Consider the following 72,089-nt stretch of genomic DNA (forward strand, 5'->3'; position numbering starts at 1 on the left):
ATGACACACCCTGGTGGGAGGGGGGAAAAGGGTCATAATTGGGTTGTAAATTATGTGGGGTCAGGGTTGGCTTCCCTTGGGTATGTGCCGACATGTTGCTCCTAATAAATAACTGGATTTCTTTTGACGCTTGGCTCGAGACTCATGGCTTTAATTAGGGCATCTGTCGGAATCCGGACATGGTATTTTTATGGTGCCTGGTTGTGTGTGGCTCATAGCTGGCCACTAATATCCCAATCAACAACTAAAAACCCACACACAACCAGGTACCACATAAATAATGCATGTGCTTTGGGCATAGAATAGCCCCAAGCACACATTCAGAATGAATCTGAAAGCTTGGAAAACTAGACCTATAGCCCTATTCTGCAAAATCCTCTTTCTTCCCTGAACACAACATACCCTATTTTTCGGAGTATAAGACTCACCCTTTTACTCCAAAAAAGAAGGTGAAAATCTGGGTGCGTCTTATACTCTGAATGTGGCTGCCTGGGTCGACTGGAAAAGGGGCAGGTGAAGCGGGTGCTGCAGAGATCATGATGGCTGGAAAGGAGAGAGGTTTTACTTTTGGGGCTCCTGCTCGGCTCGGCTCCCGGGAGGGCTTAGGTGGTGGTGGTGGCAGTGCAGAGTGGGTTCCTACCAGTTCGCACCTATTCGGTAGAACCGGTTCGTCAAATCTACCGAACCAGTTAGAAGAGGTTCCACCAGTGGACCCGGAAAGCAGGCCACACCTATAGAGGGCCTCTGTGAAAGGTAAGGATGACTACTGCATTTGTGGTACAATCAGAACATTGTGTGTGTTGAAGTTGTTTTAACGCAAACCAAAGATGCCTTTTAAAAAACAAGTTTACATCATATTCTTATGCATGCCAGTGCTGTGTGTGAGGTAATTTAAGGTGGTCCTGACAAGTGTCGTCGGCATCTTCATATCCGGTCACATGGGCAGCAAGCCACTCCCACAAAGGAGGCCACACCCACAGAGTAGGTTCGAACAATTTTTGAAACCCACCACTGTGGCAGTGGCAGCGGTTCCTTACATTGCTGGGGAGTAAAGTCATTGTGGCCATTGTCTCCCCTGAGCTGCCCACCGAATCTCTGAGGCACCTTTCGCTTGCAGAAGGAGGAGGAGGGCAGAGTATACCAAAGCCTCTGAGTAACTGGGGAAGAGAGCTGTGCTTGGAACCTGCCGAAAACTGCTGCCCGAAAATCACGGCTTTCTTTCCCACTTACTCAGAGGCTTTGGTTTAAGGAGGCACTGCTTTAAGCTGCCCACCTCTTCCTGCAAACGAATGGTGCCTCAGAGATGCTAGATTTCTCAGAATGCTAGATTGGGAAGTTAATCTAGCATTTTCTCCACCCCCCAATCTCTCCGGATCTGCTTATTGCAATTGCTACAGAGGTGGGTTCCTACCAGTTCACACCTATTCGGTAGAACCGGTTCGTCAAATCTACCGAATCAGTTAGAAGAGGTTCTACCAGTGGACCCGGAAAGCAGGCCACACCTACAGAAGAGGTTCCAAAATATTTTGAAACCCACCACTGGTCCTTGGATATGATTATTCTACACTATCATGCTCCTATTTATAAAACTCAGTGCCTCTGTGAAAGGTAAGGATGACTACTGCGTTTGTGGTGCAATCAGAACATTGCGTGTGTTGAAGTTGTTTTAACGCAAACCAAAGATGCCTTTTAAAAAACAAGCTTACATCCTATTCTTATGAACATGCCAGTGCTGTGTGTGAGGTAATTTAAGGTGGTTCTGACAAGTATCGTCGGCATCTTCATATCCGGTCACAGGGGCGGCAAGCCACTCCCATCCGGTCACATGGGCGGCAAGCCACTCCCACAAAGGAGGCCACACCCACAGAGTAGGTTCGAACAATTTTTGAAATCCACCACTGGATTGCTACTATTGTGCCCAGTTACCGTATCTCTTTGCTGCATGGCAGATCCGGGTGGATTGGGGGAGTGGAGTGGAGGAAGGGAAGAGAAACAATCTCCTCATCATTAGTCCTGCCCTGCCATTGGAGGGGTAGAGAAAATTGGATTTGAGATTGAGAAAAACCTTACCCTTTAGGAAGATCAGGCCCCCATGTGTCACATTTTTGCCCTCCCCACCAAAAAACAGAGTGCAGAGTGCTCCTGGGGGCCAGGGAGGGCAAAACCTTTAAAAAAAATTTTACCTCTTCAAAATCTTGGTGCGTCTTATACTCTGGTGCACCTTAATACTCTGAAAAATACGGTAATAATTCTTTTCAGACGTCTGCAAGAGCTGCACTACAATATATGACCCACAAGCAATACCTACAGCTCTACAATAAGTTCAACCACACTAAGACACACTCTTTAGTAGGATGGGACACGGTGATATTTGCAACCCCAAAGAAATAAAACCACCATTGCTTTAAGCTGGTAACACATCCAAATGTCAACAACCAAAGATAACTCCTGTCCCGATTCATATCAGCAGGGGCTGTCAGAGAGAAAAGACATTCTTCAGCAGATCCAAGAAATAAGGTCAGCCAAACCATCTCTTGACAACATTGGACACAATCCCCTCTTCGGTTTCCAACAGTTTCCCACATTTTCCCGTATGTAAATATCCCCGTGTGTGATATTAAGTTACAGCATGTTTAGAGTACAGTGCAATGAGCCAAGAAAAAAAAATATATTCCCAGAAGACCTCATTCAAAACAGAAATGCTTTACTGAACAACTGGAGGGTGTGGTAGCTTATGTATAGGGTTTTTTAAAAAATAATAATAATCAGATTTTCTTCTCTCTGGAAAAAAATTCTTTCGAAATTCTCCTAGGTTCCGAATTGGTCATCAGGGGAAAAAAAGATTACTGTGGAAGAAAAATGTGTAAAAGCTTCTGGGGTTTTAAGAGTTAGTCTTTTTTTATATAGTTGCTAGCTGTGGACCTGAGGAATTGTAGAGCAGGAGATGTGCTGTGTTGCCTCTCCTAGCAAAATTTGTAGAAATTTGTAGAAATTTGCTAAGGGTCTTCATTTCTTGAGATAAAAAGTACTTGAATTTAGTGTGTATTGATGACCTTGGCATGTAGGCATGGAATTCTGACTCATGTTCTTTCACCCGATGACATACAATTAAAAACAGATATTGTGAATGCTGATTTCCCTGCAGGGAAGTCATATAGAATGTGATTCAAAGCCCTGGGATTCTAAAATTTTGAAATTTTGAACCCTGAGGTCTATTCTTTGTTCCAAGAAAGAATGAATGAAAGAAAGAAAGAGGGAGAGAAGGAGAGAGAGGGAGAAAATGAAGGAAGAAAGAGAGAGAGAAAGAGAAAGAGAGAGAGAGGGAGGGAGAGAAAGAAGGAAGGAAGAGAGAGAGAGAGAGAGAAAGAGAGGGGGAAGAGCACAGGAAGGAAGGAAGGAGGGAGGGAGGGTGGAAGGAAGGAAGGATGGATGGATGGAAGGAAGGAAAGGAGGAAAGAAGGAAGGAACCTTGGCCAAGAATCTCTAATCATAAATGAGTTTCCATGCATCTCTTGTTCACTCCTGGAAACAATTCAAAGCAAAAATATCCATACGGAAGGTTTTATACTCTGCTTTATCTATTTTACCTGCTGGCGGCCATGCCTTGATGTATCCAGTGCAGTGTACCACAGCATATTGTGCCTCTCCTTCCTTCACTGGGCCCAGGCCGTTTCTAAACAGAAAGCAGAGTAAAGAAATAACCACGTTTGTTCTTCAATCAAGACAATCCTTCAAATGTATTACCACCACTCTCTGAATCCTCTTTTCATAGTTCAATCAGAGTGATTCCCTTTGAAGCAGAGACGGTTCCTATTTGGCCCAAGATTTAAACTCAGGCGCTTCCTTACGTCAACAAAAAGCCATGGAAAGAGATGATAGAAGAAACCAGCTGAGTCACATAGCATGTAAAGCCGCAATTTATTTCTTGTGTAAGATAATTTGGAAGTTAGTGTTAACTTTAAAAAATAAAATATTGCCAATAAATGGATGTCGTTTCTCAAATCTTGTAGCAGAACAAAACATTTGGGATATGAAATCTGCAAATGAATATCTGTGGAAAGAACCAACTAAAAGGAACAGCCACCAAATTTGTGGCAATATTTATATTCCCTTCTCTCTTCTTGGTCTTCTCTATTTGGAATATAGCTAAATATAAAGGTAAAGGTTCCCCTCACACACATGTGTTAGTCGTTCCCGACTCTAGGGGGTGGTGCTCATCTCTATTTCAAAGCCAAAGAGCCAGCGCTGTCTGAAGACATCTCTGTGGTTGTATGGCCAGCATGACTAAATGCCAAAGGCACATCGAACGCTGTTGCCTTCCCACCAAAGGTGGTTCCTATTTTTCTACTTGCACTTTTATGTGCTTTCGAACTGCTAGGTTGGCAGAAGCTGGGACAAATCATAGGAGCTCACTCTGTTATGTGGCGTTAGGGATTCGAAGTGCCGACCTTTCTGATCGACAAGCTCAGCATCTTAGCCACTGAGCCACAGCGTCCCTTATAGCTAAATATACAAAACTATATATTTAAATGTAGCCTATAAATACACAGACATACTTAAACTCATGCACACCTGCAAATGCACGCAGGCGGCCATTCAGCAGGAATGTGCACAAGCCACATATATTTCATTAAATTATATTCCCCATGAAAAGTAATTAACAGGAACAATGACAAATAATAAATCTTGTTTTGAGCACATTTTAAACCCTGCAATTTGAGAAAACAGATGCTCGTCTCCCAACACTAAGAATAATTGTGGTTTAGTCCTAATAACTTTGGTAAAAACACATTGGCAACATTGGCAAAAGGGTTTGGGTGAGCATAGAACGAATCGTTCTGTGCTCACCCCCAAACCCTTTTGCCAATGTTTTAATTTGATAGGTCTGTTCACTGCCACATTTGCAGAATTCCCACTGCCACATTTGCAGAATTAAACATAAATGCCTCCGCCATCACTGTGACAGCTCATCCCAAGGCCCACAAGAATGTGAATTGATATTTCTTGAGACTTATCTTGTCAACTCAAGCACTGCCTATTATAATAGGTCAACGTTTTTCTAAGGGTTTTGGACAATGGTCTAACCAACTAAGGGACAGAGAATGCCAAAGAAGGGACAGAAAACACCAACCTGTATCTTTTCCTCATGGTTGTTATCCTGTTCAGAGGTAAATGATCCAATGGAGCATTTCCACATCTAGAAAAGAAACAGTATAAGTGTCAGGATTCCAAGTAACACCCCTAACGAAAGAAGATTGAGGTTCCTCAAAGTTCCATTTGATTAGAGATGTCATATTGGCACATCTGGGAAAACCCAAATCTGAAAACTTCCAGGTTTTCCCCACCCAAACAAAAGTTCAAGTCCCTGCCCAGCACCCACATGTCCATCCCATGGTCCAATCAGGCATCATCCTGACTAGAGATCCCTCCTGGTCATACCCCTCCAGGTGCAGGACAAAATGTCATTGACTCTCTGAGAAAACCCTTTTGCCAATGCATTAAATGTGGGAGGTCTGAAGGCCCAATGCAGAAGTTGTGAATGCTTCCACACTGGGAGTTTTTAATAAGAGATTGGACAACCATTTGTCTGAAATGGTATAGGGTTTCCTGTCTAAGCAGGGGTTGGACTTAAAGACTCAAAGCACCTGAGGGCAAGATAAGAAATAATGGATGGAAACTTATCAAAGTGAGAGCCAACCTAGAATTGAGAAATAAACCAACTAATAGTGTCATATTAAAGGAAGTTTTGTTGCTCTCTCTAGGCTGATCCAGAAGTCATTTTGTTGCAGCTTTATGTAATCACTGGATGGAAGGATACTAGCCAAAGTCTTTAAGCCCTGCTTAGAGAGGAAACCCTATACCATTTCAGACAAATGGTTGTCCAATCTCTTCTTAAAAACTTCCAGTGTGGAAGCATTCACAACCTCTGGAGGCTCCACTGATTAATTGTTCTCACTGTCAGGAAATTTCTCCTTAGTTCTAAGTTGTTTGTCTCCTTGATTAGTTTCCATCCGTTGATTCTTGTCCTGCCTTCAGGTGCTTTGAAGAACAGTTTGACCCCCTCTTCTTTATGACAGCTCCTTAGATATTGGAAGACTGCTATCATGTCACCCCAAGTCAGTGGTGGGTTTCAAAATTTTTTAGAACCTCTTCTGTAGGTGTGGCCTGCTTTGTGGGAGTGGCCTGCCGCCCATGTGACTGGGTGGCTGTGGCCAACTTGTAAAATGTGGTGAAACTCACTTAACAACGCTCTTGCTTAGCAACCAAAATGTTGGCTCAGAAACTCTGGCATTTGAAGCACGCAAATCTTAAAGCTGTCCAGTTACAAGACCCCTAACTCTTTAGAAAAAAACCAAGGGGTCTTCATACTTGAGAGCTTTAAGACTTGTGGACTTCAACCCCCAGAATTCCTCCTCCAGTCATGTTGGCTCAGGAACTCTGGCATTGAAGTGTGCAAGTCTTAAAGCTGTCCAGTTACAAGACCCTTGCACCCCTAACCCTTTAGAAAAAAATAATCCCAGGGGTGTTCAAACTTGACAGCTTTAAGACTTGTGGACTTCAACTCCCAGAATTCCTCCTCTCGCTCTTCATCTTGATGATGTGCAGACGGGCAGGGGGAGGGAGCTGGAAACGGTTCTAAATGGCACTGTAGATTTTTGGAACCTCTTCTATAGAAGAGGTTAGAACTGGCAGGAACCCACCCCTGCCCCAAGTCCTTCTTTTCATTAAACTAGATATATCCATTTCTAGCAACCATTATTTTTATGTTTTAGCCTCTAGTTCCCTAATCATCTTTGTTAGAACTTCTAGTCCAATCTACCATTCAGGCAAGAACCCTTATATCATTTCAGATAAATAGTTCTCCAGTCTCTTCTTAAAAACCTTCCGTATTGGAGCATCTATAACTTCTGTAGACAAGTCGTTCCACTGATAATTAACTGTCAGGTAGAGATTTTTTTTCTCCATTTGATGTAGGATTCCATGGTTATATGGATAAATCCATGTACTTATCAAACCAAAAGAATAATAATAAAAAGAACACCTAAGAACAAAAAATTTAAAAAGGCAACTGTTCTGACCATGGGAGTCCCAATCTCTAGTAGCACCCCAAACATATTAGGCTTGTTAAGAAAGCTCCCCGTTGGGAGAGTGAGTACATTCAGCGAAGTGTTGTGAGAGTTGTGTTGGAGAACACACAAACCAGCACACAGAGACACTACAGTTTAAATAGGCTTTTACTTTCGTGGAAATAGAGGTATCAGAGTCCATCAAACAGTCCAAGTCATACACGGATAAGTCAGTCAGTCATCAATGTCTTTCAGTTAAGGGATAATCCAAATAACATAGTTCAATATCTTATAATCAGTTCAGTATTCAAAGTTTGCTAACAGTTGCAAAACTTACAGTAGCTCACGGCACTTTCTAACAGCCAGCTTCCAAAAACACTCAGATCAGATCAGCCCAGCATCCAACGAAACAGAGAAAGCTAACAGTCATTCTGGCTCTCTCTTATGGCCGATTGAGGAAAACAGGAACCAATCACATTTTACAGTATGATTTAAAGAAACAGGTACAAACATTGTTATATGATTTATATATTGCCAACCCAACCGTTAGATTATATTCCTAATAAGGCTAATTCGAGATCATAAAATAAAATGCAATTTCAATTACATAAGATCTTCTTTGGACAAAATGGTAAACAAAGCAAACTAAGAAGAGACCAAAACAGCTGATGTCCAAAACATGTGGTCCACGTTTAGTGACAGCTTAAGATGGTTAAAAGAATCCCAAATATTTATTTTAGACCAAAAAATGGTTAAACTATAAGCCACAGGCCCAAGGCAGGCTTCATTATTGCCATGCGATGGGATTTTAATAAAGAAAGTATTTAAAGAAACCCAAAGTATTATCAAAATTGGAAAAATGAAGATATTCTCAAGAACTGCTCATGTGCCTAAAATTAGCTGGGTGATTAGTTATTTGTGTTCTTTCCCCTTGTAAATAAAAAAAATGTGGTGTGTTATGAAACAGAAATAAAGCCACATTTCCATTCCGAACTTAGGTCTCAGAAATAATAATTTGAATAATAATATAGTAGGATGACACAATGGATCACATTCCTTGGTCAATCTGATGATTAAGTTCTGGTAAACACAACCAAGGAAAGGATGTGAGCTACTGACTCATAAGTTTCAAAAAAACACAAGATGCAGATTTATGGATATTATTAATAAAAACAAGCACCACTTTCTCAAAATTGCTAGTTTGCAATTGGGATCATTCTTTTCTGACAGTTATAGCAGTTATTCACCACAGCACTTGAAAACAGAACAAGGAGCAATGGATGAGAACTAATCAAGGAGAGAAACAACCTAGAACTAAGGAGAAATTTCCTGATAGTCAGAACCATTAATCAGTGGAACAACTTGCCTCCAGAAGTAGTGAATGCTCCAACACTGGAAGTTTTTAAGAAGAGATTGGACAATGGTTTGTCTATAATGGCATAGGGTTTCCTGTCTGGGCAGGGGGTTGAACTAGAATACGTCTAGTGTCTTCCAACTCTGTTATTCAGTCATTCGTTTTTCTAGGTGAAAGTAAAAACTGAACATGAGACCTGATAGAGTAGATGTGAAGAAAGAACGAGTCACTTAAGACTGAACAGAATAGGAAGATGGGCTGTACAAATTCACAAATGACTATTTGAAGAACTGAAATTACACATCAATCACCAGTTTTACGTTATCATAGTCTGCGTAATTAGCACACATGGGCAAGTAGCTAGCTTCTTACCTAAAAGAAGGTCTGAACATCACATGCTAACAAGAAGGAGGAGGAGGAGGAGGAGGAGAAGGGGAAGGGGAAGGGGAAGAAGAAGGAGGAGGAGGAGGAGGAGGAGGAGGAGAAGGAGAAGGAGAAGGAGAAGGAGAAGAAGAAGAAGAAGAAGAAGAAGAAGAAGAAGAAGAAGAAGAAGAAGAAGAAGAAGAAGAAGAAGAAGAAGAAGAAGACAGCTCTTCTAATATTGTATTCACCATAGTGTAGGTCCAGGCTAAAGATTAGATGAAGGTGGAAGGTGAAACCCATGAAATAACTTGGGAATATTCTAAAACAATGTTATCAAAGCTGAATGAATGAACGAACGAACTTACTAACAATGAGGGCAATTAAACAGTGGAACAGCTTGCCATCAGAGGCTGTGGTTGCTTCATCACTCAATGTTATGAAGAAGAGATTGGACAACTATTTGTCGGAGGCTGGATAGTCACTTATCTGAAATGCTATAGGGTCACCTGTTTGAGGAGTGGGATGGACTAGAACCATGATGGCGAACCAATGGCCTGCGTGCCACAAGTGGCACGCAGAGCTCTCTCTGCGGGCACCCGAGCCGTCGCCCCAGCCTGCTCCACCGTGGATGCACGCGCACCTCCAACCGGCCAGCTGATTTTCAGATCTCTGCCATGCATGCACGGGGGGTGGGGTGCATGTGAGAGACACAGGGGCATACAGGAACATGGGGGGGATTGGCGCCCCATTTTTTGTTCTATGAGGCTTCAGGGAGGCCTGCTAGGTTCAAAATGGGCCATAAGGAGGTCGCGCGTGCATGTTAGGAGGGTGGGGCGTATGGGGGTTGACGTGTGCGCTTTGCATTATTGGTGTGGGCATGTAAACATGTGCACTGTCACGCATGCACATGTACCTTCGGCACACAACGACAAAAAGGTCTAGTCACCGGACTAGAAGGTCCCTTCCAGCTCTATTCTGAATGAATGAATGAATGAATGAATGAATGAATGAATGAATGAATGAATGAATACCAGTGTAGTGCAGTGGGTATTAAGCTATTGGGCTAGGAGGGAGATATAGTCTTCCCTGAAGGATGAAAGCAGGAATAGCATACCTCATTCTGCATATGAAGGAACGCCTGGATCCCATGCACATTCTCATTGAAGACTGTTGACCTTCCTTCTTTACTGTGCCAGTTTTCAAATCCAAAATCCTCCCTGCGCCGTGGGAAGGGAAAGGGAAAACAAGAACAAAGAGGAGAAGAAGATGGGTTACCAAGAAGGCAATTTGACGTAGAGACCCACAGCTTAAATTCAAATCATTTTACAGTATAAGGAGAACAATATCTCATAAGTGTGTTATAGTCCCGTACTATACTGGCAGCAACGAGGAAAGAGAAAGCAGAGTGGGCCAATCAAGCAGTTACAGCATCTTCATTAAGCCTGTGGTTCACACTTTTCACATTCACTAGTTTCCTGCACATCTGAACTCTCACTGAAATATTCCAACAATGTCTTGTTCTACAGTGGCCTGGCTATAGCTGCACACCCATTAGAAGCTCAGCAGTTGAATCTGGCATAAAAATGTTATGAATGCAGTTGTAAGTACAGGTAAAGGTCCCCCTCGCACATATGTGCTAGTCATTCCTGACTCTAGGGGGTGGTGTTCATCTCTGTTTCAAAGCCGAAGAGCCAGCACTGTTCAAAGATGTCTCTGGGGCCGGCATGACTAAATGCCAAAGGCGCATGGAACGCTGTTTCCTTCCCACTAAAGATGGACCCTTATTTTCTACTTGCATTTTTTACATGCTTTCGAACTACTAGGTTGGTAGAAGCTGGGACAAGTAACAGGAGCTCACTCCGTTATGCGGCATTAGCGATTCGAACTGCCAAACTTTCTGATCAGCAAGCTCAGTGTCTTAGCCTCTGAGCCACCATTTCCCCTATAACATTTGGGGTATCTCTAATGCTTCCATCTTCCACCATTGCGAAGGTTAAAAGGTTTTTTAAAAACCTCAACATTCTGTGTTGCTTTGGATGAAAAACCAGAATTGATGTCTATGTGGTCATATGGCCCAGCATGTCTAAGTGTCGAAGGCACATGGAACACTGTCACCTTCCCACCAAAGGTGGTTCCCATTTTTCTACTTGCATTACATGCTTTCGAACTGCTAGGTTGCTAGAAGCTGGGAGAAGTAACGGGAGCTCCCTCCTTTATGTGGTGCTAGGGATTCGAACCGCTGAACTGCAGACCTTTCTGATCGACAAGCTCAGCATCTTAACCGCTGAGCCACCACGTCCCGTGGTGTGAATGCATTGCACAAATTCTAAGCAGAACTCAAGAGTTTCTCTACTGAGAATCCTAGGACAATGATACCAATTTTTCTAGTAGCCTTAAATTAAACCGACGTCAATTTCTACACAATCATAATGATGTTTTGGTTTATTTATTAGAAGAAATAATCTGTCTCATTTTTCAAACCTCTTAACAAATCTTAACAAATTCTAATTCCTAACAGCCATAATGAAAAGAGTGAGTTAGGTTTGCAGAATTAGAATGCCAACCCTTGATTTGAACCAATATATCAGCCCCAGAGGCTCAAATAATTGTACTGCGGCAAGTAAAACCACAGTTAAAGCCATAGAAGCCAAGAAGATTGATTGGAATGGAAGGATTTACAATCTCTCGCAGCCATAAAATATACCGTGTATAGGAGAAACAAAGCATCCATTGAAAGCAAGCATATATTCCGAGAATTTGGACCCTGCCTGCAACAAGACAATGAATTGCAAACCTCGGCCATCAATCATCTAGTAAAGAAGGAAAAATCCCCATGCTTGATGCTCACATTTAGGTCACATACTGGAAAATGTATGTGATTCTTAATTCCTTCGCTCCCAGTGCTGAGACAGTTATGAAAATCATAATTTGTTCCATGTGATGCTTTTTCTGGCTTGGGACACCTTAATGAAGCAAACTGACCACACTCGTATTTTTGACTCCTTACATCTTCACTTAGGAATGCTGTCGGAGATGCTTGAAAGATGACCAGCAGACGCCAGCTCTTCTCCTGAATCACACACTGTGCAATCGCAATGACCTTCTTTTCAGAAATGGCTCAAAAAGTGGGGAAACGAACGGATGACCTAACCTCCAATCATTTCAGGGGTACCCATTGCTGCGTTCGTCATATGCAAAATCCAGCATACAGCAAAGCAAAGTAATAATCAATCAAGCCAACAGAGAATTGGAAGTCAAGATTAAGCAACGCATCCGTAGTTTAAAGGAAAGTATGTCTTTCCCATATTTGTTTTTCCAGTAATTGTTCATTTCTCCCCAAGTTTTCACCATACCACAATCTGGCTTATTCAAAACAAAGAAATTAAGAAAACAAGTCCGTAATTTGAACTTTGTCACCTCCACAGTTTATTGCTTCCTGTGACAAAAAAAAGGCTTTCTTCATCATTGCCCCATCACTTTACCCACAAAATAATGAAACCAGGATCAAAGTTCACTGCCCATTTTTTTTCATTCTCTTTCCCCAGTGATGGGATTAAAGTTTTTTTTTTACTAGTGATTCTGTGGGTGTGGCTTGGTGGGTGTGGCTTGGTGGGCATGGAAGGGGAAGGATACTGCAAAATCTTCATTCCCTCCCCACTCCTGGGGAAGGTTACTGCAAAATCCCTATTTCCTCATGATCAGCTGGGACTCGGGAGGCAGAGAATAGATGGGGGCAGGGCAGAGGTGGGTTCCTACCAGTTCGCACCTATTCGGTAGAACCGGTTTGTCAAATCTTCCAAACCGGTTAGAAGAGGTTCCACCAGTGGATCCAGAAAGCAGGCCACACTACAGAATAGGTTCCAAAAAATTTTGAAACCCACCACTGGTCCTTGGATAGGATTATTCTACACTATCATGCTCATATTTATAAAACTCAGTGCCTCTGTGAAAGGTAACTACTGCATTTGTGGTGCAATCAGAACATTGTGTGTGTTGAAGTTGTTTTAACGCAAACCAAAGATGCCTTTCAAAAAACAAGTTCATCATATTCTTATCATATTCTTATGCATGCCAGTGCTGTGTGTGAGGTAATTTAAGGTGGTTCTGACAAGTGTCGTCGGCATCTTCATATCCGGTCACATGGGCAGCAAGCCACTCCCATCCGGTCACATGGGCAGCAAGCCACTCCCATCTGGTCACATGGGCGGCACGCCACTCCCACAAAGGAGGCCACACCCACAGAGTAGGTTCAAACAATTTTTGAAACCCACCACTGGGGCAGGGCCAGCCAGAGGTAGTATTTGCCAGTTCTCTGAACTACTCAAAATTTCTGCTACTAGTTCGCTAGAACTGGTCATAACTGACTGAATACCACCTCTGTCTCTCCATCTCTTTTGCAATTCCCAGTAAAGCCGTTGGTTCTACCTCCTAATTCAAAACTGCCCTTTTCTTTCTTTCTTGAATCCTCAGATTCTTTAGTACAGGTATTCCTAGACTTACGAACACAACTGAGCTCGAAATTTATGCTGCTAAGTGAGAAATTTATTAATTGAGTTTTGACCCACTTTGCAACTTTTCTTGCCATGTTGAACCAAACTCCTGTACAAGAACACATACTTCATCTTCAGAAAATCCCAAGCATTTTCTGGGGCTCATCATCTTCTTTGAACAACTCCATAATCCCTTGCAGGGTGGAGTATGACCAACCGAATGGAGCTAGCAGAACGTTTACTGGCCTTCCTGTCGCCAATACGGAGTTTCGTTCGGCAGATTTATTCTCATTGTCCTCAGAGAGAGAAATATCTGCCTCTACCCGGGATTGAACTCCTAGAAGTTGATTGGCTAGAAATCAACTGCCCATATTGTCCAAATTAAGTTAAAAGGACTAATACACCAGCAGGACAATAGTTTGGTAAAAAGCAAATGCATAAATCTGGTAGGGACAACTGGATGAAGTACTCCAGAAATAGGTTGCACAAATATCTCCCTTCAGAAGAAAAAAAAAGGAACAATTTTACCTAGATTTTCCAAAATTTTGCAACAGATACTCAGCCCTGCTTCACACAAACCCGTGTGTTATGTATTGAATGCATATAGTTGTGTTCTGCTAAAGTGAAACTAACCTTTAGATGACCCTAACTGTTAACTCTGCTAAAATGAAATTAACCTTTAGATGACCCTGTTAACTCTGCTAAAGTGAAACTAACCTTTAGATGACCCTAACTGTTAACTCTGCTAAAATGAAACTAACCTTTAGATGACCCTAACTGTTAACTCTGCTAAAATGAAACTAACCTTTAGATGACCCCAACTGTTAACACTGCTAAAATGAAACTAACCTTTAGATGACCCTAACTGTTAACTCTGCTAAAATGAAACTAACCTTTAGATGACACCAACTGTTTTGGAGGGAAATTTAGAACATTTATATTTGTGCGGGCTTTTTCTAGTTCTACGATTGGTTAAGGCCCTGTGGACCTAGAGTATAAATCACAGGCATTTGCCTGTAGTTCCTCAGTTCCATTTTTGAGTCAATAAAACCTATTGCAGCTACGTTGATCTGGTCCTTGCCTACCGTAGCCCACTCCACAATACCATGCATTTTGTTTCAAATAATGAACCATCCAACCTGACTTCACATTCTCTGCCATCCAGGCTCTTATGCGACTTGTTCCACAAACTATAACAAAAGCATCCCAACCCTACAGCAATGTGTGAATGCACTTCAGGGCAAGTCTACCTCTCAAGCTACGATCCATGCCCTTTTTTTAATTGCATCTTTTTTAGGTTGTGGGGGGGGGGCAACAGAGTTGAGCAGCTATAGAAGACTTGCACAAACGTAGCCACAGCCTCACTAAGACAGAAGTAAACCTTGATATCCTTAAATGCTCCTGTGCACTCGTTCTTATGCTCCCTGCTGTTGCCTTATACAAGAGAAATCCAATTTGACTTGGATAAGATAATCACAACAATCCCCTTCTCCCCCTCCCAAAAAAAAGATTCTACTCCAAGAAAAATATTCCACAGGCTATTTGGGAAAAACAACAGAAAACGGGAATTAAAAAAACAAAAAACACCGGAAGAATCTTGGTAAACTCTAAACTATTCCTCCTTCGTTTTAATATAGAGAGACGAGCAACTTGCAAGTTAATAGTACAGAAATGCAAATGACGAAGACGCTAATCAAAAACATAAGCAATTAAAACTATGCTGTTTTAATCACAATGAATTGGAATGTGGTTCCAAACTCTCTGGAAACAAGGCTTACTAATACAAGCCTGTTTTGGTGACTAATATTCTAGTAACCTTCAAAAACAACTTGCTGTTAGGCTTCCATAAAAGCATGGCAGAGAGAGACAGAGAGGCCATCAACCACAAATGATGATCAAGGTTTTCTCCAATTATCAAACTAATGTTGTTCCTGAAAGTTTTCCTCTCCCCACCCACATTAATGAGGTTGTTTTTTTCCTCAGGCTGCTTGAAAATTACTTTAGAATTTCTTGGGACAATGCTTTCTAGTTGGCTTTGTAATTGTGAGCTGATGCTGGCAGTGTAGTTGCTGTTTTGTCTTGTTACCCAACGCTCGCTCTATCACTCTCCAATCCTCATGATTATCCTAATTTGGGAAAGTCTCACTAGAGAAGTTCTCTGAAGAACTTCTCCTCTCCTTTCCCCGTTGGAGAACCCAACAATCAAGTAAACAATACCCCAATCAAGAAACTGCCAAAGAACCCAACAGAAAACAACCCAACCAAAGAATCTCTAAGACCATCCAGACCAGTGGTGGGTTTCAAAAATTGTTCGAACCTACTCTGTGGGTGTGGCCTCCTTTGTGGGAGTGGCTTGCCACCCATGTGACTGGATGGGAGTGGCTTGCCGCCCATGTGACCGGATATGAAGATGCCGACGACACTTGTCAGAACCACCTTAAATTACCTCACACACAGCACTGGCATGCATAAGAATATGATGTAAACTTGTTTTTAAAAAGGCATCTTTGGTTTGCGTTAAAACAACTTCAACACACGCAATGTTCTGATTGCACCACAAACGCAGTAGTCATCCTTACCTTTCACAGAGGCACTGAGTTTTATAAATAGGAGCATGATAGTGTAGAATAATCATATCCAAGGACCAGTGGTGGGTTTCAAACAAATTTGGAACCTCTTCTGTAGGTGTGGCCTGCTTTCCGGGTCCACCGGTGGAACCTCTTCTAACCGGTTCGGTAGATTTGACGAACCGGTTCTACCGAATAGGTGCAAACTGGTAGGAACCCACCTCTGATCCAGACCCACACCGACAGGGCAAGACACTAGAACTGTGATGGCGAACCTATGGCACGCATGCCAGAGGTGGTATTCAGCGCCCTCTCTGTGGGCACATGCACCATTGCCAGCTGCTCTTCTGGTTTTTGGCGTGCATACGGACATATTTCAAGCTGTTTTCTGGACCGTTTTCCAGACCATTTTCCAGCTGTTTTGGGGGGTCAAAAGCAGCTCAAAAAAGGCCTGGAAATTCCCTGAAAAACAGCCTGGAAAATGGCCTGTTTTTTGGCTGTTTTGGGGGCATTTTCCAGGCAATTTTCTGGCCGTTTTCTGGGTCAAAAATGGCTCGAAAAAAGGCCTGAAAATTCCCTTACAAAACAGTCCAGGAAATGGCCTATTTTTTGGCTGTTTTCTGGATTGTTTTTCAGGGAATTTTAAGACTGTTTTTTGAGCTGTTTTTTGGCCCCAAAACAAGCTTGAAAATGGCCCCAAAACAGCCTGAAAACATTCCCAAAACCAGTCCCAAAAGCGGCCAAAAATCAGGCACGCGCACGCCAGCCAACTGGTCTTCAGGTTTCTGGTGCTCCGGCACGCACACATGCATATACATGGACACACATTCTGGTTTGGGCACTCGGTGCCAAAAAGGTTTGCCATCCCTGCATTAGAATATAAACTGAGAGAAACCCCATTCTTTACTACCATCTTTTCCCCCATATAAGACCGGGTCTTATGTGAATGTTTGCTCCAAAAGGCTTATTTTCCAGTTAGGTCTTATTTTGGGGAAAATACGGTACTAAAGGCCTCCGTCTATTGATGATCTTAACTGGGGTTTATTTTGGGGGTAAGGCTTATATTACGAGCATCCTGAAAAAGTCATGCTAAACCTTATTTTCCAGTTGGGTCTTAATTTAGAGAAAACAGGATAGCACTGATTATGTTACCTAGTTTGGGTAATGAGACGTCTGCAAGAAAGCAACGAAGCTCAGAGAGCACTAAAGATCCCTCAAAAGTCCTTTTATCAAGTGCTCCCTTGAGTTGTAATGAACATTTGAGAAGTCAGGACATGTGCAACTCTTAGACAGAATGACTATCTGCTTATGCTATCTCTCACTGATGCTTATATGCACACGAGCATTAGAGAAGTCCCTTTGAAGGATCTGAAATCCTTCTTCCCAAGTCTCATGTTATCTGGATTCAGTTGGCATTTTTGACATAAACTGTCAACCAACTCATCACCCACTATCTCTTCGTTGTTCATGTTTGTTCTGTCCTTCCACTCCTTTCCCAGCTTCCCGTAATGGTTCGCGTTTAATTTTTTTTTCCTTATGGCTCGTCTTCATTTTAGATCACGTTCCGAAGGCAAAAAGGAAGAGAAGAACGGGGAATTCACTGGCATGACCTGTGACGTTTGCTTTGGAGCAATTCCATTTGGAGTCCCACCCTTAAAGAAAGACGCAATCTGGAATAATTCAAAGGAAGCATAGCAAGGATGATCAGGAGATTAGAAATTAAGACTTTAGAAGAGAGTTGAAAGAATTGGAAATGTTTTGCCTTGAGAAAATAATTCAATTTGGAGGAGTGGGAAAAGAGCAATGTGATACGTTTTGAAGGAAGAAAGTCCAACCTTTCATGTGGAAGAAAGTCAAAACTTGATTTCCATTACATTCATTCCCATCAAAGCTCCCGGTTTGTATGCCCCAACAAACTAAAAGATGGATGCCAGAATCTGAAGCTGGTTTTCACTTAGGAGATGTTAGGGCAAATCTGGCTTCAAAAGTAACAGGAAGCTCCTGCTCCCTGGTTAGTTTCTCGTTTGCTCTACCCAACATTTTCTAGCTTGTTGCCTTCCTGATTGAGTGCATCAAGAGAGATAAATTGCTTATGAATCAAAAGTCAGAATTTCAGCCATTGTGGATGATCCTTGCCTTCAAACACGCAATCTTAATGCGTTCTTACCTACTAAGCAAAAATGAATTCTGTTTGAAGCTTAGCAAATTGGGTGGTGCTCTCACCCAGGCTTCCTTAACAAGCAAGAAGCGGAGTCTTGGTCCCGGCAAAACCTCTTTTATTTACACGATTGTGAATTCCTTTCATTCACAGTCAGCAAGGCTTAGCAAACAGTCTTTCCAAGGAATATTTATCAACACGGACCTTATCTTGCTCTGAGAGCTGCCAGATAACTAGTTTCCAAATGCAGGGCAAGGCAAAACTTGGCACAGAGTTTTTTATAGTCACAAACAGAACGTTCCACGGTCAAAATGACTGAAGGAGCGAATTGTTTCCTGCAAAAGCCCACTCATTTTATTTCCTATGGGAGGGGCCAATCACCTCCGAGGTGTGGCTTTACTCCTAAGTTGATCCTGCTTTCTTAGTTGTTCTTGTCTTCCGGCAGTTCTGCACATGTGCATACTAGGAACAGGCTCCAGCTGTTCCTCTGCCTCTCCACTGCCTTCCTCCCATTCTGCCTCCGACACAGAGCCCTTGTCTGAGCTTTCCTCAACCCCCAGGACTGGCCCATGTTCCTCCCCAACCTCCTCACTGTCTGATTCTGATGCCAGCTCTGCAAGCCGCCAGCGGGCCACAACACACAGAGCCGATAGTAGTTTATGTAACAAACCATGGCTTTTTTACCATAAGGAAACTCAGTCATAAAAGCTTTTAGTAGACATCCTTTCAGGATAAACAGTATACCACCTTATTCCATTTTCTAAAGGGCAAAATGATTTCTCCCTTTCTAACTCTGGGGCTATTTATTCAAAAGTGACTCAGAGTGTTAAAAAGTTCTCGCATCCTCTCTTTGGCCTGATGTCATTTTGCTGCAGCACTGTTTTGCTGATTAATCTATCTTCAATTTGCACATAGACAATCTGACTCCTTCAACATCTGGATTCCCTCTGAGTGTGCAAACTTTGCTTGCTAACAACATTCCTTGCAACCGGCCCATCGAACTAAAGCCGCATACAGCTGCTGAAGCTATCAACATCTGCAGATCTGATGGCTTCTGAAAGGCAAACTGGTTTTTTTTTTGTTTTTTTGTTTTTTTTTTTGCTGGTCTTAATCTCTGCAAACTCCCTACTGTTTTACAAGACTCAGATGCAATTATTACAGTAGACTGATTTCTTTGGAGAACTCATGTCCTTTAATTCAATAGAAAGGCAGTTAATCAAAATAAGCCGATCCCTGCTCTATCACTCTTTCCATTATAATGCAAGCGTATTTCCTGTTATGGTTCCTTACAAAATCACAGTGCAAATGAGAGAATGCAATCGTGCTCTCATGCCAAACAAAATAAGATCCCCTGAATCTGCTTAGTCATGTTTTTCGATTACACAAGAAGAAAAAAGCAGGGATTGTTTCAGCCCCCTGATCATCTGTTTTGCTGAAACTTTAACCTATCAAGTATTTCTCGGAGGAGAAATGCAAAGCCATAAACTTGATTAGGGAAGAGTTCATTCCTCTTCCCCATCCCCCACAAAACCACATTGTTTTCCTTCAAAAAGTTAAGCCAATTGACCAATGTTACATCCCCTAATATGAATTAGAATTCCTTTTCTTTGTCTCAAAACAAGCAATTAAAATGAGCATCCTGCACGTTAAAATGAACGTGACATGGCTGTATCCTTTTTTCTGTGGCTGTTCTGCTTTGCAAAGGCATGGAAGAAGTAGACTCTGCAAAGCTGTTAAGCAGATGGTCTTTAGTATAATGCTTTGCCTTTATCTTTTCTGTATGTTGTGTCTTCCTGTTTTTAGATAGACAGACAGACAGACAGACAGACAGACAGACAGACAGACAGACAGAGTGAGTGAGTGAGTGAGTGAGTGAGTGAGTGAGTGAGTGAGTGAGTGAGTGAGTTAGGTTAGGATGGATGGATGGATGGATGGATGGAATAATGGATGGATAGATAGATAGATAGATAGATAGATAGATAGATAGATAGATAGATAGATAGATAGATAGAGTTAGGTTAGGATGGATGGAATAATGGATGGATGGATGGATGGATGGATGGATAGGTAGGTAGGTAGGTAGGTAGGTAGGTAGGTAGGTAGGTAGGTAGGTAGGTAGATAGATAGATAGATAGATAGATAGATAGATAGATAGATAGATAGATAGATAGATAGATAGAGTTAGGTTAGGTTGGTTGGAGAGAGAGAGAGAGAGAGAGATGATAGAGATAGATAGATAGATAGATAGATAGATAGATAGATAGATAGATAGATAGATAGATGATAGATAGATAGATAGATAGATAGATAGATAGATAGATAGAGAGAGTGAGTGAGTGAGTGAGTGAGTGAGTGAGTGAGTTTAGTTTAGTTTAGTTTAGTTTAGTTTAGTTTAGTTTAGTTTAGTTTAGTTTAGTTTAGTTTAGGTTAGGTTAGGTTAGGTTAGGTTAGGTTAGGATGGATGGATGGAAGGATGGATGGATGGATAGAGAGAGAGAGAGAGAGAGAGAGAGAGAGTTAGGTTAGGTTAGGTTGGTTGGATGGAGAGAGAAAGAGAGAGAGAGAGATGATAGAGATAGATAGATAGATAGATAGATAGATAGATAGATAGATAGATAGATAGATAGATAGGCAGGCAGAGTGAGTGAGTGAGTGAGTGAGTGAGTGAGTGAGTGAGTGAGTGAGTGAGTGAGGTTAGGTTATGTTGGATGAATGGATGGATGGACGGACGGACAGACAGACAGACAGACAGGGAATTGTGAGTGGGAAAATTAGACAGGGCCTTCGCAGTGGTGACACCAATTTTATACTTTTAAAATGTTATTATATGTTGTCCTGAGGATTTCTGTTTATGGTAGGAGTAAGGTGAATTTCAGATTCCATTAAACAATTAAACAAGAGATACATTCATTCTCTAAGCATTGATAGATACCATTTCTGCCCCTAAAAAGATATCCTATCCACTAATAGCATGGTGATTCCCACAGTACAGATAGGAGGGAAAGCTTGTTTGAAGACAAGGTTGGAGATCTGGATTATGACATTGGCACTGCATGCAGAACTTGGAGTGGTGTGGTGGCCTAGAGGTGGACCTCTCGCCTCCCAATCAGGAGGCTGTGAGTTTGATCCTAGGCAGATATTTCTCTTTCTGGGCACAATGAGAATATATATCTGCTGAACAAAACTCCACACTGGCAACAGGAAAGGCATCTGGCCATTAAAACATTCTGCTAGCTCCATTCAGTTGCCTAGACTCCACCCCACAAGGAATTATGGGGTTGTTAAAAGATGATGATGACTGCATACAGAAAATCCCAGTTTTAGTCTCCAGCATCTCAAGAAAAAGTTAGAAAGAGCCCAAGATGAACAGCTGGGGTAGCCATGAAAAACAAGTAGCTCATGTGATAAAGTAGGGGGAAAGAAAATGAGTTTTTTTGAGTGAAGACTAAAGATTTCTTCTAAGGCCCCATTAAAGCATTATCCAGATCTAATTCAATGACTTTTCACCAGGGGTCAAAGGGGTCAACATTGACCCCAAAGGTCAATGGGACTACCTAATATCAAGGGCATATTGATATTGTTATTAAACTTGGTCACGTAATTCAGCCAGATGTTTAGACTGGATTTGGCATTTTTATCCCTTTTGTAATAGTAGTAGAGCTGTTGTACTATTAGGTAAAGTAATCTGGATTTACATTTCCACCTAAACTAAATGTTTGAGGGTCCCTAAACAACCTGAAACTTCATGAAGTGTATGTGGACCTTGGTTTAGTTCTTATCTGGGTAGGAAAGAAGAAGAATGAGTCTTCTGGACTTTTTGCCAGGTGCTTTTATGGGATCCAACATGGGGTGACTAAAGGGCCTGGGACTTCCTTTGTCCTTTGTCTATTCTGCTTAATAATTCTGGGAACTTGTCACAGTGCACACAGTTTTACTACGTGTGACAACCCAGGAGCAATAACAGCAAACAGAGGTTTGTGCTGTGACTCAGCAGAAGTTTGCTGTGAGTTGAGTCGGGATGCAGGACTAACAATGCAGCTGGGGCTCGTTAGTGTCGTCTTCTGGAGATAAAAGGACGGATGGTGCCACGCCCTGGTTGCAGAAGTCAATGTTCATCATTCATCGGTCGTGGTTGGTTTTTGAGAGACACTTGGATAAGTGGTTTGCTTTCTATAACCCTGATTCAAAGAGACACTTGGAGAAGTGAATTGCTTGTAAGAGATCTTTGTTTTTGAATTCTGTTATCTTCTTGCTAGAGACTTTATTTATGTTTATTTTGGGCTCGCAGCCAGTCTGAGCCGAGGACTGATAAAGTTCTTTCCTTTTAAGTCTGTTTGCCTGTCGTCTTTGAACGAGCAAAGAAGGGGGGACAGAACAGGTTTGTAAGAAATAGTGGTTTTATCTACAAAAGAATATATACTATACATACATAGGCAGGAGTCAAACAATCAGTAAATTACAGCAGGGAAGAACACACGGCGCATGCGAGAGAGATGCCCTAACAGGGCCTCTTATTATTATACAGGCTCTTAAAGGGATAACAGCCAAAATCTTTGCTGACTCATTCCCATCATTTCACCAGTGCATCATCAGAGCAGCTGGTCAGCTCTTAAATCACTACCCCGACAGAACTGCAGTCTCAATATCTGAAGAAGATTGAGGAACATGTTCAAAGACCCTCAGCTTTCTCTAAGATGGCACTCTTGAAGCACACCTGGATACAATGTCTGCTTGTGGGTCTGATGATTGGGAATACTGGATCTTGTAATCTAAGCACATTTTAGACTGAGTGGGTTGGGTATCTCACAGGTGTAGGTATGCTGGACTTGTTGTAATCGGGTTTTTTCCCAGGAAATCTTACACCCGAATACAACAAGACCAGCATACCTACACCCGTGAATGAATATATATATGCAGGGCTCCGACTCGGAGCAGGGCGCAGAGGGGCTTGTTGGCCACCAGGAGGCACCTGAGCCTTACACCAGTGGGGAGGAGACAAGGGAGTGTGATCCTGATGTCAGCAGTGAGTTGTTCCTGGATGCCCGGCAATGGAGAGCTAATAGGCGTAAGGAACAGTTGCGCAGTTACAGGAGGTAATTGCACTCAGTGCTGGTAATTAGGTTCCTCTCCAGACTATAAAAGGAATGCTTGTGCATACTCCCCTTTTGCAGAAGTCAACGCATGAACTAATGTTGGAGAACAGTACTGTGAGGCTGGCAGGCAGGATTGCTGCCGAGGCTTATCTGTGTTGGATTGCTGCCAAGGCTTATCTATGTTGGATTGCTGCCAAGGACCTCTCTGTCTGTTAATAAATTCTCGTAAATTATTTTTGGCTTGGAGTGTTTGTTTCAGGGAGGATGAGGACAGGGACACAGAGAAGAAGATAAAATTAAGTGCTCTAATCTTTTAAAAGTCTCTTTGATTCCTAAATCTAATAGAGGATTTGATATACTAGAGGAATATCAAACTAGATCAACTCAATTAAATCTCCCCTTGCCTGGGGAGAACTAGATTTTGTGGAGTGGAAAAAAAAACATAAAGAAAGGTGGGGGGGAATTATGGGAACATCTGGGCATCCTGTAGTGCAAGTATCTTTGAAGGCTTCTGTTGACCTTTTATTCTGTGCAAAAGTCTGTTTGCAGTACTGGGAAAGGGCCTTGAGGAAGCCAAATGATTTGCCAGGTTCAAAGTTAAGGCAGCCACATTAGTCTCTCCTGGGAGGGAAAAAAGAGCTTGTTTGCTCTGGTCCTCCCTGCTTCTCCTTCCAAGCTTGCTAACCCATGCAAGGTTAAAGCGAAACAATCCAATGGGAGAGAGAAAAAATAACAAATACCATCCATGAAAAACATTTTAGTAGTTATTAAGATCAGAGAGTCTCAAACTAGCCACAAAAACTGGATGGAACAAAAAAAAAGAAGATTCGATGCCTTTTCCAAAAACCTGTGAAAGCATCGGTGGAAGTTGAGGATTAGAAGGAAAAGTGGGGGGGGGGGGAAACAGCAGCTCTTCTGCAGAATGTGATTGCTAAGTATGTGAATCCAAATGGTGTTTTTTTTTTCTTTTTAAGTCTGCAACATAATATTTTAGATGGAGCAGAAGCGAGCAGAGGAAGTCAAAAAGAGTTGAACAAGGAGAGGGCAGGTTAAATAAAGTTAGAATAAGGGTCAGAAAGACAGATACAAAGAGGATGTCAGGAGTATAGAAAAAATGGTCAACTTTAAAAAGAAATGTCAGGAGGAGGGATAGGGAATACACACACACAGAGACACAGACACACACAGACACACACACACACACACACACACACACACACACACACACACACACACATATATATATATATATATATATATATATATATATATATATATATATATATATGTCCCTCTGTGGGTGAGATGGGTGATTCCATACAGTAAGTAACTTCCCTAGTGACAGACAGACGTATCATAGATGGAGAGAGGGGGGAGGGAGAGAGAGAGAGAGAGATTATAAACAGACAGACTATTATAGATGACAGATGTGTGTGCGATAGAGAGATGAGAGATAGATAGATAGATAGATGGATGGATGGATGGATGGATGGATGGATGGATGGATGGATGGATGGATGGATGGATGGATGGATGGATGGGCGGGCGGGCAGGCAGGCAGGCAGGCAGGCAGGCAGGCAGGCAGACATATTATACATGACAGATGTAGGTATGTGTGAGAGAGAAAGAGAGAGAGGCAGTATATGATAGAGACAGAGAGACAGACAGACAAATATATTATAGATGAGAGAGAGAGAGGCAGACATATAGGTAGGTAGGTAGGTAGGTAGGTAGGTAGGTAGGTAGGTAAAAAGAAAGAAAGGAAGGAAGGAAGGAAGGTAGGAAGGTAGGAAGGAAGGAAGGAAGGAAGGAAGGAAAGAAAGAAAGAAAGAAAGAAAGAAAGAAAGAAAGAAAGAAAGAAAGAAAGAGAATAAGAATTTCAGGCATAAAGAGAGAAAGGAGGGGATGCCAGATAGAAAAATATGATGCCAGGGAAACAAGAGACAAAAGATAAACAGTACCAAAGGGGAGAACAAAAACAATGTATTATTATCTTTTTTGAGCCCTGGTAAAAATTTCACGCAAAAAATAAAAAAAAGCTGCAACAGAAGCTAAGTCCCCTTCAAGGAAAAACAAGAGTACATTTAGGTTCAGCACTCAAAAAGGAAAGGAAGTCAAATCCATAAACAGCACAGAGAATCTTTAAAAAAAAATGTGCACGAAAGCCAGAGGCAAAATCTCCCCCCTCGCCCCCCCCCCCAAATCTCTTGCAAACAACTACTGTAGATGGAAATTCGGCAGCCCTGCCAAGGGACAGGGGAAGCCGGGGCCAAAATGAAAGGGAGGCAGTGGCTCAAAGAAAAAGAAAAAAAAGACAACAGTAACAAACTAGCTAGGCGGCTCAGTAGCTAAGACGCTGAGCTTGTCGATCAGAAAGGTCAGCAGTTTGGCGGTTCGAATCCCTAGCGCTGCGTAACGGAGTGAGCTCCCGTTACTTGTCCCAGCTTCTGCCTACCTAGCAGTTCGAAAGCACATAACAAATGCAAGTAGAAAAATAGGGGCCATCTTTGGTGGGAAGGGAACAGTGTTCCGTGCGTCTTCGGTGTTTAGTTACGCCAGCCACATGACCACCGAGACGTCTTCGGACAGCGCTGGCTCTTTGGCTTTGAAACAGAGACGAGCACCGCCCCCTAGAGTCAGGAACAACTAATACATATGTACGAGGGGAACCTTTACCTGACAAACTACCTAGAGTTGAGCATTGCATCACAAATAATCTTTGCTTCCCTTTGTTCTCACCGACATGCATTTCACACAAAACCACAGAAGACTTCCAAATGTCCGATTTCTCTTGTATGCCAAATAAACTCAAGGACTAAATAGTTTTTTGTTTTTTTTTACGGTCATAACCAAACACAACCTATTTAATGCTGGGAGGCAAAATTGTTGTGTCAGCTCAGCTGGAGATTAAATTTAGATGGTGCAGTGAAAAACCATCAACAACTCAAAAGACACAAAAATAATAGAAGGGAGAGGATAAATCAGAAAAGGAGCTGACACTGCAAATGTTTATTTGAAGAAAACAAGGAGAAACTGAGAGAAATAGGGAAGGGATAGTGGAAGGGGAGATGAAAAATAAGCCCAAATGTAATTATTCTTAATTAACAGATTGGGCTGTGTTGCTGTTATTTTTTATTTTTTTTCCTGCACCAATGTGCCCTTTTTTTTTCACCCCAATGGATGTATATTGAGTCATGGGCAGTGAGATGGTGACATACAAATTCTCTCTCTCTCTCTCTCTCTCTCTCTCTCTCTCTCTCTCTCTCTCTCTCTCTCTCTCTCTCTCTCTCTCTCTCTCTGTGTGTGTCTCCCTCTCTCTCTCTCTCTCTGTGTGTGTGTGTCTCTCTCTCTCTCTCTCTCCCCCTCCCTCTCTCTCTAAAACTCTGGAACACCTCAAGCAATTTCAACCAAACTTGGTACACAGATGATTTACTCTCTGTGGGAATAAGACACCTCTAACACTCCTCGTGTGTGTTCTGTTAAAATACAGCCTGTTGTGCCTTAAAAAGGCTTCTGCTATACTGCCGTAAAATGGCTTCTACTGTATAGCGCTGTGGAGTTGCCATAATAACTGCTTCACAGTACTCTATAAGGGGATGCCTCTGATAAGGGGGAAAATCCAACATTAGAAATTACGTTTGGTCCGGACATTTCCCCCTTATAAATAAATACCCGAACAACACTGGCTGGGGAATTCTGGGAGTTGAAGTCCTCTAAGCTTAAAGTTGTCAAGGTTGGAGACCTCTGTATTAGGGTGTTTCCCCCCCCCTCACAAGTGAAGTGAAGCTCTTCAAGAGGCTACTGACCCGTCATGGAGTTTTCAGAGGTACAGAGCTGCTCCCTCAGCTTTTCAACGTCATCCGGGTGAACCTGCTCATAGAGGGTGCTGCCGAACCACTCCGACTGGGGCTGGTTCAGGACGGGCGTAACCGAATCCGAGACGTAGATCACCCGGCCTGTTTCCGCAGCCACCACGAAGAGAAAACCATCAGCCGCCTCTAGGATAAGGTGCTTCAATTCCTTAAGAGAAGGAAGACAAGAATGTCAGAGAGCAAAACCTATGCTGAAGCCCTTCACAGAGAGCGGCCATCTTGTGCTCTAATTATTATTGGACAACACTTTCTGTTTTTGCTCGCAAACTACTCTCTTTTTGTTTTGGAATATCTTAAAATTGGACAGGTCCCTGGGACTGAGTATTATTCACTGTCTTCTGTCGTTCTTCTTGGTTACGCTTCTTCAGTAACGTTCTGACTACGTTTTGACATTTGTTTAAGCAATTAGCTGCCAGGCCTGTTGGCTTCCATCCTTTCTCCTCAGTCTTGCTATACCACTTTCGGGCCTTCTGGATAAATAAAACAGCACCCACCATATTTTGGCTGAAAAGAAATGAACTGTCTTACCACCGTTTTCCTTCTCCAAAAGACACGTCCCCATTCTTGTCTCTGAGCTTAAATTACAGAAAACATTTACACAGATCCATCCATTTGTACAATTGAGTGTGTATCGAACACGCTTTGTGCATTGTAAAGTGCTTGGAATACAATTACACTGTATTCCAGACATTATTTCAACAGCCTCAGACCTTCCTGGATATGGTCAAGGACTTTCATTCTTTTTCTCCTGAAGTCTTGAGTTTGACTTCAAGGGAGTTTGACTTCAGGGGAGACATGATATCAGTGTTCCAATATTTGAGGGGCTGCCATAGAGAGGAGGGGGGTCAACCTATTTTCCAAGGCACCCGAAGGCCAGACAAGGAATAACGGATGGAAACTGAACAAGGAGAGATTCAACCTAGAAATAAGGAGGAACTTTCTGACAGTGAGAAAAAGCAACCAATGGAACAGAAGTCGCCCTCGGAAGTTGTGGGAGCTTCATCCCTGGAGACTTTCAAGAAGAGATTGGACTGCCATTTGTCATAAATGGTGTAGGGTCTCCTGCTTTAGTGGAGGGTTGGATTAGATGACCTACAAGGTCCCTCCCAACTTTGTTAATCTGAGAAAGGACAGGAAACTTTGGATGTGATGTTCAGCAGAAGTTTCACCCAGCACACAAATAACCCATTCTACTTTTAATTATCAGACTTTCTACCATACCTCCCGTGCACGGTCCAATCACAAGAATTTCTGTTGCAAATTAACTATAAATTGTTTCCCCTTTCCTTAGTTCTCTAAACTTTAGAAAACAGAGATCATTACTTCTCTCACATCATGTTGTCATTTTCCTACAGACTGGAATATACATACAATGCCCAGCCAAAATAAAATATCACATCAGGGTGAAGGCACTTGTTGGTTGCCTACAACACAACAAACCATAAACTACTCAAGACCCTTTAAAGCCTCTACTGAGTGTTATACAGACCGCAAACAATTTGTGTGTTGTATGTGTGTGTGTGCAACACCAAAAGTTAATTATCCATACTGATTTTTAGACATTTCAAATGTAACGTAACGTAATCAACAGACAGTGTCCCTGAAAAGCATGGATGATATTTCTCAGGGCAGAGATGTCAGCTACATCGACAACTATTCTGCTTCAAAGCCACAAAACACAGGGACAAAGAGAATGGGAAAGGAGGAGGAAACCAACAAGCCATTGTGTGAATTCAGGGGTAAGATTCAGCCGGTTCGGATCTGTTCGGGCGAACTGGTAGTTCCCTCAATCAGTTTGCCCCGCCCACCTGCCCCTGCTTTATTCCATCCTATATTTCAGCGTTTCTCAACCTTGGCAACTTGAAGATGTCCGGACTTCAACTCCCAGAATACCCCAGCCAGCGAATGCTGGCTGGGGAATTCTGGGAGTTGAAGTCCGGACATCTTCAAGTTGCCAAGGTTCAGAAACACTACTATATTTCCTTTGTTTGAAGCCCAGCTGATCAGCGCAGCAGAACAGATTGCCATGTCTCCCCTGTTTTACTCACCGCGGCTGCAGGGAAAGGTAAGATTTAGTGCTGATTTCAAATGCAATGTGCTCATGCGCAGCGTGAAAAGCGCCCCCTGAAGCGAACCAGTCGTTGCACCCGTTGAATCCCACCGTTGGGTGAATTGCAACCTCCTGTTGACCCCAGGACGATCAACCATTCAATGTGACGTTATTTTAGTTGGCAATTAAAAAAAAGTGTTCCACATTATGTCATTTCAGCTGAGTTCATGCTTAGCAATCAAGTGAAGCTATGTGTGGTTGTTAAGAATGAGATTTACATCTTCTGGGGTTCAGATAGCCTGAGAACACATTTATTATAGCTCCGTTATGTTATGAGGTTGACCATTGAGAAGCAGACAGTGGAGGTTTCTACGACACTACCCTGTTTCCCTGAAAATAAGACTTCCCCGGATAATAAGCTCTCCCCTAAAATATTTAAATGCATGCGCAGCCAGTCCCCACCACTTCCTGGGGGGGGGGGACACCCCACACACTCCGCCATCCATGCAGAACGGTCTCATGGATGCTGCTCCTGCAAACCCTAGCTCCCGCGCCGCTTCTCTTAGTGGCGGCCACAAAAGAGGTGGCAGGCCAAGCAACGCTAGGGCTGGCAAGAGTGTGCCAGAAACAGAGACAGAACTTCCACCCCTATCTGGATCAGTTGAGCCGTGGCCCGAGGTTAAGGGGCCTCCTGCACCTCCAAAATAATAAGACCTCCCTGAAAATAAGGCCAAGCGCTTATTTTGGGGGGGTCAAAAAATAAGACCCTGTCTTATTTTCAGGGAAACATGGTATGAGCAAAGAAAGTTCTTTTAATCCACTGCCCCATCTTTAAATGGGCTAATAACGAGGAGGGAAGAACCTGTCTAGATGGGGAGACCTTCAGAAATATAAAGGAGGTTTCTGCAGCCCCCATGATTGCCTTGTCTTTCAATCCGCTTGTGAACTCTTCCTTGGGAACGAATGGAAGGGTAGGTGAGAAGCACAGGAAGGCGGAAGAGCTGCTTCCAAGGCAATGATTAGATAAACGGGGCTTGAGCTCATTCCAAGAGAGTAACTGGAGAAAACATCTCAGGGAAGCCCCTCTCTCGTTCACTAGCAGTCAAAACGAGGGAGGAGGAAACCACACACAGACTTGCAAGACCCTGTTCCTACCGCTGTCCCAGTAAACATCTGTTTACAACCTCTGCTTAAGATAACAACCCTGTTGTTGTCTTCCATCTGTTTTTACCTGGGATGAGTGATCGCTTCCAGAAAGCAGACTGCACTAGGAAAGACAGGACATTCACTCGCCACCTTTCAACCACCTTGTATGCAAGAAACCAACCCACCCCCCAAACCCCACCATCCTCATTATATATAAAAAAAGAAGCTATCCTCCCTTGGGAAGAAACCCCTGCCGTTCAAACTGAAGGGGAACAATCTAAAGACAAGACGGAAGAAATTTCCACTAGGGCTAGCTGCAATCCAGCCTCCCTGTAATATGTCAAAAACGTGCTCCTGGCTTCTCTAACCCCTGCAAGATCCTCAAGTTTGCTCTGCAGCCTTGTACAAAGCCACCCACCTGCTCGGTTAGGAAAGAAGGCTTATATGCTCCATCGGTAGATTTGTTCCCAGTGCCCCTCATGGACTTCATGTGAGACACTGCCATGCGTAGGATGGTCAGCTTGTCGGGTTTGCGCGCCAAGGCGCTGCAGGTGGGCACCATGTCAGAGAGCTCGGTGATGTACTGGGTCATCTTGTTCCTCCTGCGTCTCTCGATCTCACTATGGTTCTCCCTAAGCACACATGAGAAGGAGCAAACCGAGAGAGAAAGCGAGATGCTGTCGGTAAAAGATGCAGTGCTTGGAAATTGGCATAGCAGATCCAGGTGGGCTCAAAGGAGGGGAGGCACTATGCCCGAGCATCCCAAAGACTTAAAATGCAAGGACCAGGGAAGAGCAATAACACTTAGCCCTTAGACTTATATACCGCTTCACAGTGCTTTACAGACCTCTCTAAACTGTTTACAGAGTCAGGCATATTGTCCCCACAACAATCTTGGTCCTCGTTTTACCCGCCTCGGAAGGATGGAAGGTTGAATTAACCTTGAGCCATTCAGGATCGAACTGCTGGCAGTCTGCAGAGTTAGCCTGCAATGATGCATTGTAACCACTGTGCCACCATGGTCATTCCTTCCTTCCTTCCTTCCTTCCTGCCTGCCTGCCTGCCTGCCTGCCTGCCTTCCAACTTAGCAATAGCACTTAGACTTATATACCACTTCACGGTGCTTTACAGCCCTCTCTAAGCAGTTTACAGAGTCAGCCTCTTGCCCCCAACAATCTGGGTCCTCATTTGACCCACCTCGGAAGGATGGAAGGCTGAGTCAACCTTGAGCCTGGTGAGATTCGAACTGCCAAATTGCAGTCAGCCGATAGTCAGCAGAAGCAGCCTGCAGTACTATACTCTAACCACTGGACCACTGTGGCTCTTCGAGAGAGAGACGTTGTGGGTGGGCTCTCATTCACATTTATAGGTTTAGGTAAACTAGCAGAATATACAGGTAGTCCTCGACGTACAACTGCAATTGAGCCCCTAATTGATGTTGTTCAGCGAGACATCTGTTAAATGAGCCTTTTCCCCATTTTACAAACTTTCCTGCCGCCGTTCTTAAGTGAATCACCGTTGTTGGTAAATGAGTGATCTGACTGTTGAGTGAATCTGGCTTCCCCATTGACTCTGCTTGTCCAAAGGATTGCAAAAAGGTGATCCCGTCACCTTGGGACACAGCCATGGTCATAAGTATGAGTCAATGGCCAGGCATCTGAAATTTGATCCTGCGATCATGGGGGTGCTGGGAAGATCGTAACTGTGAAAAACGGCCCTGAGTGCACTTTTTTCAGTGCATTGTAATGTTGAACTGAGTGAACAGTTGTAAGTCGAGGACTACCAGTACCAGGTGCACCCAACAGTTCTTGTGTCTCAATCTACACTTACAAGCAAATGGATCTCAGTCTAGAGCAGCGGTTCTCAACCTGTGGGTCAGGACCCCTTTGAGGATCGAACAATCCTTTTACAGGGGTCGCCTAAGACCTTCAGAAAACACATGTTTGAAAAAATACGGACAACGTAAAATAATTTTATGGTTGGGGGTCACCACAACACGAGGAACTGTATTAAAGGGTCATGGCATTAGGAAGGTTGAGACCCACTGGTCTAGAGGAATGTTGGGTTTATGGCTAGAGGTAGTGGCCATGGGGAGAGTAGGGAGAACCAGAAAAGTGGGGTGAAGTGGCCTTGGTCCTCAAGCCCTTCTTGAGAGATAAACAAGGGAACAACAATTAGAGCAATGATAAAACAATTAAAAAAGGATTTGTCATCTTTATCTGGTGGGCCGACCTTTCCCACAACCCGTATTTACACTGTCCTCATTACTCTCACCCATCTCACTGCAAAGAACATGGACTTTCAGCTTCTACTTTGGACCGCGAGTCTCCAACGTCCCTCAAGAGGGACTTATGAGGGCCAAAAGAGGAAGATCTTTCTTGGAAGACACCAGGCCTACCAAGTCTTCTGCTCTCCCAAATCCCTGCTATTTTCAGCCACGAATCCTACTCATGCCATTTGGGTAAGGACACCATCTTTTCTATTTCTCGTCTAGAGGCACTGAAGGTCCCAGCCAAGGTCATCTCCTGTTTGGTTGTTTCCCCCCTCCCCCTTGCTTAGAAAATTAGGGCACATAACCCTGGTTTTCCCAGGCACCAGAACACACATGGAACCCCCCTGCCCACAAAACCTGAAGTTGCAATGGAGGAAGCAGATCCACACTCCGATTTCGTGGCCCAGGCAGATCGTCCTCCTTCACTGAAATGAAAATAGGTAGGTCTTGGCAAGCCGGGGAGTTTCATGCATGCATGAATAGGAAGAGACTCTGCACCCAGGACGACCAATCGGCATCTTGAGGAAGGGAAGCAATGGGGAATGGCAAACTTCCAAAGGGGGGGGAGAAAAAACTTGGGGAACAAGGAAAACGGAACCATTTCCCACCGTTTTGAACCAAACGTTATGGAATGTTTTAGTCTGTTTCTCAGCAAAATCTTAGGTGATGTATCAAGCGCTACATTGCATCAGTGGTGGGTTCCAGGCGGTAATGCCCTGGTACGCGCCTACCGTTGTCTGCCGGAAGCAGCAGCCACCGTACCGGAACGGTGCTTTGGATGGCCCGCCCGCCTACCCTTGTTCCTACCTGTATTTGAAGGAAATGGGCCATTTGCGCACGCTTCGCACAGCATACAGTGTCTGTGCAACACTCCGCCAAGTGGGTGGAGCATCACAAGCAGTGAGTGTGCATGCGTGCACAGAGCGCATGCCCCGTGGTAGACGCCTGGCCCCGTTGCAGAGTACCAGTTGCAACGGGAGCCGAAACCCACCACTGCATTACATATAACAGGAACAATAGTAACAATAGCAGCCAAGGCAATCCAGATTCTGCTCCATGAATAGAATTCTGCAATTGGCAGAAATGGGTGTTTGGATTGATTCATTACATTCATTCCAGTTTTGCTTATACAAGAGCGAAGTAAAGATGATCCATTCCACCTTCATACATACGATATATAAACTCCCAAGCATACAAGCACAAGCAGTAAATCTGGATTCTTTTACAGGGATGGGGGTGGGCGCTTGGACTGTTGTTATGGGGGAAATAATTTTTAGGAATGGCTGGAAGAAGATGCTAAAGTGGGACAAGACAGCAAATATTGCCTGGTGGCGATAGGAAGAACTCAGTTAAAAAAAATACTTTTTGGTTACAAAAAACGCTTGCAGAAGTTAACTCTGTGGCTTGCTTATTTATTTATTTGTTGTTTGTTTTAAATTATTATAAAAGCTATTCTCCAAAGCACCTGAGGGAAGAACAAGAAGCAAAGGACTGAAACTAATCAAGGAGAGAAGCAATCTAGAACTAAGGAGAAATTTCCTGACAGTTGGAACAATTAATCAGTGCAGCAACTTGCCTCCAGAAGTAGTGAATGCTCCAACAATGGAAGTTTTTAATCAGAGGTTGGACAACCATTTGTCTGAAATGGTATAGGGTTTCCTGCCTAAGCAGGGGTTGGACTAGAAGACCTCTAAGGTCCCTTCCAACTCTATTATTCTATTCTATTCTATTCTATTCTATTCTATTCTATTCTATTCTAAACTCTTGGCAAGTTCATTTCTACTATTAGTTGCATGTTCTGCATTTCTCCTGTAGCTTCACTGAACCTAGAGTTTAGGTTGCTTCAATATATCTATTTTCTCTCTTGACAGAACCATCTTCTAAAACAGGCAGAGAATTTTCATTCTTTCTAGTCTCCATTTACTGTTCTTTATCTATAAAGCCAATTCCCCATTTCCAAGTTTTCCTCCACTGAAGCACGGAAGATAATGGAAATGAACAGGGAAGGAGGAGGAGGAGGGAAATGTGATCTGGGCATGTTCAGAGAGGCCACGGCAGGAAGCAGAGTGATGTTCTGCGCCCAAAAAGTATGTAAATGTTGCCACGAGGCAACAGATTATTACAAAAAAAATGATAACTTGTCTGTTTTTAGATAGACCTGCTAGCTTTTCACCAAGGGCCCAGGTCCCCAGTAGACCATCTGAAAGTAACTTTCTTAAACTCAATGCTCTACTTGATTGTATTTTATTGAGGTATTTCCCAGGAAGGTAGCTTGGAGAAAAGGCTGTGCATCACTTTTAGGAAATAGCCTCAGGCTTTTTAGAACCACATCCAGGGCAGAAGAAGAAAGATAAAGAACAGTAAATGGAGACTAGAAAGAATATGTCAGCCTCTGCTTTGCTGCTGCTTCGGCTGCCATTGAAACAGGGAGGGGGGGCATGGTATTTGGGAGGGGACTACTAATTGCGCTGGAGGAAGATTCTGGAGTTTCTGCTGCCTGTCTTACTGCGCATGCGGAGGAGGTTTCCCGCCAAGGCCAACGGCACCGGCATTCCATCTTGGTGATGCCTTTCGAAGTTATCTCGCACCTGACACTTGGGAGAATTATGATTGGACTGTGACTGGGATGCCAAGGGGTGGGGAATGGGTTGTTCTATATATCATTTGCTTTCGCGCCTAAATAATCAGTCTTCGCTTTGCTACGCTTCTGTTCATTTATAATTAGTAAAAGTACACTTGATTCTGTCAATGGAGTCTTGTGGTTTTCTTTCCTGATTATCCAATGAAGGAGTGCTGACAGAATATTTCTAGGAAACGGTAGCATGCAGTAGAAAGCAACCTTCCTCAAGGCAAATATCTGTAACAGCAGCTATGAGATGCTCCTAAAATTCCAAATTACTCACTAACTGCCAAGACTGGGGATTCCTGACATTGAGTTTAGGGCTTATAAAATGGTTCCCTGTGTGCAGGTATGCCTGGAGGAGAGAAAGGGAGGGTGTCCCTGAATGTGCGAATGCACATGAGAAACATCCATGCATTCCCCGTGACCCATTTGCCACACAGCACTACTCGACTGCTCCCATTCCATCCAAATATCAGCAATAACACTTAGCGCTTAGACTTATATACCGCTTCATGGTGCTTTTACAGCCCTCTCTAAGCGGTTTAGAGACGACATATTGCCTCCCACAATCTGGATCCTCAGAAGGAGTCAACCTTGAGCCTGGTGAGATTTGAACTGCCAAATTGCAGGTAGCCGGCAGTCAGTAGAAGCAGCCTGCAGGACTACACTCTGACCACTGCGCCACCCTCGGCTCTATTCAGCAATACCTCAAGGGCAAGGAGGTCAGACAGAAAGCCATCTTGATATATTGCCTCTCCTGTCAACAAATAGCATGGGCTTCCCATAACCACTAAGAAGAGCCAGGGAGGGTGGTGCAGCCAATCCAGTAGACGAGAAGGTATACTATGTATGATAATTTCAGCTCTCCTTAAAGGGAAGACAAACATCAGCTCTCCCAAGGCATTCGATGGACTCTCCCCAAAACTTAAACCCATCGATCAATGAAGATCTCACTTTGTCTTTTCCCAACGTTCCTGCTTCAAGATATTAAACAAGTAAGATCAAGCTTCCCTGTAGCAGCTTCTGGTTCTACAATTTCCTCCCTGAACAGCTTTGCCCAACATCAACTGCAATATTTCTGTGGAGCTTCCCAGTCATCCAGCTTATGGTGGCCCCAAAGGTGTTTTTTTTTTCAAGAGGCAACTGGACTTTCAAGACTTTGTCTTGTTAGACGTTCGCTTCTCATCCAAGAAGCTTCTTCAGCTCTGCTAAGAAAGGACCAGAAGGTCCAGTTGTCTCTTGAAAAAACCACCTTTGAGACAACCATGACTTGGATGACTGAGAAGCTCCGTAGACATCCGAGCTGAAGAAGCTTCTTGGATGAGAAGCGAAAAGTCTTCCAGGAAAAGCACTCTTGAAAAAGCACAATTAACCACAATAGTTTTTCTCCCAATTAACTAAACCTGTTCCTGTTCCCTCAAACTTAATTAAGTTAATTTACTGATTGGCCCTGTTTTTATTAAGTGGCTGGGGCCAGACATCACTGCCAACAAGAGGGTGGCTCAGGATGATGTGTAAACTCAATCCCATTCTGCTGTTGTGGCCCGCCAGCTGCCGGCAGACTTGGATGATGAGAAGGTTGGGGAGAAACTGGGGCCAGTCCTGGAGTCTGGGGAAGGTTTTTGATGGACACTCTGCATCAGAAACAGAGATAGAGCCAGGGCCGTCTGACATTCCCAACACTCCCCAGCTGCCTTCGGAGTCGGAGATAAGCGGGGAAGAAGAAGAACAGCTGGGGCATGTCCAGATGTGCGTATGCACAGAGCTGTCACAGGAGAGGAGAACAACTGAGGACCATTAGCCAACTCAGGAAGAAAGGGCACCATAGGGATGCTGAATGGCCCTTCCCTGCCTGGGGAATAAATAGAAGCAAAAAGGGAGTGGCCTCGTGGGAGACAACCATTCGAATTTATTTAGGAAGATTTGCTCATCCTGGAGACTTATTGGCAGGAATTAATTGACAGCTTTGAGACTGGAAGCTCTCGGCCTGGCAATTATCCAAGGATTGATAAGGTCTGTTATTGCAATTAACCCTTGGAAGGATTATTGCCTGGACTTTTCTGTGTGTGTGTGTGAAGGCCATGAATTCACAGTAATTAGATAAGAGGGTTTTTAAAGAAGGACAAGGAGTTTGATTATTGGTTCTGTTGAGGCTGGGTCAGAACCTGCTCTGTAGTCTTTCCCCAACTCATCAATCCATTTTTAATTGTTTTTACTGCAACAGAGGACATTGCTGCACACCAAGCCAGTCTCTTTATCCTTCCAGTCCCTGCTCTCTGCTTCTCTAAAAGAAAGGGAGATGGCAAGAACCTTCTGCAGCAAAGTTCGACCTTTGCAAATTCAGTTATGCCCCTTCTTTTGAAACTCTGGAAAGCCGCTATGCTGTAGAAAGATGACGAAAGATTCAAGCTCCTTCAATCTCTTAGGGCTGCATTCACACAACATGCTATTAAGCCAGTCAACACTGATCAAATATTTTCTGACAACAAGCAAGGTTTCTGCCTTATTGTTTTCTACCAACTCAAGATCAATATGTTTGGGTTATGATTCAGCAACAAAAAAGGGGTTGTTAATTCAACAACCAGATTAAATGGCTCATGTGAATTCAACCTAGTAGTGGTGCGGTGGCCCAGAGGTGGCGCTCTCGCCTCACAATCATGAGGCTGGGAGTTCAATCCTAGGTAGAGGCAGGGATTTCTCTCTCTGGGCACAATGAGAATAGATCTGCTGGGAAAAAAATCTCCGCCTTGGTGACCGGAAGGGCATCCGGCCAATAAACACTCAGATCCATCCAGTTACCCAGACTCCATCCCGCAAGGGATTATGGGGTCATTAAAACAAGATGATGTGAATTCAAACCTAGTATTTCTGCATAGGTGGGAAGGTGTATCTCCAATCCTGGGTTGGAACTGCATTTAATTTCCATCAGAATCAAGTGCAATAAGTTAGTGGGATGTAGGATCTTTTTTCTATTCCTTTCGTAGTAATCCACTTCCAAGGGATCTACTTGCCTCTGTAACAAGCACACTCTGGTTTGATTTTACACCCTTTTTCTAAGACTGCCCCTTCCAGAAGGTATCTCCTATCTCGCCTCTCTTTTCTGCATCAGCCATTATTTTGACACAATGCCCCCCCCCCGCCCCAAAGAGAAAACTAACTTCTTAGACTGAATTCCAAAGGGCTGGATGGATTTTTTTCTCTCGTTTATCTTAGGATTATCCCTTCCCTTTCCCCCCCCCCCGCCAATGCCTACCTTATATATTTTTCCTTATCAACAGAGATTGGTTCATCATACCTGCAGAGGAAAAAAAAGGATAGCATAACCAAAACATGGTAAATAACAAGGGTTAAGATGAGAAAAAACATATTGAAAGTATGGGCAAATGCCTTATAATTCTCAGCCAGTTGGGATAGGGAACAAGGTAACCTCCAAGGACTGGGGACATCAGTTCCCACCGACTTAATAGTACTAGCAATAGCACTTAAACTTATATACCGCTTTAAAGCTCTCTCTAAGGGCTTTACAGAGTCAACCTCTTGCCCCCAACAATCTGGGTCCTCGTTTTACCCACCTCGGAAGGATGGAAAGCCGAGTCAATCTTGAGAAGTGAACTGTGGAACTGCAGCTGGTAGTCAGCTGAAGTAGCCTGCAGTACTGCATTCTAACCACTGTGCCACCCCGGCTCTTAAACAGCGATCGCAAGTAAACCATCAGGAGAGCATCAAATTTCGTACGCAGGTAGTCCTTGACTTACGACCACAACTGAGCCCAACATTTCTATTTGTTAAGTGAATTTTGTCCCACTTTACGACCTTTCTTGCCACGGTGGTGAAGTGAATCCCTGCCGTTGATAAGGGAGTAACCCGGTTGTTAAGTGAATCTGACTTCCCCCTGACTTTGCTTGTCAGAAAGTCGCAAAAGGGGATCGCATGACCCTGGAACACTGCAACCATCATATATATGAACCAGTTGCCCAGCATCTGAATTTTGATTCCAACATCCATCAGGATGTTGGAAAGATCGCAACTGTGAAAAATGGACCTATCCCTTTTCTCAGAGGCCATTGAACTTTGAAGGATCACCAAACGGAAGGTTGTAAGCTGATAATTCCTGTTAATTTGCTTTAAGATGTCTCTGCATGAATAGAATAGAATAGAATGATGGGATGGGATGGGATGGGATGGGATGGGATAGAATGGAATGGAGTAGAGTAGAGTAGAGTAGATAGAAAGGAATAAGGAATAGAAATAATAGAATAGAATGGAATGGAATAGAATAGGAATAATGGGATGGGATGGGATAGAATAGAATAGAATAAGGAATAGAATAAGGAATAGAAAGGAATAAGGAATAGGATAGGATAAAATAGAATAGAATAGAATAAGGAATAGAATAGAATAGGAATAGAAAGGAATAGAATAGAGTAAGGAATAGAATAGGATAGAATAAATAGAATAGAATAAGGAATAGAATAGAATAGGAATAGAAAGGAATAGAATAGAATAAAATAAGGAATTGAAGAGAAGGAATAGAACAGAATAGGAATAGAAAGGAATAAAATAGAATAGGAATAGAAAGGAATAGAATAGAATAGACTAATGGGATGGGATGGGATGGGATAGAATAGAATAGACTAGAATAAGGAATAGAGTGTAACTAAATCTCATTTAGCAATGAGATTGCTAAATCCTCAAGGTTCGTCTATTCTTCCCCGTCTGGCTTCACCCAGGCTCTTATTCAAACTTGAAATGCCAAAAAGGCAAAGATTGAAGGATACAGACCTTGGATCAGCTATTTTTATTGCCGATACTAAAAAGCCATAATTAGAGCAGAACCCACCACCAACTGCCAATTTTGAGTCCCACGTTTCAGCACGGCAGTCCAGAGGTGCAAACTTTATATCTTTCTTCTCTTCAGAAATGAGGGAAAGAGGCAATTTCTCAGGGAGAATGACAGTTGAGAACACTGCATAGTTATGTTAATGGACCTGTCTGTCTCAGGCTCTTCTGTCTGGCTTTCGGCCTCCTAGACCTCAAAAGCCCTCTCCTCTCCCCCAAAGCCTCAAGGACACCAAAAGATCTCGCTTCCTATTTTAAACCAAGAACAGCTTTCTTACATTTTAACTTGGAGCCCTCTGGCTCATTTAAACCAGAGATGCGTAACTTTTTTCTTTCTTTCTTCCAAGCCAAAAGACAAACTTGGTTTTGAGTCGTACTCTAAGGGGCTGCGTTCCAAGGACTGAGTAGGGCATGGACAACAAAACAAAATTGCAGTTTAAAAAAAAAAATTAATGAACTACAAATGTATACCGCACTTTCCTCCCATGTGTTCCCTCGCTTCTTCCATTGGATGAATTCAGGATTACAATTCTCTGTCTTTTTTTTTTTAATGTAAATGTGTTTTATTTTCCATTTTCATTTCGTACAGTCACATATATACTGTGCATACCGGGGCCATATAACATTAAACAATAAACACAGCCATTCCTCTTGTCAACAGTACCCCCCAAAATAGAAACCCAATGTACCTCTTCGACCCTCCATACACCCTTTCTTTCGCCCCCCTCCAACTTTCCATCTTCCCTCCAACATTCCCCTCTATCCTACTTCCCCTCCCCCTCTACCACTCCTCTCGCTCCCACCCTCTCTACCCCTCTTTCTTCTATCCCTCTACTCCTCCCTTCAGTGTATTTCTACTATCTATTAATATATTCAGCTTGTCCTATTTTACAGTGAAATTAAAGAGCAACAGTATACAAGTGCAGTCGCGTTACTTTAAAATATAAAATTCTCTGTCTTTTGTTGTTGTTGTTGCCATTCGCTTTAGGCAGCGTTTTGTTGATCGCCCGAATGACGGAACAAAAATTTAAAAAGAAGAAAGGGCCACTTCTGGAGGCGGCTGAAAGTGAGAGAGAGACGCTTGGGGCCATGGCCAAGTTTTTTAGAGGGACCACAGATTATGCACTGGCTTGAAATGGGTCATGAGCTAACTAGAATGACAAAGAAGGGTGGGAAACCATTCACTGGAACGGACTTTGCTTTCATCTAGCTTTGCCGTCTCTGGAAGGCATGGGAAATGGCGGCGGAGTTTAAAAGTTGTAGTGCTTTAAACTTGCCGCGGTACCAGAAGAGGAGAGGGAAATCCAAAAAGACAACAACGATTGTATTTGTCTTGGCTCAGACATGAAGACCAGCCTCTTCACCCAGACCTTTGGCGAGGGAAGAGGGAGACATCTCTTCATTCCATCTGGCCTGTTGCCATTGCTATCTCTCTTTTTTTTCATCTTCTATTTTACTATTTTAGGAAGATTTTATTGCAATATCTTTCTTTGTCGTGAACCACCCAGAAGGGTTGGGAGTCAGACGGCACACAAGCTTCAACAACAACAACAAACAACTGAGGTTCACCCATGATATCTCAGCAGGCTGAGGAGAGCTGGTCCTCAACTTACCACCCAGTTAGGAGCAGAATATCTGTGGCTAGCAAGGGAGTTGCTAAGTGAGCTACGCCCAATTCTACAATGTTTTTAGCCAGCGTCGTTAGGCGATCACTGCAGTTGAATGAATAGCAATAGCAATTAGACTTATATGCTACTTCTTTACAGCCTTCTCTAAGCGGTTTACACAGTCAGCCTCTTGCCCCCAACAATCTGGGTCCTCATTTTACCCACCTCGGAAAGATGGAAGGCTGAGTCAACCTTGAGACGGTCAGGATTGAACTCCTGGCAGTGGGCAGAGTTAGCCTGCAATAGCATTTAGCACTTAGACTTATATACCACTTTATAGTGCTTTGAAGCCCTCTGTAAACAGTTAGAGTCAGCCTCTTGTCCCCAACAATCTGGGTCCTCCTTTACCCACTTTGGAAGGATGGAAGGCTGAGTCAACCTTGAGACGGTTAGGATTGAACTCCTGGCAGTGGCCAGAGTTAACTTCAGTGATGGGTTCCTACCGGTTCAGCCCGCTTCAGCCAAACCAGTAGTGCTTTGGCGGCCTGGGTCACCGGCAGGGACCCAGGCCTGCCATGCCCCCAAACTGGGTTCTCCTATCTTGTTTTTTGCTTCTGCGCATGTGCAGAACAATTTTTATTGCACTGTGCAGCGCGCCCACGAGCGAACCGGCAGCAGGGCCTGCCGGAAGCCCCACCCCATTAGCCTGCAATATTACATTCTAACCACTTGCGCCACCACTAATCACCAATATACTTCAAAATCTAAGGTTCCAAGGTGAAGGGACAGCAATCAACAGAAAATATATTTCAGGAGCAGATCCTGTATTTTGGTCTATTCTATCTTGCAGTCCTTAAGCAAATCCAGCTTTCCCATTGACATGGCTGGTGGAAGGTTGGCTAAGAAGATTGTAAATGATAATCCATGAGCCCAGGACAGTGCAAACATCATAAATACATGCCGGATGCCAAACACTCCAATTTTGATCACATGATTCTGGGGATGCTGCAATGGTCATAAGGGCAAGGACAGATCATCGGTCACCTTGTTCAGTGCCATTGTCACTCAACAAAGTGTTGTGGCCCACCAGCGGAGTCAGACAGTGGGGAGGTTGGGGAGGAACATGGGCCAGTTCTCAGGGCTGAGGAAAGCTCAGACGAGGGCTCTGCGTCGGAGGCAGAGAGGGAGATAGACAGCAGCGAGGCAGAGGAACAGCTGGAGCCTGTTCCCAGTGTGCGCATGCACAGAGCTGCCAGAAGACAAGAACAATAAGAAAGCAGGGTTGACTTAGAAGTAAAGCCAGACCTTGGAGGTGATTGACCCCTCCCATAGGAAATAAAGGAGGAGCGAATGGGGAGGGGGCTTTTGCAGGAAACAATTCATTCCTTCTGTCGTTTCAAGAGTGGAAAGTTCTGTTTGTAACTATAAGAGACTCTGTGCCAAGTGTTGCCTTGCCCTGCGTTTGGAAACTAGTTATCTGGCAGCTCTCCAAGCAAGATAAGGTTCGTGTTGATAAACATTCCCCTGAAAGACTGTTTGCTAAGCCTTGCTGACTGTGAATGAAAGGAATTCACAGATGTGTAAATAAAAGAGGGTTTACTGGGACCAAGACTCTGCTTCTTGCTTTCTAAGGAAGCCTGGGTCAGAACACAAAGGATCTTAACTCGAAGTCTTGCTGTATGCATTGTTTAGCTGGCTGACAGTTACGCCTCTTTATGTCTCTAGAGCAGTGTTTCTCAACCTTGGCAACTTGAAGACGTCCGGACTTCAACTCCCAGAATTCCCCAGGCTGGGGAATTCTGGGAGTTGAAGTCCGGACGTCTTCAAGTTGCCAAGGTTGAGAAACACTGCTCTAGAATCTCAGTCATGTCTCAGTCATCCAGGTTGTGGTTGTCCCAAAGCTGCTTTTTCAGGAAGCAACTGGACTTTCCTTCTTTTTCTTCAAAGATGTTTCTCTTCTCATCAAGCAAAATGTCTTCAAAAGGAAAAAAAAAAGTCCAGTTGTCTCCTGAAAAAGCACCTTTGGGACAACCATGATCTGGGTGACTGAGAATCTCTACAGATTTTTTAGCTAAACGATTTGGGATGAAGACACACTTTGAATGGTGTGGGAAGAAGAATGGATTTCCAGAGGGGAAAAAAATTGCAGACTACAGGAACCAGACGACACTGGGGACACAGATAAACCTTCAAGTGGCCTCAATGACCTGCTAAAAGGATGCAAATGACCAGCTGTCTGCCAGGAATATAAATCCTCCCATTCCCCACCATCCAGTCAGAGCTGTAGAAGCTTCTTGGATGAGAAGCCAAATGCCTTCAAAGAAAAACGAAACAGAAAATCCAGTTGCCTCTTGCAAAAAGCATCTTTGGGACAAGCCTCTTTATGCTTTAGTATAAAGAATCACAGAAGGAATGAGTTAGACGGGACTTCCAATCTATGTCAAGCCCTGTCTCCCTGGACTTCACTAAATGGATCCTGACTGTTAGGAATATAATTCTAATGGTTGCGTTGGCAATATATGAATCATGTAACAATGTTGTACCTGTTTCTTTAAAGCATACTGTATAATGTGATTGGTTGCTGTTTTCCTCAATCGGCCATAAGAGGGAGCAAGAATGACTGTTAGCTCTGTGTTGATCTGATCTGAGTGTTTTGGAAGCTGGCTGTTAGAAAGTGCCGTGAGCTATTGTAAGTTTTGCAACTGCTAGCAAACTTTGAGTACTGAACTGATTATATGATACTGGACTATGTTATTTGGATTATCCCTTAACTGAAAAGACATTGATGACTGACTGTCTTATCCATGTATGACTTGGACTGTTTGATGGACTCTGATACCTCTATTTCACGAAAGTAAAAGCCTATTTAAACTGCAGTCTCTCTGTATGCTGGTTTGTGTGTTCTCCAACACAACTCTCACAACGCTTCACTGACGTACCCGCTCTCCCAACGGGGAGCTTACCTAACACTGACGAATGGCCTTCAGACCTCATTTAGTGGAGCAAAACTATCCGAAAGCTTCCTCTTTCAAAAAATGATTTAAAAAGCTACTTTTGGATTCAAGAAATGAGGAATGCAAAGCCTCAGGTTTAAAATCCCAGAGAGGTTGTTTTCATCGCACCTACAATATGTCCAACGGATGGGAAGGAGCTCCAAGGATTGCCAAGCATATAAATAGTGCTTTGTCATTCCGTTATTTTCAAGCAGAGCTCCTGGCCCAGATTGTGCAAGGACAGAACAATAAAATAGCAGTAATAAACGGTGTCACAGTGTAGTAGGCAGAAGGATGGTAGCCGTTCTGATTCATTTCCAAGAAGGGCTCGTATATACTGCAGGATTTGCTCACCTATAGGGTAAAATTATTCTTGTGTTCGATCCATTCTATTTGGGTAGTTCTACCGCTTTGCGGCTGAGAGTATAATTCTCTTTCTAAGAATGAAAATATTTTTAAAAAAATAGGGTTGCAGACAAGTCCAGCTCAATAAAGAAGGATATTTGTAGCTCAGGGTTGTATAATTGAAGGGTCCTTGGTGTTCTCTGAGCTTGGTTCTTTTCTTGCAGATGTTTCACTACCCAGACTAGGTAACATCATCAGTGCTAGTAAGGAGTGAGATTTGGGAGGAGGAGGAAGAGGGGGGGAGGTAGTGGTGGTCTTGGTGGTCTCTGAGTTTGGTTCTTTTCTTGCAGACGTTTCATTACCAAACTACCTTATTTCCTTGAAAATAAGACCTGCCTAGATAATAAGCCCAATTGGGCTTTTGAGCGCATGCGCTAAAATAATCCCTCCCCCGAAAACAAGCCCTCCTCTAAAATATTTAAACACATGCGCAGCCGGTCTCTGCCATTTCCTGTGGGGAAGGGGGGCAACATGCCCCACATATCCCAAATGGACCTGCCATCCACGCAGAACAGCCTCACGGAGGCTGGTACTGCAAATCCTAGCTACCACGCCCCTTCTCTTAGTGGCGGCAAGAGTGTGCCAGAAACAGAGACAGACCTTCCGGCCCTCTCTGGATCAGCTCATCCATGGGCCGAGGTTAAGGGGCCTCCTGCACCTCAAAAATAATAAGACCTCCCCGAAAATAAGGTCAAGTGCTTATTTTGAGGATGAAAAGAAAATAAGACCCTGTCTTATTTTCGGGGAAACATGGTAGGTAACGTCATCAGTGCTCATCTAGATAGGTAGACCACCACTGTTGAATTACCTACCTGTTCTGACCCCCTCCTCCATCCAGTAATGAAAACCGACGCACGCTTAATGAGAATGTCCTTTAATAACAAGACCAGACTCTCGGTGGCTGAAAGCCAAGTAAACAAACAGATAAGGACCTTGGCAGCAAGGCCAACAAACCTTGGCAGCAATTCAGACAAACTCTGGCAGCAATCCAGCTTGGCAAGTTTGTTTCTCTTTAGTCAAAGCGTTGACTTCTGCAAGAAGGGCGTGGCATAAGCAGTCTGTTTTATAGTCTGGAGAGGAGCCTAATGACCATCAGCTGAGCGTAATTACCTCCTGTAATTACGTAGTTGTTCTTGACGCCGAGTAGCTCTTCGACTGCATGCATCCCGGAACAACTCACTGTTGGTTTCTGGATCACTCTCCCTTGTCTCCTCCCCACTGATCCAAGGCTCAGGCGCCACCTGGTGGCCAACCAGTCTCTCTGTGCCCTGCTCAGAGTCGGAACCCTGTCCAGGGCCGACTCATAGCGTCCCTCGCTGTTGGAGTCTGCTGGCAGTTCCAATGGCTCCTGCTGGGCCACAACACCTACTTAATGAAATGTTTGCAAGAAAACAAGCAAGCTCAGAAACTCTAAGGACCCTTTATGTCCTTTCTGTGAAATTCCTGGTCGTTTATGCCAGGGTCCTCAGTGTTGGGTCCTTAGTGTTTAGAAAACACTAAGGACCCTGGGACAACTACCAGGAATTTCACAAAAATATTGTTGTACATTGCTTCACACCAATACCCCAATGGTTTGCTATTAGTGTCTTCTAAAATTCCCCGATGTTTCCTCTTTAAATCCTAATGGATGCAATGGGCTGATGAGCTAAAGAAAATGCCTCTGGTTAATAAAGCAGCACAAACATAGTTGTGTATAGTTGTGCGCGCAGGCACAATGTGCTCACAGACACACTCCAAAAATGTTTCGCTTGCCAGAGTTGTTAATAGCAATAGCAATAGCAGTTAGACATATACCGCTTCATAGGGCTTTCAGCCCTCTCTAAGCGGTTTACAGAGTCAGCATATTGCCCCCACAGTCTGGGTCCTCATTTCACCCACCTCGGAAGGATGGAAGGCTGAGTCAACCTTGAGCCGGTGAGATTTGAACCGCCGAACTGCAGCTTAGCAGTCAGCTGAAGTGGCTGCAGTACTGCACTCTAACCACTGCGCCACCTCGGCTCCTTAAGGGGCACTCTTGAATTTTTTTTTACATTTTGTTCCATGCTCTTTAATATTAAACACATGCAAATTAATGCGTATCTGCTGAGATCACATGGGATTCCTTGTAGCATAATTAACTGTGCAACACGGTTTCCCCCATCCATTTATATACCTTGACGGAGCCTGTTTTTAAAAACTCACCTTGTAAGGTGTTGTAGAAGGGAAAAAATAATAAAAAATAATCTGCCAATAAAAACTCACCTTGAAAATTTGCTGGGTCCTTCCCCATCTTCATCGTCAAAGTCCATTCTAGGGGAGGGGAAAAAAGAGTATTACAATTATATCTCCGTAGCTGGAAGAGTCTGCATGGATTAAAGAAAGATGGGGTGAGTTATGCATTATTTCTCATGGTGCCTCCCCTTCTGACTTTCTCTGCTCATTGGCGATGCTTATTATTCTTTCAGTTCTTCCTTTTTGTTAAAGAGTTTATGAGCAGTCCTGCCCCTTCTCTCTTGGGAGCAAACCAAAAACAGCCAAAATGGGCTCTTTGCAGCTCTCCAAATATTCTGGACTCCAAATACCATCAGGCCCAGCCAGTGGTGGGATTCAAATAATTTAACAATCGGTTCTCTGCTCTAATGACCAGCAGGGTAGGTGGGGCTTGGTGGTCATGTGACTGGGTGGGCATGGCCAACTCAACATCACTCATGTTGATGGGTGCTTCACCTTAGCTGTTACAATGGAATACGGGTTCACCAGGAGGCAGTTTCTGTAAGCAGGGCAATAAAGATTAGGCTAGAAACAACAACCAGAATGTTTCCTTCCTGCTTCCTCCAGGATTTAGCCCTGTAATTTGGGAAAAAGCAAAAGGGAGATTTCTGCCAACACCGTTCTCCAGACTGCTTATAAAGTTCCCAACCGTTCTCCCGAATAGGTGCGAACTGGCTGAATCCCACCACTGGGCCCAGCACTGCCAGGACAACAGCAGAGATAGCAATAGCGATGATATTTAGACCTTCTATACAGTTTTCACAGTGCTTTACAGCCCTCTCTAAGCAGTTTACAGAGTCAGCCTCTTGCCCCCAACAATCTGGGTCCTCATTTTACCGACCTCGGAAGGATGGAAGTTCTGAGTCAACCTTGAGCCTGGTGAGATTCGATCTGCCAAACTGCTGGCAGCCAGTGATCAGCGGAAGTAGATTCAGTACTGCACTTTAATCACTGTGCCACAGTGGATGAGGGGAACTGGGTGCTGACATCCATAAAGCCATTATCTCTCCTTCAGGTCCCCTCTCCGTCAGTGGTGGGTTTCAAAATATTTTTGAACCTACTTTGTGGGTTGTGGCCTTCTTTGTGGGAGTGGCTTGCTGGCCATGTGACCTGGTGGGAGTGGCTTGCCAGCCATGTGTTCTCTCTCTCTCTCTCTCTCTCTCTCCTTCCTTTTGTCTCTGTCCCTTTTTCCCTTTTTTCTTTCATCTCTCTCTCACTTTTTCTTTTTTTTTTCTTTTTTATTTCTTTCTTTCTTCTTTCTTTTTCTTTCTCTTTCTCTGTGTGAGTCTGTCTGTCTCTGTGTGTGTGTGTGTGTGTGTGTGTGTGTGTGTGTCAGTGGTGGGTTTCAAAAATTTTTGGAACCTCTTCTGTAGGTGTGGCCTGCTTTCTGGTGGAACCTCTTCTAACCAGTTCAGTAGATTTTGACGAACCGGTTCTACCGAATAGGTGCGAACTGGTAGGAACCCACCTCTGCTCCCCGTGCTATGGATTCTTTTTCCTTAGCACTGCTCAAAAGCAAAATTGTCAGCCACCTCGAACATCCATTGGCTTGCCTTTCCATCCAGCTGATCTTTAAAAGCAAGCCAGAAGTCAAATGTTTCTGTTCTGGTGAAGTTATCCTGTTATTTGGCTGTTCTTGCTTTGCGTGTGTTACAGCCAGATGATCTCCAAAAGCCAGCCCAATTTCTTCACCCGTTACTTTTCTGGTCACCAGGCCAAAAAAAAAAAAAAATCCATTTCTTCCAGTTCACCTCTTGAATTTCTTTCCAAACAAAACTCCTCCACCACCAACATTGCTACCCTCCTAATATTGCCCTATTTTTGTCACTTTCTTTGAGTTCTGAAGTCTGATAAGGTTGTTTACTCAAAAATATATGCTTTGCCTACAGCAGGGGTCAGCAACCTTAAACATTCAAAGAGCCACAAATGTCCTAAACAGGAGCCCCCTGTTCAATTCTGGAGCCAACCGGAAGTCCAGTCCTCCCACCATAAAGTCTTCTCCTAGCGCGGCTTCCTTTTTCCTCTACCTGTCCTAACCAAAAGCCCTATCAATTGTGGAGCCGATCGGTGACAGGGAGCCACAGCAGAGGGATGAAAGAGCCACATGCGGCTCCAGAGCCCCTGGACTAGAGCAAGGACCACCTTATATCTCCCTCCCTAAATCACCATCCCGAACCTACCTTTAAGAGGTGAGAACAGGGGAAAGTGAGGCTGTGTGCCAAGGCTGTTCCTCAATTAAATTTTAATTTTGGTTAAATTATGACCACATTTTCTAATTTCATCATTATATATTTCTGAGCAGCAGCTGTAGGGAGAATGACTCTCATTTTCAATGAAATTAAGCTCTTTCCGCTCTTCTTAATTTGTTGGTGTTTTGATTGGTGGAGAAACAGTGACCCCCAGTGGCCACTTGGTTAAGTTAATAAAAAGAATAGGATTCACTGTCCACTTACTGTCCACTTCCTGATGGATCTCTGGCTTCCACAATGGTAGAAATACTTGGAAATGCATTTTTTTCTTGGATTTTGTAAACATCTTGCTTCATTAAATGGTTTAGGGAGCTCCAAAGCTGTCAACTGTTTCGTAAATACTCAAATCGCATTTGGAGACCAGATCGTACAAAAATATAGATTTTGAGTTTTCCTTTTCTTTTCCCCTCTAAGGTCATTCAAGGTGCTCATCTTTTCCCATTTGCATTTAATGCCTCTGCAGAGCAGTATATAAATTTGAAATCAAACCAAGGTTAAGCCTCCCATCCTTTACAAATATTCCCCCAATCGTTTTACCCTTCACAGCATTCATTCGGATGGATGTTTGGCTGGTTGGCTCGCAGTCCTTCAAAAAGACTGTTCCTTCCACCATGCAATTTCACTGCATGATATTTATTTGACACAAGTGAAAAAGAAAAGGGGGGGAAAAATCCATACATCAAGAATATGAACTGCATCTAACCTTAGCTTTCAGTCAAAAACGCAAGGTGGAAACTATTAATTCAGGGGGTAGGAAAATCTTTTTTTTTTCTGCTTAGTGGCTGAAAATCGTTTTAGGAGAAGATGAAAGCTTCGCCGCAGATATTTTTTTTTCCTTTTCTAATTTTGTACCAGATTGATTCTGGCCATTGTCAGCATCCCTCTTAATAAATTATGATACCTTTCGTTTATCTTCTTTGGGATCATAATATTGCGGTTTTACTTTATGTTCAAACATTTCAGAACAGATTAGTCTATTTCTTTCCAGTCATTTAGTGTGTGTGCGTGCATGCGCATATATGTGCACACACTTGTAGAGATATACTCTGTGTGTGTGTGCGTGCGCGTATGTGCACCTAGGATAAAATGTTCTTTCATTGCCCTGGCAATTTCCAACCTTTATTGGTGCATGATTATCCATCTCGCAATACCACCTCTTCTTTTCCCTCCAAGTGTTAGGAAATCCATCAGAGAGGGACCTTCAAAGAGAAGATCTGGGTAGTAATGCAAAGGAAAAAAGGACCCCCTCCCTCTTGAATCCTTTTCTTTCATTCATTCTTCATCCTGAATGAAACGTTGTTTGTCCAAAACTCGCAGCCATTTCGCATGCATCTGTGTTTAGGAGTAAGTGTGTGTTTGCATGAGACAGAGGGAGGAAGGGAGGAGGAGGAAAAGGGGAAAGAGAAAGGGAAGAAGAGTGGGGGAGGAGGAGGAGGAGGAGGAGGAGGAGGAGGAGGAGACGAAAAAGAGGAGGAGGAGGAGGAGGAGAAGGGGAAGAAGAAGAGGAAGAGGAGGAGGAAGAAGAGGAGGAGGAGGAGACGATGAAAAAGAGGAGGGGAGGAGGGGGAGAAGAGGAAGAGAAGAGGAAGAGGAGGAGGAGGAAGAAGAGGAGGAGGAGGAGGAGATGATGAAAAAGAGGAGGGGAGGAGGGGGAGAAGAGGAGAAGAAGAGGAAGAGGAAGAGGAAGAGAGGAGGAGGAAGAAGAGGAGGAGGAGGAGACGATGAAAACGAGGCGGGGGAGGAGGGGGGGGGAGAAGAGGAAGAAGAGGAGGAGGAGGAGGAAGAAGAAGAGGAGGAGGAGATGATGAAAAAGAGGAGGGGGGAGGCGGGGGAAGAAGAAGAAGAGGAGAGGGGAGGAGGAGGAGAAGAAGGAGGAGGAGGGAGATGATGAAAAAGAGGAGGGGGAGGAGGGGGGAAGAAGCAGAGAGGAAGGAGGAGGAGGAGGAGGAGATGATGAAAAAGAGGAGGGGAGGAGGGGGAGAAGAAGAAGAGAGGAAGAGGAAGAGGAGGAGGAGGAAGAAGAGTGAGGAGCGAGAAGTGAGAAGGAAGGAGAAGAAGAGAAAGAAGAAGAAGAAGAAAGAAGAAGCAGAAGAAGAAGAAGAAGAAGCTCCATCTTGAAAATATCTTGTCCGTGCCATTCAACAATATTTTGAAAAAGTGATGCTTACTTACCCAGAACGCCTCTTTCCCCCTCTGGCAGGCACAGATCCTGCCATTCTCACTTGACCAGTGGCCATGGGTGCCACTGGCAATGTCACTGAGCCTGGTATGTCCGATGCCATTTCTGTAACACAGAACATAAAGCATCAGCTTAAGTTGGTAGGCAGATGAAACGACGGGTCTCCTGGCGTGGCTGGGCTTTTGATAGATTGTGGTGAGCTCATTCACAAAGTGGTTTCCATGGGAGACTTCCTTATTTACAGAATGGCTGCTACGGAAAGTATCTTGGTTACGCATTGTCTACTCATGAAAAAAGGAGACCAAAAAGATCCAATTTGTCTCTTTTCAGGGGTGAACCCCCCCCACACCTTTAAAAGAAATAGGTGGAAAACAGGAAGTTGTCCCAGTGGTTCATTTTTAAGATGTCGTTCCCTCCAAATATCAATGCAATCTGAACTGTTACAAATACAATTATTCTAAACTTCAATTATTGCTTGAACCAATGTATTAACCGGTTCACTGACAAATGCGCGCCCGACAAAACCGCGCCGACAAAACCGCCGTGAGAAAACCATGAGGTCGAAATCGCGCCCACAGAAGCGCGCCGACAAATGCGCACCGACGAAAGCGCGCCATCAAGAAACAACACGAAAACAACGTCATAACCCTAACCCTAACACTAACCCTAAACCTAACCCTAACCCTAACCCTTACCTTAACCCTAATCGCGCTTTTGTGGGCGCGGTTTTGTCGGTGCTCTTTTGTGGGAGCGCTTTCGACCTCGCGTTTTTCTCGCCGCGGTTGTGTCGGCGCGCTGTTGTCGGGCACACATTTGACGGGTCACGGTATTAACCACCCTTTAGCTGAATGTAGAATGCATAGGAAAAATGCTAAATCTATAACTCTTTAAACCTGCTAAGATTAGTTAGAGAGCCAGTTCAGTGTAGGAGTTAAGCAGTGGTGGGATCCAAATAATTTAACAACCGGTTCTCTGCCCTAATGACCAGCTGGGTAGGCGGGGCTCGGTGGTCATGTGTCTGGGTGGGTGTGGCCAACTCAACATCATTCACGTCGATGGGTGCTTCCCCTTAGCTGTTACAATGGAATAAGGGTTAACCAGCGAGGCAGTTTCTGTAAGCAGGGCAATCAAGATGAGGCTAGAAACAGCACCAGGATGTTTCCTTCCTGCCTTCCTTACAGGATTTGCCCTGTAAAGTGGGAAAAAAACAAAAGGAGATTTCTTCCAACAACCGGTTCTCCGAACTGCTTAGAAAGTTACCAACCAGTTCTCCCAAATAGGGGCAAACTGGCTGAATCCCACCACTGGGGTTAAGGCAGGAGTGTCAAACTCAATTTCATTGACGGCTGCTTCAGGGTTGTATTTGACTTCAGGGGGGCAATGTGGGTGTGGCCAGCTCAACATCACTTGTGTCAGGGGAGCCAGTGGTAGTCAGAGCACTCTGCCAGCAAAAACGGGTTCCTGAGCTCCGTTTTTTGCTGCAACGGCCTCCTGCAACTCTCTGCCAGCGAAAATGGAGCATGGGACAGCCGCCTGCAGATCCGTATCCGCCCCCCAAGCCTTGAGTTTGACACCCCTGGGTTAAGGTATAAGTCTAGGAGCCAGGAAGGAGAGTGTGAGTTCTAGTCCTGTCTTAGGCACAAAGCAGCTGGGTGACCTTGGGCCAGTCACTCTTTCTCAACCCTGGGAATGAGACAATGGCAAACCACTCTTGCCAAGAAAACCACAGGTTCTTCTTCAGGAGTCCACACTGACTCAAAGGTAACATCCCTCAAAAAAAAGGAATTGCATGTAGTTACCTATTTTCTATTCAGCAGACTTCTGATACAAATGAAAAAAAAATCATTTTACTAATATGCAAACTTTCATTTGCTTTTTAATGGACATTTGGAACTTATGGGCACCTCTTTCCTCCATCAGTCCATTAAATCAAGATAAACTACATTAGCATCATTCTATGCTTCCATTCCCCCGCCCCCTCCAAGTCCATTATATTGCTGAGTTTTAGGCCTTAATGCTATTTACAAGCGTTCTAATAAAAATAATAAATAAGTCATAAATTAAACCACCAAAATGCAACATTTATGTTTTATTCCGACTGCAATCCTTCAAATGCTTATGCGAGATGGTAGCCTGGAAGCAAAGAATTGAATGCTATTTGCTGGGGAATAACATTGGAAAAGTAATAGGCCAATGGTTTTTCTTAATGTTTCCTTTTTTAGATTATGAGTTTTTAAAAATTTGTTAGCTGTGCAGCCTCTTTATGGAGCTAAGTTAACCTCAAACATCTAAGAAATAAACAATTAAAGAAAATTCCAAGTATCAGAATAGCTAGGCTACCTGTACAATTTGTCTGACCCAATGTAGTTGTTACGAATAATTCTTTGAAACATGCAAGAACATTACAACACCATTTTAAAAAAAGAAATTACATTATTAAAGCATTCCATGAATTAGCAATTCCCAGCCAACATCTCTCTGCTCTACGTGAACGTCAAAAAGAAATAAAAATACTTAATATTTGTAAAAGAGATTTTAAAAATACAATTTTAAGGAATGCCAGATATACAGGTGTCTGTTCCTTAACATTTATCGTGCAGTTAGAGGAAATGTTTTAGCATCAAAGGCAAAAAGAGAGAGAGAGAGAGAGAGACAGACAGACAGACAGACAGACACACAACCATAATGCCAGCTTGGCATTTGACAACAAAAGCTAAATCAAATCTTTCATAAAAACATATGCTGCATGAAATAACATTAATCACCTCCATTCACATGACAATACTGATATGAACCCCCCCCCCCAAAAAAACGTCCAAGATTCCTAAAGGCAGATTTGTCCAGCTGTGATTTAAAAGAATTGGATTAATAAATTGTTGCAAAGGCTCAGCTCAACCGCAGCCACATTAATGCTCAACGTTTTTCAGTGCGCCCAGCTCTCAGTTAGACCAATTCTCTCCCACCTGTGCAGAAGCGGTCCCATAAATATGTCCTTTCCCCCGCCCCCTCTCCTTGGGACCGCACCTTCTTTCAAAAGGAACTCATAAGAAATGTCAAAAACCTCCAGGAAGAAGCATCGCTAGATTGGTATTCGGCTCACAACTGTCATCGCAGATGCGTTCAGCTTAACAGCAGCCTATGATTCAGCAAGGAACAAAACATCTTGCATACTGATTGATTTATTTGCAGGGAGGGGAGAACATCGACATTAATTTTTCTTTTGTAAATATATATTTTTTATTTTCAAAACAAACATACAAATCCTCCTTCTTTACATACAGTTGAAAGTGTATCAGTTGGTTACAAAAGGCTTTTGTGCATCTCTTCCACCGTCATCAAGTATAATTCATATTAACTCTAGTATCTTAACTCAGGTGTTTATACATATTACCATCATCATACCTCCACTTTTATTTGACTATGATTGTTTAAACGTCCTTCATCATAAAATATACCAAAATTTAATACATAACCACATACTGGCATTTCATCTACTTATTTATAAAATCCTCCATTAACACTAAATCCTTATATCCTATTCTAGCTAAACATCCATAATATTTAATAACAAAGTTTTCTAATCCACCTTTCCAAATCCCTGTTTACAATTTACATCCAGTTTCCTTATATTATACCCATACATATATATAGATTATTATCATTATCCTTTATTTGACTATATCCTATATCATAACATTTTCCCCCTAATAATCAAAACTTAACTGTGTCTAATTTAGTTCTTTTTTATTGTTATTATTATAATTAACCTTTATATATAATCCAAAAGGATTTCTAGTCTTCCCTTCACGGGTATCATTCAATATTCATATCCAATTATTCTTATCATAACACTACACATTGTATACATTACTATCATTATCAATTTTTTATTTAGCTATACCTATTGTCACTAAATTTAACTAGGTTTAGCTAGGTTTTGTTACTGGAAAGAGACAGGTTGATAGATGGACATTAAATATTTGAGGTCTGCAGGGAAGGCAGAAACTGGAATGGGAGAGAGCTTTTGATGGATGATAACAGGTCGAAACTCACAAGTCCACCAACCCATTGCCCAGGGAGGCAAGGGGTCTATGACTCCGGCAGGGGTGGGCTTCAAAAATTTCAGGAAGGGGTTCTCTGCCTGGTTGCTCAGTGGGCATGGCTATGGTGGGTGTGGCTTAATTGGCCGCCTACACCACAGCGGGGGGGGGGGGCGTTTTCATCTTCCCCAGGCTCCGGAGGCCTTCCGGGTGGCCGGTTTCCCCCCCTCCCTCTGCGCAGGCCTAGCACTTACCTGGCATCAAAAATGGGCCACGTGGAGACTCCTGGGAGGGGAGGGGCAGGATGGGCAGGGCCAGCCAGGGGTGGGATTTGGAGGTTTTCTGAACTGGCCATAACGTTAGCTGCTGTGGCCCAGCAGGAGCCGTTGAAGCTGCAAACAGACTCCAATAGCAAGGGGCCCTATGAGTCGGCTCTGGAAGATGTGGAGGACCCTGGACAGGGTTCAGGCTCCAAGCAGGGACCAGAGAGGCTGGTTGGCTACCAAGAGGCGCCTGAGGCATGGAGCAGAGGTGAAAGCCAAAGGGAGTGTGCACATGACGTCAGGCCCTGGAGCCCTTTGAGCAGTAATGAGGTTCAGAGGGAATTGGTCCCGGATGCCCGGTAGAGGCGAGCGGATAAACGCTGGCAGCAATTAAGGAGACAAAGGAGATAATTGGACCCAGGTGGTTGTGATTAGGCCCCTCCTAAGAGAGTATATAAGGAGAGACTTGGGAGAAGGCTGTTTGCAGGATTCAACTATTATACTAAAGCTGGAGAAGCTCTGGTGTGTATTTCTTATCTGTGGATAAGTCTGGGTTGCTGCCAAAGTCTTGTCGATGTGTTAATTTACTGTGAATAAATTGTCTAGCAGTAATCTTGTGTCGGCATGATTCACCGTACCGGGGGGGGGGGGGTCAGAACAGTTAGCTATAGGTTTTCCCAAACCTGGGCAAACCGGTAGACTCGGGTGAGTTGGCAACCAACCACAGATCTGAAGGCTATTTTAAGGTAAATAACTTGAGATAAAAGTCTTCTCTTACTGTCTCCAACTTTCTACAGCCTGGCGCCTCTCACTGGGTGAGATTTCAGTGTTGACCATGCTATCCTGGTGTCATGCAACTGAAGTCCAACACAACTGAAGGGCGCCAGGTAAGTAAAACTGCATGGTTCAGCCAATGACCAGGTGATTCGCTTAACAACCAGAATAACAGAGTTGGAAGGGACCTTGGAGGTCTTCTAGTCCAATCCCCTGCTCAGGTAGGAAACCCTACAGCACTTCAGAGAAATGGCTATCCAATATCTTCTTAAAAACTTCCAATATTGGAGGACCCACAATTTCTGAAGGCAAGTCCTTCCACAATTAATTATTCTGTCAGGAAATTTCTTCTAGGTTGCTTCTCTCCTTGATTAGTTTCCACCCATTGCTTCTTGTGCTGCCTTCAGATGCTTTGGAGAATAGCTTGACTCCCTCTTCTTTGTGGAAGCCCCTGAGATATTGGAAGACTGCCATCATGTCTCCCCTAGTCCTTCTTTTCATCAAACTAGACCTACCCAGTTCCTGCAACCGTTCTTCATATGTTTTAGCCTTCAGCCCCCTAATCATCTTTGTTGCTCTTCTCTGCACTCTTTCTCAACATCTTTTTTACATCATGGCGACCAAAACTGGCTGCAGCATTCCAAGTGTGGCCTTACCAAGGCATTATAAAGCGGTATTAACACTTCACGTGATCTTGATTCTATCCTTCTATTCAAATACCCTATGACTGTGTTGGCTTTTTGGGACAGCTGGCTCATATTTAAGTGACCGTTCACTAGATCCTTCTTGCAGTTACTACTATTGAGCCAGGTACCACCTATTCCAAGCCAGGTGCCACCTATTCTATGGTATGGTATTTAACCATGGTAAAAATGGTCCTAAAATTGGGTCCACACATGCGATGCCAGACTTAAACTGAGGTGAGGTGGCGCAGTGGTTAAATGCAGCACTGCAGGCTACTTCAGCTGACTGCAGTTCTGCTGTTCAAATCTCACCGGCTCAAGGTTGACTCAGCCTTCCATCCTTCCGAGGTGGGTAAAATGAGGACCTGGATTGTTGGGCGCAAATAGGCTGACTCTGTAAACCGCTTAGAGAAGGCTGAAAGCCCTATGAAGCGGTATATAAGTCTAACTGCTATTGCTATTGCTATTAAACCACGATTGCTTTAGCAACTGAAATTTCCATTACAAATTGTGCTTGTCAGCCGAGGACATTCCCGAAATGCAGCTTCAGTCACATTACACTCCTCGCTATTCTTCACTGAGCATTTCACAGCATTCGCCTTTTTCTCTCCCTTTGAGAACGAGTTGATTTTAACCACCATTAAGCAGCCATCGGGGACACAATGTTCAAGAGCGTTGGGTGAAAGCGCAATTTGTTACCCTATTTTAAATACAGCTGCGGTGGATTTCGCTCCCTGCTAGATCAGCAAGGCAGATGCCTCCTGCTCAACTGCAAGCATTCAAAAGCCAGCATTAAATGCGTTTCTAAGGGCAACAGCGCCATAAAAGGGGCAGACCAAACAATTAAAAATCCAAACTATTTTGAACGGGAAATTTTACGGAACTATTCTAAGTAGTTTCACGGGCAAAATGGGACATTGCACAAAACGTTGTGCCAGAAAAAGCTTTAAATGTTTTGCACACCCTCAGAATCCAACGGCACCTTTTCCTACCAGTGAATTTATCTATTGATTTTGCTTTTTGCAACCAGTCCTGGGATTCTGCTGAGTTGAGAAGAATATACACAGACCTTCCTGCTCTCTGATTATGGATTAAGGCATACAGATTTCATCTCTTTCCTTAAACGAAAACTAGATGTTTTGGGTATGTATAAAGCATGCAAACCATTTTGAAAACATTTGGCACAATCTATAAAACATACATCTATCCTATTTGTAGGAGAATACAGCCTCACATTCTGAGCGGCTTAACTAAAGATTTTCTTTTTAACAAACTCTCTCTCAAAAAAACACCCCACCCCGTTTTCTTTTAAACTAAATACAGATGAATGAATGAAGTTAAAAATCTGGTATTCCCTTTCCTGAACATTTCCTTAGTCTGTGAAAAATTTTGCTACCTTCTTCCCACAGTACTTTAGAATTCATTCTGGTGATGTTTTAGAGCTTATGTTACTTGCAAAGTTGTTGTCCTTTATGTTACTCCTTCTGTCACAACATTTTAATCTAGAAGTGTTGATTTTGTATCAAACACCGTGTTTCTCCAAAAATAAGACAGGGTCTTATTCTCTTTTGACCTCCGAAATGAGCGCTTGGCCTTATTTTCGGGGAGGTCTTATTATTTTTGAGGTGCAGGAGGTGGCGAGCATGGTCATCTCATGGCTGCTGCTGTGTTGCAATATTTTCAGGGAGGGCTTATTTTGGGGGGAGGGCTTATTTTAGCACATGAGCTCAAAAACCCAATTGGGCTTATTATCCAGAGAGGTCTTATTTTCAGGGAAACGGTATATAGTTGTGCCAAGATTAATGTAGCAGCTTAGTAGCTCATCAGCATTCTAGGAAAGATTTCTTGGGTTATCTTTGTTTGCTCAAGCTGCTATTTCCTGCCCTTCAACAGAAGGTAGAAAAACCACAATGCCTTCCAGAAGATAACACTAAGCTCTCTTGTTACTCTTTCTCCGAGGTGGCGCAGTGGTTAAATGCAGCACTGCAGGCTACTTCAGTTGACTGCATTTCAGCAGTTTGGCTGTTCAAATCTCACAGGCTCAGGGTTGACTCAGCCTTCCATCCTTCCGAGGTGGGTAAAATGAGGACCTGGATTGTTGGGGGCAATATGCTGACTCTGTAAACCACTTAGAGAGGGCTGAAAGCCCTATGAAGTGGTATATAAGTCTAACTGCTATTGCTATTGCTATCTTCAAAAAGTTGGCAGTTAACATTAAACCCACCAACACTTATCTCAATGTCTTTCAGGTTCTTTGCCCACTCATCTTTGATATTCTTAAAAATGGAAAGATAGGGAAGCATTTGAAGATAACAGAAAAGAACTTTCCCCCCTTTTCTATTTGATGAAAACCCAGATATCCCCAACAGGGTCGTTATCCTTGCAAGTACCACTAAAGTAAAACATAGAATATAGAACCATAAGGCTAGAAGGGATTTAGAAGAGATATGAGAGTGTTCCTCTGTACCAGGAGCTATGCTGGCGCAGTGGTTAGAATGCAGTATTGCAGGCTAATGCTGCAGACTGCCAGCAGTTCGATTCTCACTGGCTCAAGATTAAACTCAAGTCTTCCATTCTTCAGAGGTTGGTAAAATGAAGAGCCAGATTGTTGGGGAAATTTTGCTGACTCTCTAAACCACTTAGAGACAGCTGAAAAGCACTATGAAGTGGTATATAAGTCTAAGTGTTATTGATGTTGCTAAGTATTATTCCCAGAAACCAGTTGTCAAGCCCCATACAATGGTAAGAAATCAAGGAAGCAAGCAGTGTAACAAGATGTCTCACAGAATACAAATAACAGAGTTAAAAGGGATCTTGGAGGTCTTGTAGTCCAACCCCCTGCTCAGGGCAGGAGACTTATACCATCCTGGCCAAATGGTTGTCCAGACTTTTTTTGAATACCCCCAGTGATGGAGCACCCACAACTCCAGGGAGCAAGCTATTCTACTGGTTATTTTTCCCCCCACACCTTCAGGAAATTTCCCTTTAGCTCTAGGTTGCTTCTCTCTTGAATGATCTTCCACCCATCACTTCTTGTTCTGCTTTCAGATGTTTTGGAGAATGTCAATCCTGTCATCTCTGTGACAGTCCTTCAAGTATTGGAATATGGTTACTCTGTCCCCCCCCCCCCCAAATCCTTCTCTTCGATAAGCCAGATAACTATGACAATCATGGTACCGAAGACAACCTCTCCAAATCCAGAATGTGTCCTTCAGTCACAAAAGCTGGCCATTCCCAGCTTTGTTGTCTTTGGAGCATGATTCTAAGGCCATGATGGCGAACCTTCAGAGCCAAGGTGGCGCAGTGGTTAAATGCAGCACTGCAGGCTACTTCAGCTGACTGCAGTTCTGCAGTTCGGCTGTTCAAATCTCACCGGCTCAGGGTTGACTCAGCCTTCCATCCTTCCGAGGTGGGTAAAATGAGGACCCGGATTGTTGTTGGGGGCGATATGCTGACTCTGTAAACCGCTTAGAGAGGGCTGTGAAGCCCTATGAAGCGGCATATAAGTCTAACTACTATTGCTATTGCTAACCTGTGGCACACACGCCATCGCCAGCTGCTCTTCTAATTTCTGGCACACATATGCACACCAGCCAGCTGGTCTTCATGGGTGCCCGAGGACCAGAAAACAGCCTGGAAAATGGCCAAAAAACTGGCCAATTTTTGAGCTGTTTTCAGGCTGTTTTCAGGCTGATTTTTGGGCTGTTTTTAAGTCATTGTTGGGATAAAAATGGCCTGAAAAAATGGCCTGAAAAACAGCCCAAAACAGCCTGAAAGTGCCCCAAAACTGGCCTGAAAACAGCCTAAAATGGCCTGAAAAGGGCCCGAAAAAGGGCCAAAAATGGTCAAAAAACAGGCATGTACACGCCAGCCAGCTGGTCTTCAGATTTCCGCTGCTCCAGTGTGCATATGTGTTGTGACTCAGCAGACGTTTGCTGTGAGTTGAGTCGGGATGCAGGAGTAACAATGCAGCTGGGGCTCGTTAGTGTCGTCTTCTGGAGATAAAAGGACGGATGGTGCCACACCCTGGTTGCAGAAGTCAACGTTCACTCATTCATCATTCATTGTTCATCGGTCGTGGTTTGTTTGTGAGAGACACTTGGAGAAGTGATTTGCTTTCTGTAACCCTGATTCAAAGAGACACTTGGAGAAGTGCTTTGCTTTCTTTTTGGACACCTGGTTTTGCCGTAAGAGGTTTTTGTTTTGCATTCTGTTATCTTCTGGTCAGAGACTTTATTTATGTTTATTTTTGGGCTCGCAGCCAGTCTGAGCCGAGGACTGATAAAGTTCTTTCCTTTTAAGTTTGTCTGCCTGTCGTCTGTTAACAAGCGGAGAAGGGGGGACAGAACACATATGTACACACAAATACATGCATTCCGATTTGACCATTCGGTGCCGAAAAAGTTCGCCATCACTGTTCTAAGGGATGCTTTGTAGGGGTCTGGAAAAGACAGCACAGCCAGTTAGTGGGGAAAAAAATTGTCCAGGTTGCTTCCAGAGAGCTGTCTTTGTTCTTTATTACTCCAGGCAGAAATTGTCATAAAAGTTCGTATTACAACTGCCATCTAAGCACTGACAGCTTGTCAAATCAGTAACAGGAGCATTAAATGGGCCAGTTAAATCTGTACAGCATGGTTGCACGAACAAGAAGAAGTTTTAAAAAAAAAGACAATGTTTTCTTTGCGATCCAAAAGGAAACCTATCCGAACATATATAATATATGAAGCTGCTTGCTTTTTGGGGTACAAAATGATACCAACCAGCACCCCTTGATCTCTCTCACCAACGCAAACCTGATTGTCTTTACTGGAAATACCAGGACTTGAATTTTCCCATAGGCAAAGTTCCTCATGCCATTCACTTAGAAGTACCAGCCTGGTAATAGCCTGGAAAATATTCTGGTTTTTGCTCACAAAAGATTATTTTCATTCCAAAAGGGAACATCTGCACATTAAAAAAAAAATCCAACAGGCAAGCTGAATGCTTACCTACAAGGGAGACCTCTTCATTGCCCCCCCCCCAAAAAACCTCTCTTTGTTTCTCATACTGAGACAAAAGGCTGCAGCCAAACAGCCTTTTCACATGTAAAACAAGAGCAAAGCATAAACTTCAGGGTGACTGACAGATCTGGCAGCTTGCATTCTTCTGACTCCTACTCAGCCAACGAACCCAGCGTAATGACATGCCAAAGAACTCAGCCGTTGTCAAATAAGCAATTTTACAGGAGAGTTGTGTATAAATGCCCTCTATGCCTCCCGTGTAGGAAGAGAAGGAGGCAGAAAGTACCCTAAACTTGTACAGAATAGAGTCTCGTGGCTGATTGTTTTTCCTGAATCTCCCAGTAAAAAACTCGATTCGGTGTCTAACAGGTTCCTCTTCATCTGGATCCATAACCAGTGGGCTCTTAAATAAGATTAGTTTATTAGTCATCCCAAGTAGGGAGACAAGGTGCTTTTTTCAGGAGGCAACTCGATTTTTTCTCAAAGGCGTTTCGCTTCTCATCCAAGAAGCTTCTTCATCTCTGACAGGACGGTGGGGAATGGAAGGATTTATATTCCTTGCAGATAACTGGTCATTTGCACCATTGGATCGTCAGAAGATTCCCCCCCTTTCCCCCACCCGCTTTTTAAAGCATTTTTTTCCCTGCTGGTACGGGCAAAGCTTGTGTTCTGACCTAGGTTTCCCCAAAAAGCATGAGGCAAAGTCCTGGTCCCGACGAAACCCCTTTTATTAGACAAATGTGAATTCCTCTCATTCACATTCAGCAAAGGCCTGGCAGTCTTTGAAAGGAATATTTATGACTACAGACCTTATCTAGCTTGGAAAGCTGCCATGTCAATATTTTCCAAATGAGCTGCTGTGCAAAGAAAGACTGGGCACAGAGTCTCTGAGATTCACAGACAGATCTTCACACGCCTGAAACAAATCTAATGAACAAACAAACAAATTGTTTCCTGCAAAAGCCCCCTCCCCTTTCCCTCCTCTTTTATCTCCTATGGGAGGGGCCATTCACCGTCCACCTGTAGCTTTACTCCCAAGTCGACCCTGCTTTCTTAGCTGTTCTTTTCTTCTGGTAGTTCTGCGCATGCGCACAATGGGAACAGGCTCCAGCTGTTCCTCTGCCTCACTGCTGTCTAGCTTCGAAGGCAGCTGATCACTGCCAGATGGCCTTGACCCCATCTCTGCCTCCAACACAGAGCCCTCGTCCGAGTCTTCCCCAGCCTCCAGGACTGGCCCATGTTCCTCCCCAACCTCCTCACTGTCCAACTCTGCTGCCAGCCTGCTGGCGGGCCACAACAACAAGATACCACAAGGAGACAAGAATTATAAAACAGTAATAATAACAACAACAGACAAGAGGCCACAAGAATGTGATTGACATATAAAGAAATGTTGGCCCTTCCTGAAAAGACAATGCACCAAATGTTTGTTACAACTTTCAATATAGAAAACATATCTTCTGCATCAGGAGCAGGGTAAATATCTCAGCTTAAGGGAAGATACGGGGGAGGGGGGAGGTATCTGTTATCTCTGGTTTAATCACCTGTGTTATTTTTCCATCATCTGGGTAATTATGCAGTTGACATAATTGATCTTAATGATATTACACAACAGCCACTCTGGGTCATAATTGGACGCAAAAACCATGAGAACCTTGATTATGTCATTATAATAATGACTGACAATGATGCAAATTATATAAATGACACCAATGATCTAGATTGCTTCAGACTCTGTTGACAGAGGGTTAAGTTTATACTATGTTTATCCACTGAAACCAAGCCAACTTCTTTGGAAAATGGAAGTTCTATGCTGCCTGACAAGGAATAATAGATGGGAGCTGAACAAGGAGAGATTCAACCTGGAAATAAGGAGGAACTTTCTGACAGTGAGAACGATCAACCCATGGAACAGAAGTTGCCTTCGGAAGTCGTGGCAGCTTCATCACTGGAGGCTTTCAAAAAGACACTGGACTGCCATCTGTCAGAAATAGTGTAGGGTCTACTTGGGCGGGGGCTGGACTAGATGACCTACATGGTCCCTTCCAACTCTGTTCATCTGTAATCTGTCCTCAGTTCAAAACATTTTAAAGGTCAACCACCCCTTTGGATTAGGAGACAGGATTCCTTCCATTGTGTATCCCACCCACAAAGTTCAACCAGGTAGAGTTAGACTCATCCTACTGCGGCTGAAGCCCGTCAAACGTAGTTTTGACAAGCCCCTCCAAATGACTCTGCAAAATATATTTGACCAACCTGACTAGAAAGTCTTGAAGTGCCTTCTGTTCTAGCTGGGAGAACACAGTCAGACAAACGGAGGCGAGCCAGGATTTCAAGTCAGCTAACAGTTTATTTCTAACAGGTTGCCTAATGCGGCACTTCACATTTTGCGCGTATTACCTAACTGGGAACAGCTGAGCCCTGTTTGACAGCTCTTTATATACCCCAGCTGTCAAACAGGTAACCAATCAGTAAGAAGGACACGCCCCCCTGGCCAAACGGACCAGAGAGGAAACTGTAGTACACAACACCTTCCTTAGGTCCATCTGTCTCCTGATCCGTCACTTCACAAGTATAACTTTAAGTGAAGTCCGTTCTGCTGACTTACCGATATTTCTGGAATCGATAAAACTCAGAACTGAGATGGAAGAACTGCCAAGGAGCGAATGAATGGTCAAACGCGAGCAGCAAATTAAAAAAGCAAAAACCAGCTTAGGTGGTTTAATTAAAAGCATTTAAGGAAGGCCCACTTGGTTAAGGAGTTTACCTTAAGGAAAAACTGTGATCTCCAGTAAACCTCTCAAAGTCTCTGCTAGTAAAACTTTAAACCTGAACTTTTCCTTATCTGCCGGGTTTATGGGACGTGCTGCGTTCCCTTGAATTTCGCACAGCGATATTGTCAGGTCTAACGCCTTGCAAATTTGCCCACGAACCAAATTGCTTTCATTATTTATAATCCTATCAACACATGTGAGAGTTGCTCTGTTGGACCCATCCCATCTCCATCTGGTTGAACAGCCTGCTATCGACAATTGGACACTTTGGGGAAATTAAGGTGCACCCAATGACGTCAATGACAATCTCTCTCCCCTGTCCTGTCCCCCCACCCCCACCCAGGTAGTCAATATCCTGAAATAAAAGAATTTCCAAACTTGGAAATTCGACAAATGTATTAAAATCAGCAGTTACATTTGCCCTAGTAGTGGGTTCCAGATCCCGTCACTGGTACGCTGTGCATGGGGCTGGGCATCCCAGTTCGGCACATGTGCTGCGCATCCATGTGCAAGCCACCATCCTGCGACACCCAGCTGCTCAGCGGTGGTTGCGCAGGCGCTGCAATGCTGTACGCATGTGCACAATTGGCCGGTGATGTTATAAACAGCTATAGAACGTGGGCGGATGGGTGGGCCAAATGAGCCACCATACTGGTACGGTGGCCACTTCTCCTGGCTTCTACTGGTATGCCCGTACGGGGCCGTACTGCATGGAACCCACCACTGATTTGCACCTTGCAACCATTCCAATGGTTTCAAAATTTTTAGAACCTCTTCTATAGATGTGGCCTGCTTTGTGGGAGTGGCTTGCCGGTGATGTGACCGGGTGGGTGTGGCTTGCCGGCCATGTGGCTGATTGGGAGTGGCTTGCCATTCATGTGACCAAGTGGGAGTAGCTTGGTAGTCATGTGACTGGGTGGGTGTGGCCAACTTGTAAAATGTGGTGAAACTCACTTAACAGCGCTCTTGATTAGCAACCAAAATGTTGGCTCAGAAACTCTGGCATTTGAAGCACGCAAGTCTTAAAGCTGTCAAGTTACAAAACCCTTGCACCCCTAACCCTTTAGAAAAAAACCCCAGGGGTGTTCAAACTTGACAGCTTTAAGACTTGTGGACTTCAACTCCCAGAATTCCTCCTCTCGTTCTTCATCTTGATGATGTGCGGACAGGTGGGGGGAGGGAGCTGGAACCAGTTCTAAACGGCACGGTAGATTTGTGGAACCTCTTCTATAGAAGAGGTTAGAACTGGCAGAAACCCACGCCTGAACCATACCTGCTGTACATGAATTCTATGTTGTAAGATGACCCATTTTGAGGGAGTAGGGAGGATGCAAGCAAAATACAAAGCACAGACTAAGGGTTCAACTAGAGGTAGACCTCAACTGATCACCATTTGTTTAAAGAACATTCCAATTTACAACAGCGCTGAAGAAGGGATTTGTGGCCAGTTCTCACACAACCCTCATCGCATTCCTAGGATCACATGATCAAAAAAAACTTGACAAGCAGCATGGATCTATCCCAGTTGCAAAATCTCTGATTCATTTGATCGCCCCTTGTGAACTTCTCAGGTGGCTTCCGACAAGCAGAGCCAATGGGGGAAGCCGGACTCACTTACTGACTGTGCGATTTACTTAACAATCACGGCAAAAAAAGGGTGATAAAATCAAGCATAGCTCACTGAGCAACCACATCAATTTGTGTTGGAGGCTCTAATCCTAACTGTGGCTGCAGGTCAAAGACTCTCTGTAGATCCCATCTGGAACCAGCCAAAGCTTTAAGATGAGAGCTGGAATAGCTCGCCTCCTGGGGTTATGGATCACAGAAAAGACCGAGTGGCTGTTGTGTTTTCCTCCCAAAAATTCGGCTAACGTTCCATCAATCAGGCTGGGGGGGCAAAATTTATACCCCTCAGACAGGGTCCGCAACTTGGGAGTCCTCCTGGATCCACAGCTGAGTTTTGACCACCATTTGTTGGCTGTGACCAGGGGGGCATTTGCCCTGGTGCGCCAGTTGCGGCCCTACCTGAACCGGGAGGCTCTCACAACAGTCACTCGAGCCCTTGTGATCTCTAGGCTGGAATACTGCAATGTGCTCTACATGGGGCTGCCCTTGAAGAGCATCCGGCGACTTCAGCTAGTTCAGAACGCGGCCGCGCGAGTGATCATGGGCGCACCACGGTTCGCCCATATAACACCGATCCTCCGTGAGCTGCGCTGGCTACCTGTTGATCGTCGGGTGCACTTCAAGGTCTTACTTACCACCTATAAAGCGCTCCATGGTAGTGGATCTGGCTATTTGAGAGACCGCCTCCTGCCAATTACCTCCCTGCGTCCCATCAGATCGCACAGGGTAGGCCTCCTCCGAATTCCATCCGCCAGTCAGTGCCGACTGGCGACTACGCGGAGGAGAGCCTTCTCAGTTGCAGCTCTGACGCTTTGGAACACCCTCCCCGTGGAGATCCGCACCCTCACCACAGTCCAGGCCTTCCGCACAGCCCTCAAGATCTGGCTATCCCGTCAGGCCTGGGGATAGGATTTATTCTCACCCCGCCCGAATGTTGAGTGAATGTTGTGTTTTTATGGTTAATTTCTTTATTCACATTTTTTTCTTTTAAGTCTTGTCTTGCACTCCCTTCCCCCCATTGTTGTAAGCCGCCCTGAGTCCCCTCAGGGAAAAGGGCGGCATATAAATGCTCATTAAAATCTAAATCTAAATCTAAATCACTGGGGTTTTTGTGTTGAATTTATATTTACCAACAAAGAAATGAAGTATAGATCTATTTGAAGCTATTTAGCTTTTGTCAGCTATCCATTCCCTTCTGGGATTCGAACCTGGGCTACTTATGGAAGCACTATGCTCCGTCCCATATTTGGGTAGACCAGGCTGCCTTGATTGACTGGTCTCACCAGAAAAAAAGACTCCATCGCTGGAGGTTTTCAAAAAGAAACTGGGCAACCATTTGGCTGGGATGGTATAAGTCTCCTGCCTTGAGCAGAGGGTTGGACTAGAAGACCTCTGAGGGTCTCTTCCAGCCCTATGATTCTAGGACTCTAGAGTCATGGAGAGCTTTTCAGAAAGGTGGGACTGGTGACTAAAACATATGAAGAACGGTTGCAGGAACTGGGTATGTCTAGTTTAATGAAAAGAAGGACTAGGGGAGACATGATAGCAGTGTTTCAATATCTCAGGGGTTGCCACAAGGAAGAGGGAATCAAACTATTTTCCAAGGCACCTGAGTGTAGAATAAGAAGCAATGGGTGGAAACTAATCAAGGAGAGAAGCAACTTAGAACTGAGGATAAATTTCCTGACAGTGAGAACGATTAATCAGTGGAACAATTTGCCTCCAGAAGTTGTGAAAGCCCCAACACTGCAAGTCTTTAAGAAGATGTTGGATAGCCATTTGTCTGAAACGGTATAGGGTTTCCTGTCTAGGTAGGGGGTTGGACTAGAAGACCTCCAAGGTCCCTTCCAACTCTGCTATTGTAATGTATTGTATTGTAATTAAAAAAGAGGTGTGCTTCGGTCTCTCCTCCTTGCAGTCAAACCAAGTTGGTCAGTGCAGTTAGCGTTCAGGAATTTGCTTCTCTTCAGTGAGAAAAAAAGTCCCTGAATCTCTCTCTCTCTCTCTCTCTCTCTCTCTCTCTCTCTCTCTCTCCTGAGTTGGGAATCACTTGAAATGCATCACGCAATCCCAGCATTCAGTGCTTCTTTAAACAATGGTCACAAGAGAAACCTGATGAGAGCGAATGCTGGCTGGGGAATTCTGGGAGTTGAAGTCTGGACATCTTCAAGTTGCCAAGGTTGAGAAACACTGATCTAAATGAAAGCATTTACCCATGTTGTATGGTTCTAGCCTTATTATTATCCTTGTCTTCTTTACCAAGCCCCTCTTATTGAGATGATGATGATGATGATGATGATGATGATGATGATGATGATGATGACGACGACGACGATGACTTTTGCTCTGTTGCATTGCATTGCTGAGAGTTTCTGCACTGGAGTCAAATTCCTTCTGTGGCTAATCATATTTGGCCAAATAAACTTCTCTTTTCCTCTCTCTGCACCTCCACTTTCCCTCTCTGCTTCTGACCCCACCCCACTTCCCCTTCTCTCCTCTCCCTTCCCCACCTCCCCTCCTCTCCTTCCGTTTCCTTTCCCTCCCCATCCCATGTCCTCTCCTCTCTTCTTCTTTCCCCTCTCCTCCTCACCCCACCTCCAATCCTTCTCCTCTCTCCCCATCTCTTTTCCCTCTGCTCCCAACCCCACCCAACCTCCTCTCCTTTCCCCTCCCCACCCACCTCTCCTCCCCTCCCCACCCTACATCCTTCCCTCCCATCTCCTTTCCCCTCTCCTCCCTACCTCCAATCCTTCTCTTCTCTCCCCACCTTTCTCCCTCTGTTCCTGACCCCACCCCACCTCCTTCCCCTCCCCACCCACCTCCTTTCCTCTCCTCTCCTTTCCCCTCCCCATCCCACGTCCTCCCCTCTCCTCCCCTCTCTCCATTCCATTCCATTGTTCCACAGTGCCTCTTTTTAAAAGTGACTGAATGAGTCCTTTGAATGTATGCTTCCCTTGCAATCATTTTTTTTTTAAAAAATGATAACTCCCAGCCCCCTCTCTTGTATCTTCCTCTGTAAATCAAAACTGTCAAGAGAAACAGTGACCCTCCATCACAAGTTATGGTTTTGGTGACAGTTTTAAAATTAAAAGCTATATCACTGCTTGACTTGGAAGCAACCTACGCACAAACTCTTTAGAGCCAGAACTGGATGGAGGGTTCATAGATACAATGGAGAAAAACATCCAGGAAGAAAATGTATTTCTTCATCAATAACCTCCTCCTTTCTAGCTTAGGCTTAGGAAATGCTTGACACAAACACCATGGTGCAATGCTATTGCCCAGGGGAGCATCTGCTTTGAACATCAAGGATGATGTAGAGATCTCTGTAGTTAACCAGTGGAAGGGGAGATGGAAGTAGCAGAGGTCCATTTCTTCCTCCTCCTCCTCCTCTTCTTCTTCATCTCCTCCTTTTCCTTCTCCTTCTCCTCCTTCTCCTCCTCTGCCTTCTCCTCCTCCTCCTTCTCCTCTTCTTCTCCTCCTCCTTCTCTCTCTTCTTCTTCTTCTCTTTTTTCTTCTTCTCTTCCTTCTCTTTCTTCTTCTTCTCTTCTTCTCCTCCTCCTTCCCTTTCTCCTCTCCTCCTTCTTCTTCTCCTCCTCCTCCTTCTCCTCCTCCTTTCTTCTCCTCCTCCTCTTTCTTCTCCTCCTCCTCCTCCTTCCTTCTTTCTCCTTCTCAGAATACAGCGATGTCACCCCTCAGCTAGAATCATAAGATTATTAAGCAGATCTCCTTACTTCCCTAAGATAACAAACTTTTGAAATTATGGGGCCCTTGAGGCCCTCTGAGCTTGGCTGTTTTCTTGCAGTAGTTTCATTATCAAACTAGGCAAAATCTTCAGCATTGATGATGAATGAAACATCTGCAAGAAAAACACTAAGCTCAGAGAGCACCAAGGACACCACAGTTCAACCCTGAACTTCAAATATTATCTCCAATCTGTACTTTTGAGCTCTACTGCATTTCAGGACTAATCCCCATAGAACAAGGAATGGAAACTTTTCACTAGCTCTTATCAGGGTGCTTCAGATATGGTCTCTTCCAGATAGTGCATGAAGGTTCATCTGTTAGATAGGAAACCACCATTTCACAACAACTTGCACTGATGCTTTCACAACTCCCCAAAGGGGGGGTGGGAAACACTAGGGATGAACAAATCTGATTGGAGAGATGATGAGAAATGGTGAATGGAAGGGACACTTAACATAAACAAACCAAGATATAGGAATTGTGTCCAATGATAGTTTATCTCACCAATGGCAATTTAGCAGAGGGGATAAGCAATTGGGAGGACACTATTTCAAATATTCTGAGAAATGTGAATTCTTTAATAAATGAAGGTTGGAAACTCCTCTTCAAGTTTCTAAGATTTTGGCTCTACCCTAATACCAGCATTCTAATCAATACTAGCATCAACGGTTCTGGGAACTGGGTATGTCTAGTCTAATGAGGGGAAAAACTAGGGGTGACATGATAGCAGTCTTCCAATATTTGAGGACTCTCACAAAAGAGCTCCGTTGGCCACTGGTGGGCCACAACAGGTTCAGATTAGATTAACAGAGTTGGAAGGGATCTTGTAGGTCTACTCTCCACCCAAGAACAATTAATCAGTGTAATGGGTTGCCTTCAGAAATTGTGGGTGCTCCATCACTGGAGGTTTTTAAGAAGTGGCTGGACCACCATTGGTTTGGAATGGCATAGTCTCCTGTTCAAGCAAGAGGTTGGTCTAGAAGACCTTTACGATCCCTACCAACTCTGTTCTTCTGTAGGACACCTTGCTACAATTCTTGTTCCTTGATTTCATCCCATTCTATAGGGCCTGACCGCTGGTATCCAGGAATCCATGGGAACACTCTCAAATCCTGACCGGAAATAGATGAAGGGAGAGCAGAATCAACTTTTTGGGGATGACCTCCTTCAAAAACACTCCTAGACCTTCTCCGGAAGCTGGACAATGCCTCTGCTGGGACTTCAGCCAAAGAAAAGGAACGATCCATCCTCAGATCAAAGTGTGTTTCCTGCCAGCAAACAGCCAAATGGAATCTCAATATATTTCTTTCCTTTGACAGAGATCCTGCTTCCTGCTCTCGCTTTCCAAGAGTTTTCTATGCACGACTGTTCTCCTTAAAAGCAAAGCACCGTCATTGGCTTTTTATCGCCAGTTAAAAATCTCAACCTGCTTTCCGTCTTGAGCCACTGCAGCATGAAAACCTTGTTCATTTCCCCGGTGTTCCTTCCCGGATAATCACAACTAACCCTGGAGCCCTAGTGAATAGATTTGGACCAGCAAGGTGCTGCTTTGTAACTTATAACAAACTAGCCGATAACTTGGCGTTGCCTGGGTATTTATTTATA

General features: G+C 43.9%; 1 protein-coding gene across 1 annotated transcript; it reads right to left on the bottom strand.

Moving 5' to 3' along the window:
- Nucleotides 1–3,516: 3,516 nt before the first annotated feature.
- Nucleotides 3,517–51,680, bottom strand: ARNT2 (aryl hydrocarbon receptor nuclear translocator 2). The gene is made up of 7 exons (XM_032233142.1): nucleotides 51,571–51,680; nucleotides 47,141–47,188; nucleotides 30,579–30,792; nucleotides 26,899–27,112; nucleotides 9,899–10,001; nucleotides 5,132–5,197; nucleotides 3,517–3,673 (listed from the first exon to the last, which is right to left on the bottom strand). Exons 1-7 carry the CDS (start codon nucleotides 51,678–51,680, stop codon nucleotides 3,517–3,519), a joined length of 912 nt encoding a protein of 303 aa, XP_032089033.1.
- Between the last annotated feature and the right edge of the window lie 20,409 nt (nucleotides 51,681–72,089).

This window comes from Thamnophis elegans, chromosome 16, assembly GCF_009769535.1.
Source record: "Thamnophis elegans isolate rThaEle1 chromosome 16, rThaEle1.pri, whole genome shotgun sequence".
NCBI classification, from domain to species: domain Eukaryota; kingdom Metazoa; phylum Chordata; class Lepidosauria; order Squamata; family Colubridae; genus Thamnophis; species Thamnophis elegans.

Bases quoted from the DNA above. Each gene is read 5' to 3' on its own strand.
- ARNT2 (XM_032233142.1), bottom strand. From the start codon at position 51,680: ATGGCATCGGACATACCAGGCTCAGTGACATTGCCAGTGGCACCCATG. The intron at 30,793-47,140 runs GTGAGTTTTTAT...ATGTGTGCTTAG, and splicing joins GGACCCAGCAAATTTTCAAG to GGAGAACCATAGTGAGATCG. The intron at 3,674-5,131 runs GTTGGTGTTTTC...CTTTCTGTTTAG, and splicing joins ACCATGAGGAAAAGATACAG to AAACGGCCTGGGCCCAGTGA.